Source organism: Carcharodon carcharias, chromosome 21 (assembly GCF_017639515.1).
Source record: "Carcharodon carcharias isolate sCarCar2 chromosome 21, sCarCar2.pri, whole genome shotgun sequence".
NCBI classification, from domain to species: Eukaryota; Metazoa; Chordata; class Chondrichthyes; order Lamniformes; family Lamnidae; genus Carcharodon; species Carcharodon carcharias.
The window spans coordinates 42,021,114-42,093,202 of record NC_054487.1 but is presented as its reverse complement, the minus strand read 5'-3'; positions in this window follow the sequence as shown (position 1 = coordinate 42,093,202).

Sequence of the window (72,089 nt, the reverse complement as noted above, 5' to 3'; positions counted from 1 at the left end):
TGCATAACGTATATTTACAAGGGCCAAATCATCCCAGATTTGCACTAAGAGCAGTAGCAGATAGGAAAAAGAATGTTTTACCAGCCGGCCGCAATAGCAGCTTTTAATGCCGTATCATCCCAACCCTGCCTCGTTAACCATGTATCCCTAGGAAACACGCCATTTCAATGGCGGGCAGATGGGCTCTCACTTGCGTGCCATGCCATCATCTCGTCATTTCCTCAGGCCAGGCACCATATTTAAAGTGCAGCAATGTGCATACCTCTTATTGCTTCAAGCCCAAGACTGCGGCATAGAAGGTATGGCCCCAAAAGGCAAGAAGAATGCAGCCCCCCAATTCAGTCATGCATCCCTTGAACACTTTTTGGACACTGTAGAGGCTCTCCGTGATGTTCTCCCCACCCGCTCTGGGTGAAGACTAGCAAGCAAGGCCACCAATCTGGCTTGGGAGGCAGTGCCAGTGGTGGCCAGAGCCAGCACCCTGCAAAAGAGAGCAGCCACCCCGTGCCAAAAGAGGATGAATGATCTCCTTCATTCTGCCAGGGTAAGTCACTCTTCTCATCATTCTCAACTCACACTCACAAAACCATCATACATGCACAGAGATCTCAGTCATTGCCAGTTCAAGGGACATCATCGTTCACTCTTTCACACACCTTCATTGTCCTCATTCCATCCATGGCACCACTCACCACCCACACATGCCAGGCATACTTATCATCTGGCCTGGCATATGTCCTGCTTACACTCTATCCATCTGTCTTCATGAAGGAAAAGCTGGCACATAACAAGAGGGAGAGGTCACAGACTGGTGGAGGAATGCCTGAATTGAAGGTCTTCACAGACTTTGAAAGTAGAGTCATCCAGCTGGCCGGCAAAGATCTAGATTGTTCCTGTGCTGATGTTGAGGTCCAGAAGTGCAACTTCCATCAGACAACCAGGCTGTGAGTGATGTGTCCTGTTTCACAGGCCATTGCCATGAAATAATTATCTCTCCTTGTTTTTGCAGGCACTTCTGGAAAACAGTCAAGGGAGACCGCAACCAAGGTCCTTGACTCAAGCCTGGAGGACACCTGGGAAGATGAATCTGCTGAATCCCCAATTGAAGTCCCTTCACAGAGCTCACCCACGCCCTCCATCAGCACAGAGATACACACCTCGGTGGGACCTTGCTTTAGAATAGCCTCGGGATCACAATCTGGTGAGCACATCGCACTGTCTGACCCACAGCAAATGGCAGCAGGGGTTTCCCAGGTTTTTGGCACTGGGAGGACTGCTGGAGGCCAGAAACCTGCTGACTCTGAGTCAGATGACGAGCCTCTAGACTTGGTCATACCTCAGATGCTGGAGCTGCAAAGGCAAGCCCATAAACATCAGGAAGGGATGTCCGCTACACTCCTCAGATTGCAAGGCACAATGGAGGAGTCTGCTTTCAGCCTGTGGTGATAGCGCTGAAATGCCAGTGCACCAACGTATCCACCATGGTGACCTTGGTCCAGGTCATCGCTCCTGCACTGCTGCACGGGCTAAGCTCCATCGTTGACACCATAGTTAGCTTTCAACATTGTCAGTGCGAGAGGGGTGAGGGGCAGCTCGGTCTCACTCCAGCTACCCCTTCCCCTCAAGGAGTCAGCCAGGGGCCCCGGGCACCCATAGGGAGGGGGATCATCAGGGACACTCTCAGGGGCCATCCATCCAGCTGACTCTAGGAGTGGCCAGTCCATCTGAATTCTCGCTTCCTGAGACCTCAGCAGCTCCAACTCCATGGTCAAGGAAGGTGCCACTGCCACACAGCAGGACCCCAAAAGCAGGCCAGAGCCCTGCACGTCTTGGCCCTCCAGGGACAATCAAGGTCATCACAGACCGAGTGTACCAGTCAGCAGGCTGCCTCCACCTCTGCTGTGGATGTTGGGGGAGCACCGAGACATAGTGGCAGGGTTAGGAAGGTTAAGAAGATGTAGTTGAGCAGCCTAGGCACGGGTATTAATCACTTTTACATAATGTTCGCTATTATAAATAAACTCCCAAGAATAAACTCCTTGCCTATGGCTCCTTGGTATGATGAGCAATGTTTGTGTCACTTAGATGTGAAACCTTGGTTCCTGCACAAGATAAAGACAGGTGTCTCAATCCAGGGCCTCTCCCCTGTGCAGTGTGCAGCCTTCAGAGCACAGTGATGGTCCGGCCTCGCACTCACTGGACACATCAGTGATACCTGTACCTCGATGGTGCTTGCTGTTGCTGCCAGAATGTCATGGGCAGGCATCACAGAGTTTTTTCATTCTCTCTGTGTGATCTCTGCACCTTTGAGGTGGGATTGGCCTCCCATCTCTTCAGCATCTGTGACTGGTGACATTGTGTTGCTGAAGGGGTCAGTTGCTGAGGCTGGCAAAGAATCAGGTGCATTTAAAGTTTTACGGCTGTGCCTCCATGATATGACCCTGATCACGGAGCGCAAGCGAGCTGCCCTCAGCCAGAGAGGAGTCAAACATTCACAGAGGCTGTGTGAAGATCTATGGAGTGTCCACACTGCACATCATCATCATCCTCCTGGAATATAGTGACTATTATGGCCTCTGCTGCATCTCCATGACAGGAGCCTTATCATAGGGGGTTTGTTCACTACCATCAGCCAGACTGGAGTCAAACATTCACAGATGCATTGTGAAGATCTATGGTGTCTCCTCACTGCATGTTGTCATCATCCTCAACGAATCTAGCAGCTATGAGGGTCTCCCGAGGGCACTTGTCTCATCTGGCTATTGCGATGGCCTCATTGTCGGCATCATCACCTTCAAGGACCTCATCACCCTCATCCCTGTCGACATCTTCCTCATCAGAAGAGACATGCAGTTCCTGCATCTCCTCCTCAGCCAGCTCCTCTCCCCATTGCAGCACCATGTTGTAAAGGGAGCAGGAGGTGACAATGATGTATGACACCCCCACGGACTATATTGCAGGGCTCCACCAGACCAGTCCAGGCACCGGAACCTCATTTTCAACATCCAAATAGTTTGCCCCACCAAGTTGCGAGTTGCAGCATGAGCCTAGTTGTACCTTTTCTCTGCTGCAGTCTGAGGCCACAGCACGGGTGTCATCAGCCATGTCCTCTGTGGGTAGCCCTTGTTGCCGAGAAGCCACCCCTGCAGCCTCTGTGGACCCTGGAAGTTGTCAGGTATCTGAGTCCTGCTAAGCATGTAGGAATTGTGGACACTCCCTGGAAACCGTGTGCACAGCTGCCAGATGCGTTTGTGGTGGTCACTCACCAGCTGAACATTCGGCGAGTGGAAGCCCATGTGGTTGACATAGTTGACCGCTTGTTGTCACAGAGATCTGAGCACCATGTGAGTGCAATCAATAGTACCATGCACCTGTGGGAAACATGAGAACTGTGCAAATCCCAGCATTCTTGTTTTCCTGGTCCCGGGAGAAATGCACAAAGTTGTGTGCCTTTGCGGATGGCACCCATGACCTCATGGATGCGTTTGTGGATGGAGGCCTTTGATATCCTCAGAGGATATCTCTATATCTATTGTGGAGCCCTGAAAGGAGCCACTGGCATAAAAATTGAGTGCTGTGGTCACTTTCATGGCCACTGGCAGTGGATACCCTCCATGTCCCTGTGGCACCAAATCCTATAGCAGGTGGAAGATGTGACTGATCAGTCACCTAGATATGCACAATCTTTGGTGACATTGATTTTCGGTCATCTGCAGGAATGAAAGGTGGTGTCTATAGGCCCTGGGTCTAGCTAGGCACCGACCAGTGACAGTTCGCTGTAGCTCTTCAGTGGCGTGAGCGGGAGCCCCAGCCACCCCTTCTGCCTGAGGGCACTGCAGCTCCCTCTGCCCAGCCAGGCTTCTCCGTCATTTTCTTCTTCTTCATCTCTGCTCTCTGTAAGCCATGAGGCATACAGCTAGGTTACCAGGCTCCATGATCTTGAAGTACTCCTCCCGCAGGATGAAAGAGCGAGATGCATGGGTTAGTTTGGCTGCGTTAAGAACCTCTCTTGGTTAAGATGAAGGCCCCTTAACGCATCCCAGAGAGCGCTGGCAATCACTTGGATGGCCAGAGATTAGTGTGCTGCATGGAGAGATGGTGTAGCTGGGAGGGATTCAGATTCTTGAGGGACTAGGACTGGTTCTGTGGAAGATGGGACCTGTACAAACCGGACGGGCTGCACCCAGGCTGGGCTGCGACCAGTGTCCTTGCAGGGGCTTTTGCTAGTTCTGTTGGGGAGTATTTAAACTAGTGTGGCAGGGGGATAGGATCCCAGGAGTAGGATCAGATAGGTCAGATTCAGATCAGAAAAATGGAGGTAGAACATTAGCTAGGGACTTTGTGATAGTCATGGAGATACAGGAGAAGCAAATTTTAGTAAGTTTTTTTGTTTTTATCTAAAGTTTAGAAAGTGTCCAACAAGGGAAATTGACGGGGTGAAACTGTTTACATTTCAATGCAAGGAGTATTACAAACAATGTAGATGAGTTAAGGGCACGGGTAGACACATGGCAGCAGGATGTCATTGCTAAAACGGAGACCTGGCTAAAGGAGGGACAAAACTGGCAGCTTAATATCCCTGGTTATAGAGTCTTCAGCCATGATAGAGTAGGAGATAAAAAAGGAGGGGGCATAGCACTAATGGTTAAAGAATCAATTCCAGTTGTGAGAAGGGATGATATACTAAATGGGTCAACGAGGCTTTATGGATTGAGCTTAGAAATAAAAAAGGGGCAGTCACACTACTGGGAATATACTACAGACCCCCAAATAGTGAAAAGGAGATAGAAGAACAAATACGTAGGCAAATTTCTGCTTGTAAGAACAAGAGGACAATAATAGTAGGAGACTTCAACTATCATAATATCAACTGGGATTCAAACAATATGAGGGGCACTGAGGGAGAAAAATTCATGCAGTGTGTCCAGGAAAATGTTTTCAACCAATTAGTGACAAACCCAACGAGAGGAGATGCAATTCTAGACCTAGTCTTGGGGAACGAAGAAGGGCAAGTGGGTGAAGTGACAGTTGGTGACCATATCGAGGACAGTGATCACAATTCAGTTAGATTTAACATTACCATGGAAAAGGACAGAGTTAAGGCAAGCCTTGAACTGGGGGAAGGCAAATTTTGCAGAAATGAGAAGGAACTTGGCTGAGGTGGACTGGACAGCACTGCTGGAGGATAAAACAGTGGAAAACCAGTGGGAAGCACTAAAAAGCGAGATCCTAATTGTACAAAGTAGACATGTCCCCTACACAAATAAGAGTGGTACTGCCAAATCCAGACCTCCCTGGTTGTCACTAGAGGAATACAGGGGAAGATCAAACAGAAAAAGAAAGCGTACGATAGGCACAAAGAACTAAGCACTGCAGATAGCCTAGATGAATATAGTAAGTGCAGGGACGAAGTAAAAATGGAGGTAAGGAAATCAAAGAGAGGGCATGAAAAATGATTAGTAAGTAAAGTTAAAGATAACCCAAAGATGTTTTACCAATACATTAATGCTAAAAGGTTAGTTAAGGAAAAAGTGGGACCTCTCAGAGATGAAGATGGAAACTTGTGTGTAGATGCAGAGGCTGTGGGAAGGGTTTTAAATTAATATTTTGCCTGCGTTTACAAAGAAAAGGGAGGATGTAGATATAGTAGTCGAGGAGGAACACTGCAAGATATTGGACGGGATAGTCATAAAGAGAGAGGAAGTACTCGAAGGATTAAAATCCTTGAAAGTTGATAAATCGCCAGGGCCAGATGGATTGTTTCCGAGGCTGCTGACGGAAGTCAGGGAGGAGATAGCAGATGCTCTGAGGATGATTTTCCAATTTTCACTAGATACAGGGGAGGTACTGGAGGACTGAAGAAATGCAAACGCAGTTCCATTTTTTAAAAAGGGATCAAAAGAAATGGCCAAACAATTATAGGCCAGTTAGTCTTACATCGGTGGTGAGCAAATTAGTAGAATCAATCCTGAGAGATAGGATTAACTGTCATGTGGAAAGGCATGGACTAGTCAGGGATGGTCAGCATGGATTTGTTAAAGGAAGGTCTTGCCTCACAAATTTGATTGAATTCTTTGAGGAAGTGACAAGAAGGGTTGATGAAGGTAGTGCAGTGGATGTTGTGTATATGGATTTTAGCAAGGCATTTGACAAGGTCCCACATGGCAGATTGGTCAGGAAAGTAAAAGCCCATGGGATTCAGGGTAATGTGGCAAACTGGATAAAAGGTTGGCTTTGTAACAGGAAACAAAGGGTAATGGTCAATGGATACCCATGCGAATGGAAAGTTGTCTCAAGTGGTGTTCCACAGGGCTCGGTGTTGGGACCCTTGCTGTTTGTGTTATATATTAACAATTTGGATGTGAATGTGGGGGGCACGATTGGGAAATTTGAAGATGACACAAAGATTGGCTGAGTAGTGGATAGTGTAGAGGATAGCCAAAATCTCCAAAATGATATAGATGGGTTTGTGGAGTGGGCGGTAAAGTGGCAGGTGGATTTTAACATAGAGAAATGTGAGATCATACATTTAGGGAGGTCAAACAGTTACAGGGATTACACAATAAATGGGAATATACTAAGAGGGGTAGATGAAGTGAGAGATCTTGGTGTACAAGTACACAGGTCCCTGAAGGCAGCAGTTCAAGTAGACAAGGTTGTAAAGAAGGCATATGGAATGCTCTCCTTCATTGGCAGAGGTATAGAATATAAAAGTAAGGATATAATGTTGGAATTGTATAAAACACTGGTGAGGCCACAACTGCAGTATTGTGTGCAGTTCTGGTCACCACATTACAGGAAGGACATAATAGCTCTGGAGAGAGTGCAGAGGAGGTTTACAAGAATGTTGCCAGGGTTAGAAAAGTGTAGCTAAGAGGAGATATTGGATAAGTTGGGGTTATTTTCCTTAGAACAAAGAAGGCTCAGAGGTGACTTGATTGAGATGTACAAAATTATGAGGGGAATAGATAGAGTGGACAAGATAAAATTGTTTCCTTTGGTGGAGAATTCTAGAACCAGGGACATCGATTCAAGATAAGCAGCAGAAGGTGTAGGGGGAACATGAGGAAGAACATTTTTTCACAAAGGGTAGTGGGTGTCTGGAATTTGTTGCCCAAGTTGGTGGTGGAGGCAGAAACTCTAAACTCTTTTAAAAGTACCTGGATCTGCACCTTAAATGCTGTACGCTGCAGGGCTCTGGGCCAGATGCAGGAAGGTGGGATTAAAAAGGGCATCTGGGTGTCCTCGGTCTGGCATGGACAAAATGGGCCGAATAGCCTCTTTCTGTGCTGTAACTTTTCTATGGTTCTATGGTTCTATAGGCTGTCCAAAACTACGCCCACCTCAACCCACTTCACCTGACCGATTGGCAGCAGCTTGGCCCACTAGATTGCATGCTGTGCTCTCAGCCTAGGCACAGGCATTCTCCTAAACTGATAAGGGCAAAATACGTGGATGCTAGAAATCTGAAACAAAAACAGAAAATCCTGGAAAAACTCAGCAGGTCTGACAGCATCTGTGGAGAGAAAAACAGAGTTAACGTTTTGAGTCTGTATGACTCTTTTTCTAACCCGTGCTGCAAGGCTGCACTGTTAGCTTGAACCATGGGAGAGACTGGTACAAACTAGTCTGTGCCCAAAGGGTAAAGAACTCAGGAGCATTTGGTGGCACTTTCAGACCTCTGCATTGTTTGAATGGGCAGATAAGCTAGAGACTCGACTCCACACGTCAAAGTGGTTGCGTCTAAACTGTCTCAGCTGCAGAGGAACGGTCACTTTATACAAGGTGTATAATACTAATGCATGGCCGCTTCCCTCCCCCACAACCCTCACACGTGCTTGTGCACGACCATCAACTGCAATGTAGCCTTTGGCCGCCCTGCACCCCAACTCACCCCAACCGCAGTGTAGCCTTTGCCTCAGCACCGCACTGTCAGCCAACCAAGAAAAAGCGACTTGCCTAAGTCTTCACCTGGACGTGTGGTGCCTTGACATTGAGGTCCAGCAGGCAACTCTCATGAGTGCTGCACTACCTTATTGTGCACTTGCCTCCAAGTTCGCCTCATTGTGCAGCTCGCCAGTTGCATGCCCTATAAATGCTGTTGTGAAACAAATTGCACGCTGACATGCTCGGATGATCCAGCATGGGGGGACGTTTCCAGAGAGCTGGGCTTATAATGGTATGCAGATGCATTACAATAAAGTTCCTGATGTCCAGCAGTAGGGAATGCAGTCCACCATTGACAGGCAGAGTGGACAGTTGCAAATGTATTACACAATGGCGTGAAACCGAATTTTGAACTTCCGGACATATTGTCTGCTCACGCCACCCAGCATGTCCACCGCCAACAGGAGCAGTCAATTCCACCCAAGATAAAGAGGTATCAAGCGCTTCCAGTTTGTTATTAATACTTTAAAGGTCTTGATGATTGATGCTTTTATCGGGCCTGTAGTAAAAACATTTTTTTAAGTAGAAAGTTATAAATAACATTATTATAGGTTCTTTGATTCTGTACAGAGTGTATAGTGAGTTAATGAGTATGGAAGTGCCGTAAATTGATATGGAGAGTATGAGGGGCCGTGTGGCATGGGTGGGAGGCCAAAGCTTGGCATGGATTCGGCATGGGGTACTTGTGGAGTTGAGGAGGGGTGAGGGCTAGAGGGCTATTTGTTTTTCTGTCATCATTTCAACTGGAATGAAGACCCAGAGCAATGAAGGGGGCCTTTTAGTCAGCCTACCTCAGCATCCAGCAGCTCCTGTGACTGCCTCTGTACTCTTTCCAAGGACGGTAGGCCCAACTCCTGTTATCACCCATCAACCACTTGCCTGCCTCACCCCAGAACAAAAATCCCTTCTGAGACAGATGGACTAGCCGGGCTGAGCTGAGCCTGGAATTTTCCTGACTGCCATTACCAACCTCTGGGATGAAAATCCAGCCCAATGTTTCATGTGGATGATCTATTTTCAGGAATATCAATTCTGTTTCTCTCTCTATAGATGTAGTCTGACTTGCTGAGTGTTTTCCGAATATATTATTTTTGATTTAGATTTCAAGCATCTGTATTTTTTTATCTGCTCCATACACTTTGCACTAGTGGAAAGGATAAACCATATAGAGGTGACACTTACATTTGATCATGCCTGAGAACTGACAATAGAGGGCATAGGTTGCCTGTGTGTGTAAACCAACCTTGGCACTATCCACCCACACCCACTACTTGGCTTTGTCAGAAGTTTCCTAGCACTGGACCATGAGAATGGGAACAGACGGAATGATATTGTGTTTGTTCTTTGATTTGTACTAATGCTATAAGGGACCTATCACTTTTTAAGAGCTGAATTTCACAGCAACAGGCGGGAATAACCAAAGGACAAGATTTCACACTTTAAGACTTTTACTGTAACAAACAAGCTAAAATCAATTAGATCAAGCACTACTGAACAGACAACAAATACATCAAACGAAAGAAAAGGTACTTTTGCATTAATTAACTAACACAATCTAGATATGTCTTACAACATTTTTTTACTTCTGGCATATGCAAACAATTCCCACCTCACTTCTCCCGTTGAAACTTGTAGTGTCCTTCAAAAACACCCCTCACCTGGGTCTTCCAGATCCAACTTTCATCAGCAAGCCCCACCTCAGCAACTCCTTAGTCCTTAAATCTCCAAAAGTCTTGTTAGTTCTGCTTCCTTCCTATTGAACAGTAAACCAACTCCTACAGGTATCCTGCTCTCACATCAGTAATTTTTTTCCTTCTCCACACAGCAGTACCTGTCTTGTCTCTATCTCTGTTTCACAAAGCAGCTGTCCCTTTAATATGAGTTACTGTGGAAAGATGTGAACAGACAAAAGATATGTTTGTTCATATGTTAAGTGGTTTCGGTTTGAATTTCCCCCATGGCAATCAGATCACATGGGCCTGTCTCCAAGCAGAGTTTTTTTAGTATGACCTCACTATCTTCCATCTCAGAACATTCTTTTTCACCACAAGAAGATGGTAGTGTAGTGATAATATTATTTAACTAGTAATCCAGAGAGCCAGGCTATTTAAATTCAATTAATTAAAAAATTTTATTAGTTAATAAATCTGGAATTGAAAGCTAGTCTCAGTAATGGTGACCATGAAGCTCCCTTCAATTGTTATAAAAACCCTTTCATTCACTATTGTCCTTTAGGGAAGGAAATCTACCATCCTTACCCACCTGGTCTTCATATGACTCCAGACCCACAGCAATGTGGTTGACTCTTAACTGCCCTCTGAACTGGTCTAGCAAGCTACTCAGTTGCACCAAAATGCCATTGAAAATTGAACCAGATGGACTGTGGTGATTTAAGAATTAAACGGTTTAAGGCTCACTACCTTCTCAAGGGCAGTTGGGAATAGGCAACAAATGCTGCCCTTTCCTGTGATGCCCACACCTTATGAAAGAATGAAAGGTTAAAGGAGACACTTTAAAATGTAACCACCTTGCAAAGTCGAACCTTCATGACAATAGTGACAAAGCTGTTGCGCTGAAGTGTAGATAAAATAAAAATACAAACATATGAAAATGCCAAGTTGGAAAAGACCATATGATCTATCAAGCCTGTCTCGGACAGTAGTGATCCATGAGGCATCATGATTAGACATTCCTTATCCCCCAGCAGCCATGTAATTTCCAATGGACAATTAGCGAAAATTTCCAGAGAATACCTCTCTGGCCTTTGTCTAAAAACTAGTCCAGGTGGTCACATTGACCATCCTCACATTATTTGCTATGCCATCTACCTTTTACAAGAAAAGGCCTCTGCCCCAGCCAGGAACTACTCGAGTGTCCTTTGAAGGTTTGCAGATAGTCACTCGCCACATAAGCTAGTAACTTGCTCCAACTGTCCGCAGGGAAGAGAACTACCTAAAACCTAAACTAGCCCTAGTCTTGTGTACTTTATATATGTGACACCCTGGTATTTCCAACCAATTAAGTTGAAATACTCACTCAATGGGAATATAATTGACAGCTTTAAGTATTTTTCATATTTATATAAAGTCAACTAAATCTACACACCTCTAGAGTGAATAAACGCAACTTTTTAAGCGTCTTTGAGTAACTAAGATTTTTCAACATGGGAATCATTCTAGTAGTTCCACTTGAAACTATTCAAAAGCCTCTATATGACCTGCCATATGAAGGGACCAAAACTGGGCGTAATATTCTAAAGGTGGTTCAACCAAGGTCTTGTACAAGGACAAGTTAGTGTCCTTTGCTTTATATTGAACACTTCTCAATACAAACTAATACCAAATTATCTTTGGTTCTGGCTTCTCAACATTGGTCATGAAGTTCGAATGAATTATAGGTTATAACACCAAGGGCAGAATTTTGCCCTTGGCAGGCGGGCTCATTGAGGGTGGGAGTGCGGTTGGGAAGCTGACCTCCGCCTGCGATCGGCACTGGACCGTGATTTCACACTGGTGAGCCAATTAAGACCCGCCAGCATGAAATGCGAGTGGCAGTGCTGAGCGCTGCCTGTGCAGGTGGGGGAGGAGGGTGAGCGGGCCAAGCGCGAACTTCGCGCATGCACGTGAATGAGTGCTTCATAAACTCCCTAAGGCACGGAGCTGCCCCAGGGGGATGAAGAGATATGAAAACAAGTTTAAAAAAATTAAAATGTAATGAAGTATGTCCCCTCATGTGACTCTGTCAGGGTCATGTTATTAATGAAAAATTAAAGTTTTGTTTGATTTTTATTTGCTTTTGGAAACCTCATCCCGCTTGTGGATGAGGTTTCCAAAAAAATTGTAAAGGCCGCTGGGTCATTACACCTGCCCACCAGCTGTAGGTTGGATGGGCAGCATAAACTTTAAGTTAATTGATTACTTAATGGCTTTAACAAGCCTTTTAATTGCCGGTGGATGCGCTGCCATCTCCAGCTCGCACCCACCAACCTAACTATTGCGTGTCTGTGCATTGATGTCGGCACACTCGCCTGATGTCAACACGTGTCATTTCATGCTTGAGCAGATCGGGCATATGCCCGGCCGCCGAGGGAAAATTTCTGCCCCAAGATACTTTACTCTTTCAAGTAATTTTAACCCTGTTCCGTGTGAAGTGTAAATATAATTTGTTTGTTCTCCCTAAATACAGAATACTCCACTTAGCTAGGTAAAAATAATTTGTCAGATTTTGGCTTGTCGTTTCCCCAAAATATCTAAATCTGTAGAGATTACTGCCCTCCACAGTCCTAACATCAAACAAATTGTGGACAACTCCCCAGCACCGCAATGAAGAACGCAAGGCAAAAGATGAGCTTCCTTTCTATTATGGAACAATTCAGTGCCGGGGACAGAAGATGAGTGGAATAGATGTTCATCCGATTTTTCCTTATTCCCAAACATTATTTTCATTTCCTCTACAGGCTATTTTTAAAAATGTCCTTACCTCCCAGTCTTGACTGCGTCTAACAGAGACAGCGAAAAAGTTGTTGGTTGGATTGGTACCTGCTATTTTAGGAGTTAACGTTATCTCATCAATGGATGTTGACCTCACTGAAAAGTTAAAGATAGCAGCTCCTGCAGGAGTATCTTCTTTTATTGTGATAGTGGCTGGTAGTTTCAGTATCTTGATAAATCCACTGACTCCTTGTAAAAAAAGAGAAAAGTGCTCCATGTTATCTTGAAAATTTTACCAAATACCATGGAAAAATAACAAAAACACAAAGTGCTGGAAATACTTATGTCTGGCAGCATCTGTGGAGAGAGAAAGAGTTAACGTTTCAGGTTTGAGGCCTTTCAGATTTCCAGCCCTTGCAGTTATTTTGCTTTTGAACATATATAAAAGTTCTTGTGCTGTTTGTGTATTCTTAGAGCTTGTTTGTTCTATCCATTTTCTTGTATGTTGAGCAATCTAGACAATAAATATAGACCTGTGGAAGAAAATGGGGTCCTTTGAAATGTGGATGCTAAGACATATTCTTGAAAATCCAGGCACAGGTCATGAGACAAAAGAAGAGGTGCTTGAAATAGCAAGAGTGAAAAGAACTCCAAAAAGTGACATTCAGAAAAGAAAATGTCAGTATTTCAGCCATTTGATCAGAGCTAAAAAGCTACAGAGATCTCTTCTAGAGAGTAAAGTGGAGGGCAGCAGAAAGAGGGGTCAACCTAGGGGTGTCTGAATGATGGACGTCACAGAGCAGTGGCAGATGAGTTACAATGGATTTGGGAGGATGACACATGACAGATGAGCGTGACTGTTGTAGGGCGTTGGATATAGTTTAAAGGCCGCCATGGAAGAACGTCTCTTCTGCGTTTTCAATATTCAAGTTATGGAGCTGAGTGCGGCTGGAGGCGCCAAATGGGAGGGCAGGCCAGACGGGCATTCAGCCCCTGCTTTTTTTAATAAGTGCCTCGCAGTCCTCCTGGAGGAGGTGGCTGCCAGGAGGGACACCCTTGTCCCCAGAGATGGGAGGAGGAGGCCACTGCACCTCACAAAGAGGGAGTGGGAGGAGTTGGCAGCGCTGGTTAGCAGCCATGATGTGGTGCGATGCACATGGGTGCAGTCCTGGAAGAAGTTCAATGACCTGCTGCGCTCAGGAAGGGTGAGTACTGTGTTGGCATGGGTCACTGTGCAGAAGTGTTAAGGTGTGGCTGTCCCCCTGTGGAGCTCAGGGTTGTTAGAGTCTGAGTGCCAACTGTTAATGATGCTGGAGCTGGCCAAGGGGGTGAGCCCTGGCTGCTTGGACTAAGTGCCTTGCGGCTTGAGGGCTGTGACTCGGATGTGCCCTGCAGGGTGTTCCTCAGCTCGAGTTGGTCAGGCTGCAATGGCGCTGCAGGTAGAGAGTGGACAAATCATTGCTCCTCTGTCCTTTCAGCTATAACCAATCAGAGAGGGCAAGTACAGGCGGAGGCTTGTCTAACCTGCTGTTGCTCACCAGATTCGAGCCCTAGAGCGAGCGAGTCAAGCAACAGCCTGATATCATCAAACCCGACAGCCAATGTCCCAGATTCCTCCATCACTATCCACAATCCTTCCATTTAATCCCTATGTCCTGCCCCACCAACAGGTTAGACCCACCACAGTGGTATACAGCAATCATTGTAAAGCCTCTGGCTTGCTTAGCCTGGCTGGCCTTGTCTGTACAGTAAAGAGTTAAGGTCAGTACCTGCCTGAACAGAGCTTCTGTCACTAGCTTAACGCAACTGTGAACAGCTGATTGGGACACTCCATGCAGATCCCCCACTGACTTCTGGAAAAAGCCGGAAGCATAGAAATCGAGGGCCACTGTGACCTTCAGAGCTACTGGCATAAGGTGTCCACCCACACAGTCGGAGCTGATCTCAGGCCCGATCATCTGGCAAATGGAGGTCAGGGTCTCTCTTGAGAAGCAGAGCCTACTTCGGCATTACACATCAGACATATTGAGGTAGCTGCCTGTAAACTCTGGCAGTGGGATAGTGGCATCTGCTGTGGCCCCTTCTGCCTTGGACTTCCTGCTGGCCCTGCGCCCCTTGTGCCTGCGCCTCTCCTCCCACAGGTCCCTCCCCTGGAAACTGCCTTGGGACACCTGGCCTCTTCCCCCTTCTGCCCCTCTCTTCTTCCTCAGAGGAGTTGCCTCCAGTGGAGATCACAATCCCCATTACCAGGGTAACAAAAGGCTGTCTGATACCTGGAAGGGTCCACACGGTCTGAATCCTCCGGGGGCCTTGCAGACAGCAATGAGTCCTGAAATGAAACCTGGAAATGATAACACTGAACAGAGATGAAGCTGCCAAATAACAAGAAACAACCAGCAGCAAACGATCTCCAAAACATCTCATTACTCACACTGCCAATGCTGACCCTATTTATCCCTTGGATGAGATTTAGCAAATTGTCGGCTGCTGCCTGCTCATTTTGCCCGTGCGATGAGAGCGAAATCGCATGGGCAATGTAAAATACAGCTTAATTGACTTTTTAATGGCCTTAACTGGCCTCCTAATTAATGATGGGTGCAGCTCTGACTCTCCCGAGTGCCCATGAACTGAAATAGCGTGCACTCGCCCAATGTTCTCACATGCTATTTTACGCTTGAGTGAGTCGGGGGTGCTCCTGAAAAATTCTGCTCTTAATGTCCGTTAGGAAGGCAATCTATTGTACTTCCAAAACAAAAACAAAAATACCTGGAAAAACTCAGCAGGTCTTGCAGCATCTGCGGTGAGGAACACAGTTAACATTTTGAGTCCGAATGACCCTTCAACTGACCTTTTGCTTTAATCTGTTGTACTTACCTGGCCTGGTCTATCCGATTCCAAGATCAACAATAATGTGATTGTCCTTTAAGTGCCCACTGACATGGCCTAGCAAGCTACTCAGTTGTAAGAAACTGCTATGATTAATTATAAAAAAAATAAAACCAGACAGGCCATCAACTTAGGTATTGGATTCAGACGCAACAACTGCACACCCACCCAAACTGATGCTGCAAAATTATTCTCACCAACATCTGGGGATTTCTGCCAAAATTAGGAGAGCTATTTTACAGGCTAGTCAAGCAACAGCCTGATATCATCAAACCCGACAGCCAATGTCCCAGATTCCTCCATCACTATCCACAATCCTTCCATTTAATCCCTATGTCCTGCCCCACCAACAGGTTAGACCCACCACAGTGGTATACAGTCGAGAATGAGTGGCCCGGGACCCTATGAAGCCTCATAACATCAGGTCCAATAGGGGTAATAAAATGTCCTGAGATTTACCACCTACCAACCTCCCTCAGCTGCCAAATCAATCTCCTCCATGCTGAAATACCACTAGGAAGAAGCACTGAGGGAAACAAAAGCAAAGATTGTGCTCTGGATGAGGAATAGTTTGGTAACCTGACCACTGACCTTACTGACTGAGTTCTGAAGGACATATCTGCCACACTGGGCTTGTAGCAGGTGATGAACCAACATGAAGGGAAAACCTACTTGATGAGCTCGTCCTCGCCAATCTATCTGTTGCAGTTGCATCTGCCCATGACAGTATTGGTAGAATGACATATAGCCCTTAAGGAGGCAAAATTTCGTCTTTATACAGAGGACACCCTCTGACATGCTGTGGGACATTACCACCATGGTAAATGGGATAGATTCAGAACAGATCTAGCAGCTCTAAACTGGGTGTCCATGAGGCAATATGGGCCATCAACAGAAGCAGAATTGTATTTCACCACTATCTGTAACCTCATGGCCCAGCATATCACTCACTCTACTCAAGAAAGGGGATCAATCCTGGTTCAAAGGGAAATGTACAAGAGCTTGCCAGGATCAGCACTCTGCGTACCAGAAAATGAATTATTAACCTGGTGAATTACAACACAGGACTACATACGTACCAATCAGTGAATGCAGCATGTGATAGAGACAAGCAATCCCACATCCAATAGATCAGATCAAAGCTCTGCAGTCCTGTCACATCCAGCCATGAATGGTGGTGGACAATTAAGCAACTAACCAGATAAGGAGGTTTCACAACATCCCCATCCTCATTGATGGTGGAGCACTGCGTGTTATGGCCAAATGGATGATCCATCTCGGCCCCTTCCAGAGGTCCCCAGCATCATAGATGCCAGTCTTCAGCCAATTCAATTCACTCTGCGTGACATCAAAAAACAGCTGAAGGCACTGGATACTGCAAAGGCTATGGGCCATGACAACATTCCAGCAATAGCGCTGAAGACTTGTGCTCCAGAACTAGCCATGTGGGAAGTTGACCAGGTATGTCCTGACAACAAAAAGCAGGCCAATCCAATCTGGCCAGTTATTGCCCCATGAGTCTACTCTCAACCATTTGCAAAATGATGGAAGGTGTCTTCGACAGTACTATCAAGTGGCACTTACCAATAACCAACTAACCAGATGAGGAGGCTCCACAAACATCCCCATCCTCGTTAATGGTAGAGCTCTGCAAATCAGGACTGAGCGGAAGAGCCATCTCAGCCACCTCCTGAAGTTAAGATAAGTGTTAGGGATTGTCAACATTTAAAGAGAATTCCAAACATTGTTTTAACCAATTGAACTATACCATAAGATTTGAAGTTTTTAAGCAAAAACAAATTTTATTGTGTATATAAGTGAATTAAACAAAACCAACAGTCTGAACATTATAATTAGAATTATATATATTAGGCACACAGTTTTACTCCTAACTTCCCCCAAGAATTCTCTTGTATTTTGACATCTTAGAGTTATTTACTTCTGTAGGGACCACCCATACTTATGTCACAGTCCTCTAAAAATTACTTTAATTCTCCTCAGTTCTCAGAGATAAGAATTTCATTTATTGCCTTTTGATTGTGGATGCCTCAGTGATTCTGGATGCCTTCCCAACACTTCCAAGCTAATTTGTTGGTTGCTTTCTTTTGCCACAAGACTCTGTGAGGACCCCTGTAGATGTTTCCACTAGCTTCAAACTAGGCAATCCTCCAGCTTCTTTTCTCTCATGAAATCCAAACTGAGCTTAAGCCCCATCTGCATTCTATGCAGCAAATGATGAAATTAGCTTTTCTTTGCTTACACTGTAGGCCTTGTACTAACTGTCATTTACTTTGGCAATCTTCTCTCAGTGAACTGCAAACTACACACAAGGTCCAACTTGCAACCAACTTTCTCAGCAAGCACCCAGATGAATTGAAGCCGGAGAACCTCCGTAACATCATGGGCTGGATTTTCACCAGGATTGGTTGACTCAGGGGCCCTTTAAAAATGGTGGCCAGGACTCGATTCTGGAATTCCCAACCCCATTCCCAGGGTTTCTGATTTTTCATGAATGCCTTTTATGGGTGCAGGCTGGTTCAGGTCAAAATCCCCTACCCTGCACTCCCAACCTGGCCATCTCCATTGTGGAGATAGGCATGTCCTAGTCCTCTGTCATTTTCATGGAGTCAGACCAGGTTTCCGATGAGTCGTGGTTCATGGCACCCCACAGGTGCATGCATAGTATACATTTTAAAAGATTAAGTTTCAAAAGATCATCCTCATGCCCCCCATGCCAAGATATGCTCTCCAAGCAACCCCCATGGATCACCATGCCACCATGCCAAGCTGTGGCACTTCCATGACCATTGACCATATAATTTATAGAACAAATGAACCCTGTGGTGACATTAGGATGTGTAAACAAAGAAAGCTTTAAAAAAGTCATTCATTCATAACTTTTCCACTATGTTCAAAAAGCATTTTTACTATGGGGTAAATTATTGCCAACCACCCAGGCCATTTAAAGTTTCAATAGTGGAAGCTGCGCTTGAAACCCCTTAACCTTGTGTAAATAAATATTGCAAAATTGACAGCAGAGATCAGTGAGCCAGAACTGTCAACCAAGCAGTGTTTTCTCTGGGGCTCAGGTGTTTTAGTACTCAAACTGATATCTAGGTTCTCAGCCAAGAATACATATTGAGCCTGGAGGGCCTGTTTTTATTTTAACTGGGACAAAGTCCCATAGCACCTAGGCAGGCTTTTTAGCTGCCTTGCCACCTGGTAGCCCCTGTGGCTGCTCCAAGCTTTTTCCACAGATTGGCTGGCCCAACTCCAGCCCACACCCCATACCCTTCCCCACAATGAAAATCCCGTCCTTGCAGGCACCTTCTCCAAAGGTGGACAGATCGAGCAAGGAATTGCCCCAACTCCCGTTACCTCCCTGGAGGATAAAAATCCAGGCCCATGCCTCTAGTTCTTTCCAGCTGCTGTTTTATGATTTTATTTGTCTAGCTGTTAACCTCTTAAGTCAACAAGGCCCCAACTTTTTTAAGTGTAATAAACTCCAAGCTTGTTTTAACTGCATTTACCAGTTTCTCAACCAGACCCCCCTATTTTCTACAGTTTAAACTTTAATTCCTAAAACTAAAAGTTATATTATAAAACACATGAACCATGAACTAGATAGTTGCAACTGTGTAAGGAAGTTCTTGGGGTAATGAGTCCAAATGGAAGTTTTTTTGTCATGTCAAACATAGTCAATATAGCAAGAATATAGAAAGAAATATAAAATAAAGCTAAAGTAGTAATGATAAGGTATTTTATTTCTGCTGGGAGGCAGGTAACAATGACGGACTAGAATTGACCATTGATGGATATGTTTGGAGAAGGTATAGTAGGGGGATTTTAAAAAGTTTATGATGAGTTGGGAAGTTCTGTCTCCAGCTGCCATCAGACTGACTGATCCCTGTCTGCTCCTTATGCATCTGGTTCTGCTGCATATTCCATGGAGTAGGATTTTACCATTGTCTTTGGGACCCCGACATCAGGACAAAAACGGCCCTGAGCTCATTCTTGGCAGCAACAGGACTGGCTCAATTACTTTCCCAGTGGAGGCCTCTTACTCTGCCACCTCAGGGCTTGTCCAATCAGAAGGCTGGCAGCTCTAGATCTTCAGCAGGCCCACGAGGGAGAGATGTGTACTGCTGAGGCATCTCTGGGATCACAAGGCTCAGAAAGTAAGTATAAAAATAAAAATCCCAAAGGCCAACCAGGCAGGCCCCTCTGGGACCACAGGGGTTGGCCTTTCCTGAACCTCCAGCTTCAGTTGCCCCAGAATACTGCAGGGAGACCTCCCCTTTGATGCCTGTGGCCTGCCAACATGGTGAGGTGGAGAGGGACCACTCAGCTACTGGAAAAAGTCAGAGACCCAGGAAGATCGCCCTTGATAGAGTTTTAATTATTTAAACTGTTACCTGCCTTAGTCAGTCCCACTGTTGGGAAACTTGTCCAGCATCAGCATTTTGTTGGGAAGCCATACCAAATTGGCTCCCTGCTATTTTCCCAGCCACACTAGCAATCACCCACCCACCCCACCCTCCCACCTCTCAGTCACCACTTTGGGGCCAGAAAAATCCTTACCCATGGCTCCGCCATAGACAACAACAATGAGAGGTCTGTCACCGCAAGTGAAGATTTTAGATTCTCCAGTCACAGTAGAACCCAACCCTACTTCACATCATGCACCTTTGGAAGTTTCCTACACAAAGTCCTAATGATCTGTCTCTTCTGCTCTATTCATTGAAATCATGGTGCTCCTCTTTTCTGTCTCTGTGCCATGCCCTTTTCCTCTGTTTGGCTGTTTTGGAGGTACCCCACTGTTAGATACACTTGAAAAGTCACATATAAACATTCATGAAACATGCAGTCAAGCTACCTGACAGTCAGCACACTCAGCCAAGCTCTTTGCTGCGAAGGTAGTGCTCCCCCAGCCTGCTCCTGCAATTTTTAGTAAGAATGGTCTTTTTAAAGCTGCACCCTAATTTCAATTAGCTCCTGCAGATTACTCCCATTTTAGAAAGGATTTACTCCAATAAATATACAAATTTCTGGTTCAAGTGAACTTTGCAACCTATTGACAATATGTGCAAATCATCTCACATTGTCACAGATATGGCATAAATCATCACTTGGAAAGTTCAGGCCGGAGTAAAAGTGAGAGAAGTAAGGCTACAGACCATCGAGAAATAGAAACTCAGGGAGATATGGCTGATATTTTTATTTTACTTCTGAAAGTATTGTGATAGATTTGGATGATATTTGAAATGGATAGTGCCAATAGATTAGAGGACATGGCTAAAGTACAGAGACAGCTTTGATGGCAAGAAGTATTTACTTTCACAAAGACTGTAATAATCAGTGGTATTTAGAGGCACATCACAGCATTAGGTTTTAATCTTTTCTGTGTGGGGACCTTTGCAAATATCATTGCATTTGTTAGAACCACCTGTCCTGACTTCCAAAAGTCAGTTTCTGTGACACAAAGGAGAAAGCTGCTATAATGGAAGAAAACATTTTTATTCATACACAGAATGGAGCAACATAATTTAAAGATGTATTTTTGTGATACACACATTGCTGGCAAGGCCAGGATTTACTGCCCTGTCCTGGTTGCCCCTTGAGCAAATGTTGATGAGCTGCCTTCTTGAACTGCTGAAGTCCATGTGGTAAAGGTACTCCCACACTGCTGTTAGGTAGGGATTTCCAAGGTCTTGACCTAGTGCTAATGAAGGAAGGGTGGTAAACATCCAATTTGGGATGCTATGTGACTTGGAGGGAAACTTGGAGGTAATGGCGTTCCCATGCACCTAATACCTTTGCCTTTCTAGGTGGCTTTCAAAGTAGTATAGAAAGAATAGTATGCACTATTCTCAAAATGGCATGCTCACAACATATGGAATACCAAACCCCAGTGCACAGAATTCCAATTTTTCAATCCCTTCTGATCATCAGGAACTCCGTTTGAAAATTGGCATGCTACTTTCCTTAAAAGGGAAAATGAGCAGTTGCTGTGTCAGGAGAACAATTCAGTATGTTGGGGAAGCGACATTGGTAAGTTTGCCTAATGATATCATGGTTACACATGATGTGATGTTGGAGTTTGATTGCTTATTTAATTGTGAGGAAATTCCCAGAGATTTTCTGAAATTTATCACAGCTTTATTTCTTAGAGGAGAATTTTCGGCTTGTTGAGTGGGAGCCTCTGTGCCTCAGAGAGATTTCTGCGCTCTTTTGCCCGCATGCGCGCAAAAGAGCGCACTCCCGACTCAGGGAACCCCAACCCCCCGCCCACACAGGGAGCGCATAGCGCTTCTGGGCGCGCATCACGTTGGGCAGGCCTTAATCGGCCAGCCCACATAAAATCGGGTCCACGCCCACCCCCACACAACCCCCTGTCGGGGGGAAAACTCTCTCAGTATTTATTTGCTCCCTTCACCAGGAGTTAGCATTATTACCGATAGGTATAGCATTAGAAATTGCAGTGTCTTGTGGGCAGAGTAAGCACTAATATGATGTGTGTAAGAGGGTCTCTTGGAGGTCAAATTGACTTATTGTTCTGTTTCACCTTTATTGTGTGTCTGTACATTTTGCACAAATATAAGAAGTTGTCCTTTAATTTTCTTTTCAGTGCAGCATTAAGCAAAGGACTGAATAGTTGGTTCAGTAAAATTGTCCTGGAACCTATGAATAAGATATTTATTGCCATGGGAAATCTCTGCAATCTGGAGGTCCGCCTGGACCTGGAATTTGATGTAATGTAAACTCTAAAGCAAGTTTTATGTACGGCAATTTATGTGTTCTGAAACCCATGTAAGTATGAATAAAATTTTGCCCTAGCAGTTTGTTTATGTACCAATTGGCATGATTAGTATGCATTACTGTAAACTACAGTAAAGATAATATGACTTCCCCTCCTCTTTCTCAAACCTACCACATTCTGTAGTCTAATGCATTGTACACTGCAGGGAGCTTGCCCTGTCACTGTTGACATTGTTAATACTTTTAAAGTTTTACAATTTATCAGCTGTTTTCTATACGAAGATGTATAGTATGTGTCCATATTGGAGGGAGGAGAGATATATTGGTTTTGAATTTTCCTCATGAATTCCAAACACTGAGTTCAGTATGTCAACTTGTATTTATATAGCACCTTTCATACAGTAAACATGTCTCAAAGTACTTAACAAGAACATTATCATACAAAATTTGGCACTGAGTTACATAAAGAGATATTTATGATGCAAACCTTGGTCAAAGCGGTAGGTTTTAAGGAGTGGCTTTAAGGAAGAGAGAGAGTAGAGAGGCAGAGAGCTTTAGCGAGATAATTCCAGAGCTTAGAGCCTAGGCAGCAGAAGACATGGCGACCAAAGGAGGAGCAGTGAAAATTGAGAATGTGCAATAAGCCAGAATTAGAGGAGTGCAAGAGATCTTGGGAGAGGGGTTTGTAAGAGTTTACAGAGGTAGAGAGGGGTGAAGCCACGGAGAGATTTAAATATTAAAGTACAATGAAAATTTTAAAATCAAGGCATTGCTGAATCGGAAGCCAATATATGTCAGTGAGCAAAAGAGTAATGGGTGAACTGGACTTGATGTTAATTAGGATACCAGCTGCAGGATTTGGATAAGTTTAAGTTTCACAGAAGATGAAGGTGGGAGGCCAGCCAGGAGGTTCAAATCCAGGCAAAACAAGGTATGACCAGCACATAGCGCAGTCATGCAAAAATAACCCTCTCCTGTCATTACATTCAGTGAAATTAATACCATGAAACTCAACCATTTGAGTTTGATCACACTTTAATTATTTTTATAAATGGAAGAATCAGACAATTACATTCACACCTATATATCATTCTCATACTCTTATTGCTTATTAAACTTACCAATAATTTTCTAACTTTGTTTTCTAACATTTTTTAAAAAAAGCAAGACATTGCAATTATCCAAAGGTGGTAATATAACAAAGTATCATGTTATATTATTAAATATATTTTAAAAAAAGTGACAGTGCATTACATAATAAATGGAATATGTTTTTGGTTAAAAATGTAGAGGAAGCCTTAAACATTTAAGATAAATGAAAATCACACCTTTAATTAAAATAAGCAGTCACAATGTTTGTAAAGGAGCTTACCAGCTTCTCCTCCAAAGAAGTAGACAATGAGGAACACTTTAAGGATATTATCAGTTGTCTCCATGGTTATTATCCGTAAACCTTGCAGTCCTTGTTGTTTTACTTGTGCCTGTGTTGGAGCTGATTGCACTGAAGCTCTGGACATGAGCAAACCAGATCATTTGTGGTTTGTGCAGACTACTTGGCCAGTTTATTTGATCTGAAATGTGTAACGGGCAAGCCCAGTGAACCACATCACAGCAGCGCTAGGGAGTCAGCTCACCATGGCCCTAGCAACATTTCAATTTCTTTGTGTTTCCTTTTCATTATCAATCACATCTTGTTTTATTCGATATTGTTAATACACCTGTTGCTAAAAATGTGTGTGCTGTGAGAGATTATATCTCTTTTGTTCCATAATGTACACAACTGTAAGGTGTAGATAGTTGCTATAAAGCCACTCTCCTCTTGATGCCTTAAATCACTTCATTTTGAAAATGGCCCATTATCCTTTCCATTGTGGATTCATTTAGCGACAGGTGTCATGGTTGAAATTTCAGCACATTGAACCATTGAGCATGCTTATGTTCATACAAACATATGAACATTCATGATGGGAGTAGAAATAGGCCATACAGTCCCTCGAGTCTGCTTCGCCTTTCAATAAGATCAAAGAAACATAGAAAAATAGAAGCAGGAGTAGGTCATTCGGCCCTTCGAGTCTGCTCCGCTATTAAATATGATCATGGCTGATCCTTTATCTTAACACTGTAGTCCTGTGCTCTCCCCACATCCCTTGATAGCTTTAGAAATCTATCTATTTCCTTCTTAAATATATTCAGTGACTTGGCCTCCACAGCCCTCTGTGGTAGAGAATTCCACAAGTTCTCCACCCTCTGAGTGAAGAATTTTCTCCTCATTTCAGTCCTAAATGGCCTACACCATATCCTGAGATTGTGACCCCTTGTTCTAGACTTCCCAGCCAGAGGAAACATCATCCCTGCATCCAGAATTACCCGGAGAAACTCAGCAGGTCTGGCAGCATCGGTGGAAAAAAAAGAGTTGACGTTTCGAGTCCTCATGACCCTTCAACAGAACTGAGTGAATATTAGGAGAGAGGTGAAGTATAAGCTGGTTTAAGATGGGGGGGGGGGGCGCGGTGCGGTGGGGGGGAGATAAGTTGTGGGGGGTGGTGTGGTTGTAGGGACAAGCAAGCAGTGATAGGAGCAGATAATCAAAAGATGTCACAGACAAAGGAACAAAGAGCTGTTGAAGGTGGTGATATTATCTAAACGAAAGCATTCTAAACGGGCATTCAAGGTACAGCTCTAGTGGGGGTGGGGTGGAAAGACTAGCAGGGCATACAAGATTTAAAAATAATGGAAATAGGTGGGAAAAGAAAAATCTATATAAATTATTGGAAAAAACAAAAGGAAGGGGGAAGAAATGGAAAGGGGGTGGGGATGGAGGAGGGAGTTCAAGATCTAAAGTTGTTGAATTCAATTTTCAGTCCGGAAGGCTGTAAAGTGCCTAGTCGGAAGATGAGATGCTGTTCCTCCAGTTTGCGTTGGGCTTCACTGGAACAATGCAGCAAGCCAAGGACAGACATGTGGGCAAGAGAGCAGGGTGGAGTGTTAAAATTGCAAGCGATAGGGAGGTTTGGATCTTTCTTGCAGACAGACCGCAGGTGTTCTGCAAAGTGGTCGCCCAGTTTACGTTTGGTCTCTCCAATGTAGAGGAGACTGCATTGGGAGCAACAAATGCAGTAGACTAAGTTGGGGAAAATGCTGCTTCACTTGAAAGGAGTGTTTGGGCCCTTGGACGGTGAGTAGAGAGGAAGTGAAGGGGCAGGTGTTGCATCTTTTGCGTGAGCATGGGGAGCTGCCATAGGTAGGGGTTGAGGAGTAGGGGGTGATGGAGGAGTGCACCAGGGTGTCCCGGAGGGAACGATCCCTACGGAATGCCACACGGGGGGTGAAAGGAAGATGTGTTTGGTGGTGGCATCATGCTGGAGTTGGCGGAAATGGCAGAGGATGATCCTTTGAATGCGGAGGCTGGTGGGGTGATAAGTGAGGACAAGGGGGACCCTATCATGTTTCTGGGAGGGAGGAGAAGGCATGAGGGCGGATGCGCGGGAGATGGTCTGGACACGGTTGAGGGCCCTGTCAACGACCGTGGGTGGAAAACCTTGGTTAAGGAAGAAGGAGGACATGTCAGAGGAACTGTTTTTGAAGGTAGCATCATCGGAACAGATGCGACGGAGGCGAAGGAACTGAGAGAATGGGATGGAGTCCTTACAGGAAGCGGGGTGTGAGGAGCTGTAGTCGAGGTAGCTGTGGGAGTCGGTAGGCTTGTAATGGATATTGGTGGACAGCCTATAACCAGAAATTGAGACAGAGAGGTCAAGGAAGGGAAGGGAAGTGTCAGAGATGGCCCATGTGAAAATGATGGAGGGATGGAGATTGGAAGCAAAATTAATAAATTTTTCCAAGTCCCGACGAGAGCATGAAGCAGTACCGAAGTAATCATCAATGTACTGGAGAAAGAGTTGTGGGAGGGGGCCGGAGTAGGACTGGAACAAGGAATGTTCCACATACTCCATAAAGAGACAGGCATAGCTGGGGCCCATGCGGGTACCCATAGCCACACCTTTTATTTGGAGGAAGTGAGAGGAGTTAAAGGAGAAATTGATCAGTGTGAGAACAAGTTCAGCCAGACAGAGGAGAATAGTGGTGGATGGGGATTGTTCGGGCCTCTGTTCGAGGAAGAAGCTAAGTACATCCTGGTGGGGAATGGAGGTCCATGGTGAAGAGGAAGCGGTTGGGGCCAGGGAACTGGAAATTGTTGATGTGATGTAAGGTGTCAGAGGAATCATGGATGTAGGTGGGAAGGGACTGGACAAGGGGAGAGCGAAGGGAGTCAAGATAATGAGAAACGAGTTCCGTGGGGCAGGAACAGGCTAACACGATTGGTCTACCGGGAGAGTTCTGTTTGTGGATTTTGGGTAGGAGGCAGGAGTGTCGTCCGAGATTGGGCGACTATCAGGTTGGAAGTCATGGGAGGAAGATCTCCAGAGGATATGAGGTCAGTGACAGTCCTGGAAACAATGGCATGATGTTCAGTGGTGGGGTCATGGTCCAGGGAGAGGTAGGAGGAAGTGTGTGCGAGTTGACGCTCAGCCTCCGCAAGGTAGAGGTCAGTGCGCCACGCAATAACAGCACCACCCTTGTCAGCGGGTTTGATGAGAGAACAGAGTGCAGTAAGTTCAGAGAGAGACAGATTAGAATGGGTCAGAGGAGCAGAGAAATTGCGACAACTAATGTCACACCGACAGTTCTCAATGAAAAGATCAAGAGAAGGTAAGAATCCAGAGGGAGGTGTCCAGGTGGAGGGAGAATATTGGAGGTGGGTATAAGGATCCGTTGAACGGGGAGAGGACTCTTGCCCAAAGAAGTGAGCACGGAGACAAAGACGGCGGAAGAAGAGTTCAGCATCATGTTGAGCCCGAAATTCATCGAGATGAGGGCGTAAGGGTATGAAACTAAGTCCTTTGCTTAGCACTGAACGTTCAGCATCGGAGAAGGGAAGGTCAGGAGGTATAGCGAATACATGACCGGGGCTGGGATTGGAAGATGGGGTGGGGACAGAGGGATAGGCAGGGGTGGAGGGTCCTGGATGGGTGTAGGTGTCGATAAGTTGTTGGAGCTTGCGATCCTTAGCACTTGAGAGAAAGAGAAAAAGTTTCTTGTTGAGGCGTCGGATGAGATGAAGAATAAAATGAAACTAGGGCCACGCACAGCTTTGAAAAAGGGTGTGGTGGTGCTGCTGGAGGGAGAGGTCAAGTGTGTTCATATGGCGGCGCATGGCACTGAGTGTGGATCTCAGAATGTGACGGGAACAGCAGTCCGAGAAACATTACATGTCCCGGAGATACCAATAATCCTGGGTGGGTTCGAAACAAGAGGGATGGAATTTCAGTTGAAATCAATTTGGGGTAAGTCAGAGACAGAGACAGTCACTGAGAAAGAAGATATGGCTGTGAAAGCGGGTTTTAGTAAACACTTTGTCAAACACCAGGAGAGAAATGGAAAGCAATGAAGGTGATCAAGGCAAAAAAGAGATATGGAAATCTTGTCACAGAGAGGAGCAAAACTTCTTCAAGGTAGGCATTTCTTGAAGAGGAGTGGCAGTCAATTAAACACAGAGATAAAGACAAAAAACTGCGGATGCTGGAAATCCAAAACAAAAACAGAATTACCTGGAAAAACTCAGCAGGTCTGGCAGCATCAGCGGAGAAGAAAAGAGTTGATGTTTCAAGTCCTCATGACCCTTCAACAGAACTGAGTGAATACTAGGAGAGAGGTGAAATATAAGCTGATTTACGATGGGGGTGGGGGGGTGGGGGAGTGGGGGGAGAGAAGTGGGGGTGGGTGGTGTGATTGTAGGGACAAGCAAGCAGTGATAGGAGCAGATAATCAAAAGATGTCACAGACAAAGGAACAAAGAGGTGTTGAAGGTGATGATATTATCTAAACGAGAGTGCTAATTAAGAATGGATGGCAGGGCATTCAAGGTACAGCTCTAGTGGGGGTGGGGTGGAAAGACTAGCAGGGCATACAAGACTTAAAAATAATGGAAATAGGTGGGAAAAGAAAAATCTATATAAATTATTGGAAAAAAATAGAAGGAAGGGGGAAGAAATGGAAAGGGGGTGGGGACGGAGGAGGGAGTTCAAGATCTAAAGTTGTTGAATTCAATATTCAGTCCGGAAGGCTGTAAAGTGCCTAGTCGGAAGATGAGATGCTGTTCCTTCAGTTTGCGTTGGGTTTCACTGGAACAATGCAGCAAGCCAAGGACAGACATGTGGGCAAGAGAGCAGGGTGGAGTGTTAAAATGGCAAGTGACAGGGAGGTTTGGGTCTTTCTTGCAGACAGACCGCAGGTGTTCTGCAAAGCGGTAGCCCAGTTTACGTTTGGTCTCTCCGATGTAGAGGAGACCGTGCATCTCCTGTGCATCTGCCCTCACGCCTTCTCCTCCCTCCCAGAAACATGATAGGGTCCCCCTTGTCCTCACTTATCACCCCACCAGCATCCGCATTCAAAGGATCATCCTCCACCATTTCCGGCAACTCCAGCATGATGCCACCACCAAACACATCTTCCCTTCACCCTCCCCGGCAGCATTCCATAGGGATCGTTCCCTCCAGGACACCCTGGTCCACTCCTCCATCACCCCCTCCTCCTCAACCCCTACCTATGGCACCTCCCTATGCCCACGCAGAAGATGCAACACCTGCCCCTTCACTTCCTCTCTCCTTATCGTCCAAGGGCCCAAACACTCCTTTCAAGTGAAGCAGCATTTCACTTGCATTTCCCCCAACTTAGGCTACTGCATTTGTTGCTCCCAATGCGGTCTCCTCTACATTGGAGAGACCAAACGTAAACTGGGTGACCACTTTGCAGAACACCTGCGGTCTGTCTGCAAGAAAGACCCAAACCTCCCTGTCGCTTGCCATTTTAACACTCCACCCTTGCCCACGTCTGTCCTTGGCTTGCTGCATTGTTCCAGTGAAGCCCAACGCAAACTGGAGGAACAGCATCTCATCTTCCGACTAGGCACTTTACAGCCTTCCGGACTGAATATTGAATTCAACAACTTCAGATCTTGAACTCCCTCCTCCCCCACCCCCTTTCCGTTTCATCCCCCTTCCTTCTATTTTTTTCCAATAATTTGTATAGATTTTTCTTTTCCCACCTATTTCCATTATTTTTAAATCTTGTATGCTCTGCTAGTCTTTCCACCCCACCCCCACTAGAGCTGTACCTTGAATGCCCTGCCATCCATTCTTAATTAGCACTTTTGTTTAGATAATATCACCACCTTCAACAGCTCTTTGTTCCTTTGTCTGTGACATCTTTTGTTTATCTGCTCCTATCACTGCTTGCTTGTCCCTACAACCACACCACCCCCCCACTTCTCTCCTCCCACCCCCTCCCATCTTAAACCAGCTTATATTTCACCTCTCTCCTAATATTCACTCAGTTCTGTTGAAGGGTCACGAGGACTCGAAACGTCAATTCTTTTTTTCTCCACCAATGCTGCCAGACCTGCTGAGTTTTCCAAGTAATTACTAGGGGACAGATTTAAGTGCAAATGTTTTAGTTGACGGGCAATATGATCGGCACAGGCTTGGAGGGCGGGTGGGGACAGAAAAGGGGGAGCAAGGTGGGGAGATAAAAAGTGGGAGGAGTGTGGGGAGAGAAATATGGGGAGGGGGTGGGGAGGGAAAAGGGAGGGATGAGGGTGGGGAAGGAAAGGGAGTGAGGAGGGTGGGGAGGGAAAATGGAAGGAGGGTGGGAGGGAAAAGGGAGGGAGAAGGGGGGAGGAAAAATGGGGGGGAGGAGGGTGGGAGGAGAAAGGGAACAAAACTAAGTACTAAGGAAAATACCGTACATGAACAGGCCCTTCAGCTCTCCAAGCCTATGCCGATCATATTGCCCGTCAACTAAAACATTTGCACTTCCATGGTCCATATCCCTCTATTCCCATCCTATTCATGTATTTTTCAAGCTGCTTCTTAAACACCACTATTGTACCGGCTTCCACCACCTCCTCTGGCAGCGAATTCCAGACACTCACTACCCTCTGCATAAAAAACTTGCCTCACACATCTACTCTATAGTTTTCTCCTCTCACCTTAAATCTGTCCCCTAGTAATTAACTCTTCCACTCTGGGAAAAAGCTTCTGACTATCTACTCTGTCCATGCCACTCATAATTTTGTAAACTTCTATCAAGTCGCCCCTCAATCTCCATCACTCTAGTGAGAACAATCCGAGTTTCTCCAACCTCTCCTCATAGCTAATAACCTCCAGACCAGGCAGCATCCTGGTAAACCTCCTCATCACCCTCTCCAATGCCTCCATATACTTGTGGTAATATGGTGACCAGAATTGCACACAGTATTCCAAGTGTGGCCTAACCAAGGTTCTATACAGCTGCAGCATGACTTCCCAGCTTTTATACTCAATACCCCTGCCGAAGAAGGCAAACATGCCATATGCCTTCCTGACTACCTTATCCACCTGCATTGCCACTTTCACTGATCTGTGGACCTGTACACCCAGATCCCTCTGCCCGTCGATCCACTTAAGGGTTCTGCCATTTACTGTATAATTCCTGCCTGTATTAGACCTTCCAAAGTGCATTACCTTGCATTTGTCCGGATTAAACTCCATCTGCCATTTCTCCGCCCAAGTCTCCAACTGAGCTATATACCGTTGTATCCTTTGACAATCCTCTTCACTATCTGCAACTCCTCCAACCTTAGTGTCGTCTGCAAACTTACTAATTAGCCCAGTTACATTTTCCTCCAAATCATTTATGTATACTACAAACAGCAAAGGTCCCAGCACTGATCCCTGCGGAACACCACTAGTCACAGCTTTAAATTTTTTACTTTTCAATTCTATCAGCCTGGAAATAAACCCAAATGCTTGGTTTGCTCTTTAATAACCTCTGTTTGCTACTTTTAGTAATTAGTATATTTTTACTTTTAGATCTCCATTCAGATTCTTATTTTCCAAGTAATGGACCAACCTCATAAATTTTCATGCCAAAATGCCTCACATTTATCTATACTGAAAATTATTCCCTAATTATTTGTCTATTCTGCAAGTTTCTTAATGTCTCCCTGTAGATTGCTGCAGTCCTCCTCAGTACTGACATTTCTCCCAGCCCCAATTTGGCTTCATCTGCAAATTTAGAAATTGTATTTTTGATTCCAAAGTCTAAATCTTTAATATAAAGTGCGCACAGCTATGGTCCCACAACCGATTCTGGTGAGACATCACTTCCTATCTTCTGTCACTCTGAATAACTACCCTTTACCCCTACGTCCTGTTTTCTGTCTTTAAGCCAGCTAGCAATCCTTATTGCTACTTGTTCTCCAACTCCTCATCCTCTGACCTTATCCATTAACCAATTGTCATAGAATTATAGAATCATAGAAATTTGTAGCATGAAAGGAGACCATTCAGGGCACCATGTTCATGTCAGCTGACAGGGAACTATCCAGCCTTAATCTCACTTTCCAGCTCTTGATCAGTAGCCCTGTAGTTTTTATTAAGTTTTAGTACTTTTTAGATGTTCTAAGGGTTTCTGCACAGAGTGAATGAAAGCAGTGAACCCAGGGAGGAGAAAGGAGGAACAAGAGCAACAGAAAGTGAATGAGTGATTGAGAAAGAAATAGCAGAACATGGGAAAGTGAATGAGAGTGATGGAAAGGAAACAGAGATAATGCCAGAGGGAGAGAAAGGGTAGAATCAGGAAGATTCAAGGGCAGAAGAAGAAAGAAAGAGAGGAAGGATTAAATAATCAACAAATGAGGAAAAGAGAGTATGCAAAAGAGACTGAAAAAGAGAATGACGGCGATGAGAGGATAAATGAGAGAGAGGAGAACAAGAAGGAATGGAGAGGGGGAGAAGGAAAGTAAAATCCAGTCAGCTTTTCAAAGTTCACGTTGGCCTAGGTTTCAATAGTATTTTAATGTTAAACTTGTAGTGGGGGGGATATCAGTAAGCATTGCACTATATTGTACTTACTGTGTTACTGTACAATATCCTTTCCACATCTCGGTCTTTGAAAGTTATATATTGATTTTGCTGAGTCACCTATTAACAATGCTTTAATCCCCTATAAATGTCCTCCACTCTCTGTCATAGAATGCTGTAATATGTGTTATCTTAAGTAAGTGTTATTTCTACCTTTCTGTTTAGAAGCCAGATAAATCTTTTCAAAATGATCTATTTAAGTTATCTTTTGCTGCTTCTACTTTTGTTTCATGATGTGAATACAATGCACTCATTTATTTACTCTGTGTTTAGCACTTTGGGACTTTGTTGTTTGGATACAAGTCCAGCAATGGACCACAGACCTGCCCCTGCTTGTTCTGATTGTACAATCACTGGGCCAGATAAAGTTGTAATGAGAGTCAGTGACCTGGGTACATTTCTTATGAACGTGTCAGAAAGATTGATTTTAATGTTTTACTCCTTGAACTTGTACTGTGCCAACATTTGGTGATTCCATTCAGACTTATATAACAAAGTAGGAGCAAAAAGCTAAATATGCACAAAGTTAAAACCAATAGATATATTAAATTTCAGTGCAAAACATCTGGGAAGAAACATAGTTATAACACAGATATGCATTGCATTTTATTTTGCAAAAGCTTATGACATTTACATTTACTTATTATTTTTTGATTAACCTTTTATGAGACCTGTCTCACATTTTGTCACTATGACATTCTCCCAGATCAGGTGTAGGACAATCTGATTACAATTCAATCTGGAGCAATGTTCTCCCTACTCTGCCTTAACTTAAAAATAACATCCCCTGCCGCACCTGAGTATCCCCAAATCCCCACACTAAGCACCCTGTGACGTCTCTGAGTTACACTTATGATTTATTCTCTTCATTTTTTGTAGCCTGATCTTTGTATTTTTCTACAGGTACAGCTGTTTGCTGCAATGCCCAAACAGTCATTCTTCACCTGTGTACCTGAACAATGGCAATAGGCTTGCAGGTAACCACAGGCTCTGTCAAGCCCAAAAACTTTCTCACTCAACATGCATATATTCCTGCAGACTTCCTTGGATAGCAATTACAAGCAGAAAGTGCTTAATCACCGAGGATGTCAGGGATCAGTGCGGTCTGTGTGGTATTGGACACGTGAAGGGAATGGCAAACTGGCTGGTACCCACTCTGGCAGTGAAGAGGTTGCTGCAATTTAAAATCTGGTGGGTAAGCTTTCCAGAACAGCTCACCGAACTGAAGTCTCAAATTTGGGCCCGAGCAGCCTCCAGTAAGACAAGGTGCAGAAGGGGCTTGTCTGAAAGGGTGAAGCAAGAAATAGATACTAAGATTCTAGATTTAGGTAGGGCTGAATTCAATGGGATAAAACAGAGACGCTCCACAGTGAACTGGGCAAATCTGTCAATCAATAACACAACACGAGTCAGTGGGAAGCATTCAAAATGGAATTTGTGGTACAGAACCAGCTTATAACCTAAGTGGCAAGACCTCTGCTTGCCTAAAGGACTACTATGGACAATTGAGGACGTAAGAAACAACATAAAACTAAAAAAGAAAAGCTTGCAAAAATGTGAAAAAGCACAGATCCTAGCAAATGGGAAAGATACAACAAACAGCAAAGGGTCAGCAAACGTACAAAAAAGGAATATGAAAATAAACTTGCAAGGGATGTTAAAATCAACACAGTAAGTTTAATACTTAGGGAAAAGAGTATTCAGGAGCAATGTGGATTCCTCAAAAACTTATTGTCAATGAAAATAAGGAAATGGCAAACTTGCTGAACTTTGCTTCAATATTTAGAATAGAGTAAGAGGCCAGCATTCTGGGAATCCCAGGGAAATTAATGTTGGATCAGGGTCAGGGTTTCACCAAAATTAACCTATGCAAAGTAAAGGTAGTGAAGAAAATAATGGCACTAAAGAGTGACAAATCCACAGGAGTAGATGATTTCCATCCCAGGATTTTAAAGGAAGAAGATGACAACATTGCAGAGGCAATAATCTTCTAAATAATCTTCTCTCAATTCAGGAACTGTTCCTTAAGATTTCAGTATTGTGTACATCACTCCAAAATTTAAGAAGGGTGACAGAGGGAATCCAGGGGATTATTGAGCAGTTGGCTCAATATCTGTTGTCAGGAAATTACTATAATTAAGGACAAGGGTGACTGAATGCCGTGAAGATTTCAACTGGTCAGAGAGAACAAGCATTTGTAAAGGGTAAGCCATGCGTAATGAATCTGATTAAATTCTTTGAAGAGATGACTAAAGTAGTGGACTTTAGTCCACTAAAGTCTATAGGTGTTATTTATATGGACTTCCTAAGGTATTTGATAAAGTCCCTCCTAAGAGACTATTAGCTAAAGTTGAAACTCATGGAACGGAAGGCAAATTATTGATCTGGCTAGGAAATGGGTTGAGTGGCAGGAGACTGAGAGTGAGGATAATTAGCAGAATATGACTGGTGGTGTCCCACAAGAATCTGTGTTGGGGTCTCAAATATTCCCTATATTCATTTTCAGTTTAGGTGATGGGATATCCAAATATGCTGCTGACACAAAGATAGGCAACATTGTGGATACTGTAGATGGAAGCATAAAATTACAAAGAGATATTCATGGTTAACTGAATGGGCAAAACTGTGGCAAATGGACTTCCACGTAGGCAAATGTGAGGTCGTCCACTTTGAACCAGAAAGGATGGAACAGATACTGTTTTAAGTGGTGAATAGCTAGAAACAGTGGAGATCCAAAGAGACTTGAACATCCACATACATAAATCATTAAAATCTGTTAAACAGGTACAGAAAATAATCAAAATGGCTAATGCAATGCTGGCCTTTATATATAGAGGCCCAGAATACAAGGGGGTAGAAGTCATGCTTCAGCTACACAAAACCCTGGTTCAACCACACCTGGAATACTGTGACCAGTTCTGGGCATCACACCTTAAGTAGGGTATATTGACCTTATAGAGAGTGCAGCATAAATTTGCCAGAATGATGCCTGCTGGACTCCAACAGTTAACTTACAAGGATGCTTTGATAGAGACTGTTTATTGCTCACCACAAACTTACTTCTCCACTCTAACACCAGACACCCAGTGCTGGCTGACTCTTCTTTATGTACACATCTGAGGATATTTAACTAATCAATGCCCAACACCTGTTTACCTTCTTACCTTAAACTACTAGATATTTAACGTCCATCAACAGAACCTATTAGATATAAAGAAATTGCCCTCTTTAAATTAAGTTGATATGCAAACAAAAACTATTCATAAGAAAAAATACAAAATGACAACACATGTAATCTTATTATACAATCAATCTTTAACATGCTCCATATTCCACCCCTGTCTTGAAAACAAAAAAAATTTAATAAGGTTACAACATGAAAATTTCCATGTTCTCATAATCCATTAGAACAGAAGAGGTCCATCTCTCTTCGAGGGTATCTATCCATTTTTTTGGACAAGCAACTCTTTTTGTGAAACAGTCTGACAGCTGGTGACTTGCATTGACCCATTTTATTTTTGAAATTTCCTTCCTTTCCAACATTTCTTTTATACTTGCGAGAACAATCCTCAACCTCTTTTCCATGACACTTTTGCTGAGGAGACACGTGTGCTGATAGAAGCGACAGATATGGCTATGTATTTATCAAGTATTTTAAAGGAACTCCTATATAAGGAGAACGTTATATAGATAACCATTTGCTGTGGGACAATGTCTATTCAACAAAGTGTCATGGAAAAGAGGTTGAGGATTGTTCTCGCGAGTATAAAAGAAATGTTGGAAAGGAAGGAAATTTCAAAAATAAAATGGGTCAATGCAAGTAACCAGTTGTTGGATTGTTTCACAAAAAGAACTGCTTGTCCAGCTTCTTTTGGAGTCTTTAAAAATGCTTCTCTTTTATACTGTTACCCTTGCAAAAATGAAATGTTAAAATTTTTATTTTATTTTTATTTGCTGTTGGAAACCTCATCTCGCCTGTGGATGAGGCTTCCTAAAAAAATGAAAAGGCCGCTTGGCCTTTTCGCCTGCCCGCTAACTGCAAGGTTCGACAGGAAGTGAAAAATTTCTTTCAATTATAACTTCAATGGCCTTAATAGGCTTTTCAATTGTCGGTGGGCATGCTGCAGACTCTGGCGCATACATGCCAACCAAAATATCGCGCGAGTGTGTGATGACTTTGGGATGCTCGCCCAACGTCATCACGCGTCATTTTACACTCGGTCAGGTCGGGCACGCGCATTAATTTCTTCAATATCTTATTTGCTTTTAGCATTCCCCAACAATAGCATATTTCAGCACGGTACTTGATTCCTACACATCATAGCACATTTCTGGTCTAGATTGTGTGCACAGCCATCTTAATTGCCTAATTAATCTTCTAAATTGATCTGCTTCTCACTTGGTTGTACAGTCTTCCTTTTGTGAGGATCTAGCCAGATTTATTGGGATCCTTTTAACATTCTGTAGGTAAGACAGTTGAGTCAGGGTTGGTCCCAACTTATTCTGCCTAATGTCCAACCCTATATACGTAAAAGCTCCAGAAGCCCACCTTCCAATTTTGAATTCCTTTATAATTTTATCTATCATAAATTTCTCAAATGTCGCAGAGCCGCCCCACAAGAAATCATGTAGTGCTTTAAGAAAATGTCTGCTAGTTTTCTTTCATAGCTCCAGTAAAACATTGCTAGATCTGCTTTTAGCTAAGGACAACCAGCTTTTAGTACAATGGACCTAACTGAAAAATAACATGTATCGTTTAGCTTGTAAACACCTCCGTTCAGCCTCCACACTTGGCATTCTAGATCTCCAGCTTCTTTTGGAGGCTTTAAGAATGCTTCTCTTTGATATTGTTTCTCTTGCAAAAATATTGCTTTAATGTCAATGGATTTACATTCCCATGACTATGTTGCCAAAAGTGCTAGGAAAATCCTCAGACTTACTTTTCCTGCTGTTGGGGAGTTTACTTGAACTCTTTGGTCGCCCAGTTGTTCCTCAAATCCCCAAGCTACAAGTCTGGCCTTAGCTTTATACATACTACTGGGGAGTACTTTCTTCATACATACACACGCTGGCACCACCATGTAAACACCAATTTCTCTCCAACTGTCAATTTCTTTCTGTTCTGCCTCCTTTATCAATTTACCATCTAACTTGTTAGCAGCCACCAGAGCTTCTCTATCATATCTATCCTTCTTGTGTCACTCCTCACCTGTTCTTTGGTCCTTGTTCTTGTTAAACTATGTCCCCTACTAGATCTCCTGTCCCAATCTGGACTACTACTAATCGACCTGTCCTTCCTGCAACTAAACTTCCTTTTACGGGTTCTTGATCTTTTCCTGGGGCTGTGATCAGCATTAGGCCCACTGTCTGAATTTACACTAAGTTTACTGGCTTTCCACATTTTTACTTCCTTTTACCAATCCATAGATCTCATATGCTGCCCCTTGTCTTGTAAATTCAGCCAGTTTTTGTTTTTCCAAGCGGCCTTTCCTGCCCTTTCTACTATGATGGCTTCCCTCCACTCACTAGCACCTTCTGGCATATATGCCACCCTAATTCCAACTTTCAGTAGTTGATCTCTGTGATAAACAGCCCTATCCTGATCTTCACTATCACTTGGTTTGCTCTCAGTTAGCCCGTTACCTGCCATAATCTGTTGTTCGTACAGGCCTGGTATATCTGTGTGCGACGTGCATGGTGCATCTTCAGTTTCCATCATCTGTTCAGGTTCTGTCAATATATAATCAGTGCCAGTTAGCCAAATGGAATATACTCTAATAGTTTGATTACCATGTTGCAAGATTACCATCAGTGCCTGCAACTTTTCCTGGGCCTCTCATTTCTTTCTGTCCTTCTCTTTTATAACACGTCACGTCCCTGGGCTTAAAATTCATTTTGAATGGCCTGATTCGATACCTCAAAGCTCTCCTGCTTTTTTCTGACACCTCTGTCTTAATAAATGTGCATTCCACTGCATGCATGGCATTCAAATGTTCTGCAACAATGGAACTAATGGTCATCCCCTCCAAAGCAAGGGGGTGGTCCCACATTATTGAAGGCATCTTCAGATTCCTACCATAAACTAATTGATAGGAGCTAGGGGCTCCACCTGAAGCATGTTTTTTGCATGTACTGCCCATACTAGGGCAATTGTCAATTTACAATTTGGTTGGTCAGCTAAAATTTTTTGGAACATTTCATCAATCACGGTGTGATTTCTCTCATGTATCCCATTGCTAAAAGGACTTTCTACTGCTGGATGCATTGCTACAATATTCAAATTTTCACACTGTTATACAGTTGATCTTCAAGACAACTTTTCTTAGTGGAAACATTTAACTTTATTTACGGAGTTTAGCCTTGGCCTTCTTTTTGACTTCACTGTCCGCCAGACTCCTCTCAGGTGAAATCTCAACTCATCTTGGTTCAGTAGTTGAGCTACCCATGAGTTCATTGTCTACTCGCATCTTGGAAAGTTCTTTGACTTTTGCTTTCAAAGTCTCTTTAGCTTCGTTTAGCTGATTCTTCAGCTCTTCTGTCTCCTTCTTGTATCTGTTGGCTTCCTCCTGGAAACTTGATCATTGCATTTGTGTGCATCAAATTCAATAACTTAAAAAGAACTCTCTTGCAGAGGTTCCCTCACGCTGTTAACACATTGGTTTACACAGATCATGTGACCTTACAACACAGGATTATCCTTAAAGCTACAGTCCTACAATTCCCAAAACTATAATTACTACATTCCTACCGCCTTTAACTTTTCTGTACATTTTGTATTTACAAGGATATTCATCTCATGACATTACAATATTTCAGTAATGGTTACAGGTGGAACATCATTTTGCTACGGTATCTCTCTTTTTCTTAAATGATCCATGTGCTTACGACTGATCCGGCCCTCCACTTTCACATGGTATGACAATGTTTCGGTCACATGACTCACCTTACCTGGTAACTATTTCAGAATTCCAATGAAATTCCTTACATATACGGCTTCTCCAACAGTAAATTGTCACTCATGAAGATGCAAATCATGAGTTGCTTTTTCGTTCCCTTGACTTTTCTCCACCTTCCTCTCCAAATTGGGAAGCATTAGGCTTAGTCTTGTATGAAGATGGCACCTCTTCAGTAATTCTGCATCATTTTTCATGTCTTCTTTTTACCACAGAGTTTAGCCTTGGCCTTCTTTTTGACTTCACTGTCCGCCAGACTCCTCTCAGGTGAAATCTCAACTCATCTTGGTTCAGTAGTTGAGCTACCCATAATTTCATTGTCTACTCGCATCTTGGAAAGTTCTTTGACTTTTGCTTTCAAAGTCTCTTTAGCTTCGTTTAGCTGATTCTTCAGCTCTTCTGTCTCCTTCTTGTATCTGTTGGCTTCCTCCTGGAAACTTGATCATTGCTGCATCTTCTCTGTAAACTGGTTCTTCAGTTTGTTCAAAGAGGTGTTAAATTCTTTTTGTTTCTCTTTGTACTTTTTTAGAGGCACAAACTTTGACCGGAGGAATCTTTGTAGAGTGTGAATATCTTTCAACAGATTTTCCTTTTTTTTGCGAAGTTCACTCACTTCATCTTGAACTCTGTCATTCAGCAGTCTCTTTGGGTTTCTTCTGCTGTTCTTCCATGTCATTGTTTAAGAAAGTTTTCATTTCTTCAGGTTGCTGAATGATTACACACTCCTTTTTCATTCTGAAGTGCCTTGCCTTGTTCTTTTCTCAAGACAGAAACGCTTCCAGCTTCTTTTTGAAATCTCACTTGCCAGTCAAGGTTAATTTCCCTCAATCAATTTCGACCTAGAAGGCCTGGTTCTCTACCTTCTAATACCATTACTGGTAGCTGTGCCAATTGGTGTCTATAATGAACAGTTGCTCTGGTGATACCTTTTATTTGGAGTTCTTTGCCTGTGTATGTTTTCAACTTGGCAAATGTTTGTTCCAAGTTTAATTGTTGATCACCTTTATTTAAATATCTGAAAGTGTGTTCTCCTATTACAATGGTAGAAGCACCCGTATCTACTTCTATTTTTAATGGTTTACCACTCACTTGCACTGTAACAAATATTGGCTCTGTCTTCCCAACTTTCATGCTGAATAATTAATAAATGTCAGAATTGGTTGTTTTGGGCTCTTCTACACTATAGAATCCATTGGACTTCATTTGCTATTTGGAGGCCTGTTTAAATCTCTCTTTGCACTGTCTCATTACGTGTCCACTTCTGTGACAAAAATAACATTCTACTTTTTTAAATTGCCAATCGCGAGAAGACTGGTTGTTTCCACGTCAATGAAAGTTAGTTTTTGATTTAACTGCTAAGCTGTTGCCACTCATTTTTTGGTGAACGGGGCTGTTCCCGCTTTGTGGCGGATTCCTGACTTTTTGCGCCATTTTCGGCTGACTGTTCCCACCCGACTAGGAGAATGCCATCATTTTGCACACCTTAAATTGCTTATGGATCCCTTACAGCGCTTTCCATCACCAGCGCTATTTCTAACGCTCTCTTAAAACCAAGATTCATTTCAGCCAGCAACATTCACTGAATAATGTCTTCCTGCACACCGCATACTAAATGACCTCTGAGCCATGTCATTCAGGGTTTCACTGAAATCACAATATTCCATTAGTTATTTTAATTTTACCATGTAGGTAGCAATTGTCTCCCCTGGGGCTCTGTTCCGTGAACTGAACCTGAACCTTTGCATTGTGACTGAGGGCTTGGGTTGAAAATGTCCTTTAACGAGTTCTACTAATTCACTGAAAGTCTTTGAATCTGAGGACTGTCAAGCTTTGAATTATACTGTAGGTCTTGGTCCCACAAATACTCAGAAGCATCGCTCTCCTCTTTTCCTCCCTCATGATTTCATTTGTGGCTGGCTCAAAGGGATCAATTCTGCCAAACTGTAGCATTTCTGATGAGTATATCTTCTTTTATTTGTAACAAACTTAGATACTCACAATTACTGAGTGAGGTACAGCACCAAATCTGATTTAATCTCTGTTTGTTACAGAGTTGATCTTCAAGACAATTTTTCTTAGTGGAAACATTTAACTTTATTGACAAGACAGCAGCAGCAACTACACATGTGCATCAAACTCCATAGCTAAAAAAGAACTCTCTTGTAGAGGTTCCCCATGCTGTTAACACATTAGTTTACACAGATTACAATACAGGATTATTCTTGATGCTACAATCCTAGTTTTCCAAACTATAATTATGACTCACACATAGCCCTGAATTCATCATTGGAAAATTCTCCTCTATTGTACATTAAGAATTTAGCTGGTGCTCCCAGATTTGTCCCTATCCATCTTTCCATTGTCTTATCGATAATTACTTTTTTGTCTTTACTATAAAGTACCATTGCTAGACTAAGGGTGGAATCATCCCAGATTTGCTCTAAGTGTGGTAGCGGGTGGAAAAAAAAGTCATTTTACCCGCCAGTTGCAGGCAGGTTTTTGCACCATATCATCCCATTCCCAGCATGTCCAGCCTCAATAATAATGCACTCATGGGAAAGACTCCAGACCGCTGGTAGACGGGCTCAGAATTGCCCGCCCCGCCATGATCTCAGCACTTCCTCGCTCCGGGCGCCATAATTAAAGCACAACAGAATGCAGCCTACATCATGTATAGAGACCAGGACTGTTCCAGGCGACAGATGGCCCTGAAAGTAAATAAGACGGCAGCCCCTAAATTTAGTGATGCCTCTCTGGGGCGCCTGATGGACACAGAGGAAGCCGCTGAGATGTCCTCTACTCTCGCTCTGGCCACAGAAGGTCCACCAGAGTCACCAATCTGGCCTGGGAGGCAGTGGCAGCAGCGATCAGTGCCACTGGAGCATAGAGGAGGTCAGCCATCCAGTGCAGGAAGAAGATAAATGGTCTCATCCATTCCGCCAAGATAATTCACTCTTCTCATCACTCTCAACTCACACACTCATAAACTCATCACGCATCCAGAGATCTCACACCTCAAGGGACAACACCACTAACTCTCATACACGCCCTCACATCTCCATCAGACTCATAATCTCTGGAGCTCATGTTCTCATCCTGTCCATGGCTCTGCTCACCACAAGAACATTCCACACAATACCACGTGTCCTGCTCAGCCACCCTCCATCTGATTTCCTGCAGGAGAAGCCTGCTCACAAGCTTTAGTCCAAATGAGCTGACCTGCATCTCCGCCCACCTGTTGCACTCCCTTGCAGCATTTGTTCCCGTTCAACACGAGGCTCTGCTAACTTTCAATTTCGACAACGATGGCCGTAGTCAAGTTTTTGATCAACTCTCCTGTCCTTTCCCCTCCTCCAGTCACACATGTCCTTTCCGCCATCATGTTGACCCCCCGGCATCACCTTCCACCTCCCTACCATCACTTACCAACCCAAACCCTTGGCTGGTGTTTTCCGGCCCTGTCGCTGGTGGGACCCGCCGTGGGTGAGGTGGTGCTCCAGCCAGAAGTCCATTGACTTGCGGTGGGACCAGAAGATCTGGCAGCGGGCGGGCGCATAAAATCCTGCCTGTTGTCCTTCCAGGGTGTCCAGGTGAACATGCGTGTTCCCTACCTTCCTGAGAGTTTCACCCCCATCCACATTGACCTCTCCAACCTCCTCCTTCCCACCACTATAGTCCGTGCCTGACTCCAAGTTCCCATCAGCCACTGTCACCATCCTGTCTACCCTTAGTGACGCACCCTCACCTTCCCACCAGCTCCCTCTGCACTCTCCCACATTCACCATTCCCCCCTACCATGCCCACCCTCAGTTCGTTCCCCAGAAGGCAGTCAATGCCTCCACAGACATTCACCATACACGTTCACCTGGATAATGCCGCCCTTACTCCCTCCTCCACCTTACTCCCACCTCCCTCCACCCCAGACACCTTCCCCCTCTGAACTCCTTCCACCCTCTGAACTCCTTCCCTTACACCCTCCTTCCCACTTACACTGACTTCCACACTTGACTCATTCTCCCCATTACACCCTCCTCCCCTGGTATTCCCTCCCCCCTCTCTCAACCTCACCACCCTGACACCTTCCATGAGCTACTTTGCGGCAGAGCCATGTCCATGAGAATCCACCCAGCACGCGATGCATGTGTTCCTCCAGGGTCTGGTAGCTGTGGGGCTCCAGCATCTTCTGCTCCTAGGATGTCCTTGATCTGAACAAGGCCATAACGGTAAGTCCCTACTTCTGCACGTCCAGATGTGTTCTAGGCTGGCCTGTTTTCCCACTGGCGTAATGATAAATCTGGCATGGGGGGATGATTCCTTTTGGGCCTTATTTTGCATCCCATTAGCGGGATTCCTCATCCAGTGCATCTACATCCTCTGAAGGAATCTTCAACCTATGGCCAGAGGGATGTGCAAGTTGTCGATGTAGTTTAGTAATAATTTGATTTCCCTCCTTTAAATCCCTATCTCCAGTTGCCATTAATACTTTTAGGCCTTAAAGGAATACAATAATGTCTCAACTGTGTAAATTGCAAATCTGCAGATCTCCTAAAGACAATGACTTTCTCATGCTCCATGTCCAACTTCATTTAGGGCTTTTTCATTGAAGGCTTACTTAACAGTAAAGGTATTTTACTCAATACAACATCAGTATTGATAAAGTGATTCACTCCTGCTATTTTACATGGAATTACTATTCTTTTTAGTGACTGTAGCATGTTACCATTAGCAAATCTGAAACAAGTAGAACTGTCATATTCTTTGACTTTACTTCAGTCTTCCTTTCTTCCTTCCTTCGTTCCTTACTTACCTTTAGCCAGAGATGAGGCGTAAAATTCCAACCATAACAGGGGCGGATTTACAATGAAACACACCATGTCATGGCACGGGACCCCCAAATGACAAGGGAGTCCCAACATGAATGTGTTTCAAAACATTCAATTTGGCTACATAAACTGATGCTGCATTTGCAAAGTTAAAATGGGAAGCGCCTAGAAAATGAGTTCCTTTTGGGACCGAGTCCCATGGGACGGGAATGATAGGCGCCTGGGGTGGTCTCAGCAACATCTCTACCTCTGATCAGCTACAAAATACCTGAAGAAACCGCCTTTCAGATGCACTCACTTTACTGACAAATGATCATTTCCCAAAGCGGGTCTGTTTCAGTCTCTGTCAAACCTTCACAAAGTAAATAGTAAGACTTTGCAATTCCACCAGGAAAGTGACTTAGAAAAGTAAGTTTGAAAGGAGATTGAAATGTTCAGAAATGATAATCACAGATAGCCAGGAATTGCTTCTTTTCCATCCAGGCTGCCCCAGCAATTATATTTCCCTTTTTTTGATAAATATCTCTCCTCCCACATACACTCTCTGTCTGATACAAGGCGTGCCACTCGTTAACAAGCCTAGAGCAGACTGCTAGAGGTACACAGTAAGCCAACTCGCTTTACCCAACAACAGCGAAGTTTGTCCACTCCCCTCAGCTCCTGGGGCAGAATTTTTCATCCCGTGGGCGGGCGCATGCCTTAACCAAACGGAAGTAAAATAGTGCGCAATGACGTCAGGTGACAGTCCCGGTGTCATCGCACACTCGCACGATATTTTGCTCAGTGGGCGTGCTTGGGTGCCAGAGTGACCATTAATTAACAGGTCACTTAAGGCCCTTAACAGTCCAATTGACTGTGATTTTACCTTGCCCTGCGATTTTCTGCTCGTCGCACAGGCAAAATGGGCAGGCGGCCAGCCGATGTTTTCGCAAACCTCATCCAAGAGCAGGTTAAAAAGGGTCAGCAGCATTGTCAGTGTGAGCAGTGAGGATTTTTGGAGATAGTTTGCAGATGGTTGCTTATTGGTACTTGGCAGCTTCATCTCTGTTTGGGGCTTCATTCTTAGCATTTCCAGACTTCATTTCAGGATGCATTCCTGTCTGCCAGGCCCTTTGAGGATTCAGACCATGTGGGCCTTTCTAGGTATAAAACAGCCTTCCTTACCCTGGTAATGGGGATTGTGATATCCGCTGCAGGCACCTCCTCTGAGGAGGAAAAGAGGGGCAGAAGGGAGAGGAGGCCAGGTGTCCCAATGCAGCTTCCAGGGGAGTGACCTGTGGGAAGAGAGGCTCAGGCACATGGGCCGCAGAGACAGCAGGAAGTCCAAGGCAGAAGGGGCTGCAGAAGATGCCACTATCCTGCTGCCAGAGTTTACAGGTGGCGATGCAGCTACCTCAATATCTCTGAGGTTCAATGATGAAGGAAGCTCCGCCCCTCAAGGGGCACCATGTCCTCCATTTGTCAGATGATTGGGCCTAAGGTCAGCTCTGACTGTGTGGGTGGATACCCCATGCCAGTGGCGCTGAAGGTTACAGTGGCCCTCAACATCTATGCTTCTGGCTCTTTCTAGGGATCGGTGGGGGATCTGTGTGGAGTCTCCCAAACAACTGTCCACTGTTGTGACAAGCTGGTGACAGAAGCTCTGTTCAGGTGGATACTGAGCTTTATTCCTTACCGTGCAGATGAGGCCAGCCAGGCTGAACGAGCCAGAGGCTTTGCAGCGATTGCTGGGTTCCCTTGCGTCTGTCACCTGCACACATGTGGCCATCAAGGTGCCAGCGGGTCAGACGGGTGCCTTCGTCAACAGGAAGGGATTCCCCTGGCAGCTCCTGTGAGGCGTGCATCCTGAGACAATCCCAGGTGCCGAGGCTCTTCAGTGCTCCAGCCCAGCTGGATGGATGGCTGCTGGGTGACAAGGGCTATCCATTAAAGAGGTGGCTCATGATGCCTCTCTGCCACCCAAGAACAGAGGCAGAGAAGTGTTACAAAACGAGCCTTGCCTCCACAAGGGCGGTGGTAGAGAGGACCATAGGTTTTCTCAAGATGCGCTTCCAAAGCCTGAACCATTCAGAGCGAGCACTACAATACCCCCCAGAGTGGGTGTCACTGATAGTGGTTGCATGCTACGCTCTCCACAATTTGGCACTCAGTCCAAGAAGCCAGGGTTCACCCCGTTGGCCAGCTCTAGTGTGATTGACAGTTGGCACTCAGATTCTCAGACCCTGGAGGTCCATGGGGGTCAGCCACACTTTAACACTTCTGCGCACTGACCCATGCCAACACAGTGCTCACCCTTCCTGAACGCAGCAGGTCATTGAAGCACTTCTGACACTGCATCCGTGTGTGCGCTGCCACCTCCACCCATGCTCTCTATGTGAAGTGCGGTGGCCTCCTTCCATCTCTGGGGAAAAGGGTGTTCCTCCTGGTAGCCACCTCCTCTAGGAGGACAGTGAGGCACTCATCAGAAATGCGGGGGCCGAGTGCCCACCCAACCTGCCCTCCTGCCTGGCGTTTGCAGCATTTGACTCCATTGTTACAATGGCAGACAGACATCCTTCCTGGCAGCCTTTCTGGGGCTGCTTGTGCCGTTTTTAAACTGGTTGTCTGGTCACCATTGGACACAGCGGCCAACAGGCCCCCGCCCCTGCTCAGCCCACCCCAGCCAATGCAGAGCTGCAATTCATGCGGGGCGGGCCTTAATTGGCCCAATTGCGTGAAATTGTGGTCAGGGCCTGATCATGGGTGGTGGTCAGTTTCACAATCGCTCCCAGGCCCACCCGACGAGGGAAAAGCTCTGCCCACGGTCGCCAGTGAAAGAAGGGAGCTCACTCACTGGCTGCTTGAATGAATAGCCAGGGCCACAGGTTAAAGCTGTCAGTGGTGGCTCCAGTGAGAGCAGCCTGGCCTCTGGATCAGATGGTTGTCGGTTCAAGTCCCACTTCCATCCAGGCAGACACTGCAGGGAAGTGCTGACCTGTCAGAGATGCCACTTCCAGATATAAGAGATCCCATGAGGCTATTTTGAAGATTAGCAGATGAGTTACTCTTGGTGAGCAGAGGAGTTACCCTTGGTCTCAGTCAACTTCACACAAAGTAGATTCTGGTCATTATCACATTGTTTGTGGGAGCTTACTGGGTGCAAACTGGCTGTGGCATTTCCCACATTCCCACTTCAAAAGTACTTCATTGGCTGTACATCTTTGGTGGTCATGAGAGGCACTATATAATTGCAAGTCTTTAAATTTTGGTATGGCTATGAGGTACCAGCCACCCTGCTGGGACAGGAGGAATTGTAATCCATACACACATGCTTATGGCTCACTTCTTCCCTCAATAATACAAAGTTAGACTCAATGACAGGAAATAAATAGAGACAGATTTGCCTGGCACTGCTCTGGGCTATATCCTATCAGCTGGTTTCATAGTCACATCTTCAGAATCATTCCTTGACTCTCACTCCAGGCATCATGTCCGGCGCAGAGAGACACCAGAAATTGGATTGAGAAACGGACCGTGATCGGAATTTGGAGGGAAGATGCTGGGCAGCTCCAGAGCCTCATTCTGCACATTCTCATTCTCTCTTAATAATCAGCAAGCTTTGATGGGGAGAGGAGTTTCACTAAAACATCGGCCAGTTTGGTCAGAGATTGAAACATTGACCTTGAGCCGAGTTTTAATTTGATTTTAATTGAAATGATTGTAATGTGGCCAGCCTGAAACCACAACAGCAGCTCATGCTTTTCCACTATGAGTGACACTGTTATGAGATTTTTCAATGAGTAATGAGATCTCAGTAAAGTGTAATGTTTCTTAGGTCTCCTAGGTAACGGATGTGTTGTCAGTGCTGTTTTGCATCAGTAAACTGTTGGCACTGGAGCAGAGCTCCAGTCTGCTGCCTCCTCCCTGAACAAAATTATACCAACAGACTGACATATCTATGTTCGAGTAGGCATCGAGTTAGCTTCCTGCTCCTATCTGCTGACACACTCTCTCTCTCTCTCTCTATGTATAATCTGTTCTCGGTTTTTGGCTTTTCTCATCAAAAATGAGGCTGAGAACAGGGTCCCACTAACTGTAAACCCGCCTCTGACCCATAGTCTAATAATTAAAGACAGATCTTTCAGGAGTTAAATTAGGAAATATTTTGTCACACATTTCATCCCATGCATTTGCTGCATAGAAACTTTCCTTACTTCTAACCGCATTTCAGATTTGCCACTGTAGCTTATTCTCAATAGCAAACTCTTGCCAAGTTAAACATAATGTCCCAGCAAGCACAAAACTCTGATACAGTTGATCATCGTGCAAATTTCCACAATTTGTTGTTTGCTTAATATAGTAATGGTAATTTAACATAATAATGTAGCTGAAAGTGTGTTTACAACTGGGGCTAGTCCAAGTGGCTGGGTACACAGAGAAACGGCAGTTCCTGTTAATTACAACATGTTTGACTCCAGGTATCATAAATTGAACAGGGGGGTTAACTGAAAAGGAGCAATTTATTGATTTTGTATAAGTTATGCTGTTGAATGAGATAATCCACTTCTTACAACATAATATTTATGTTAATCACACCAGTGAAACTTGTATTTAGTTGGACAATTAGCTTATGAAGTGCTGATTACAGATTAATATCAACTTGCATTTATATAGTGCCTTAGATATAGTAACATGACCCAGGATGCTTCATGGAAGCAATATCAAACAAAACTTGACACCAAGCCACTAAGGAGTTATTAGGGCTGATAACCACGAGCTTGGTCCAAGAGGTAGGGTTTTAAAGAGCATTTTAAAGGAGGAAAGAGACATCATGAAGTGAAAAGGTTTGGGGAGGAATTTAGAGCTTAGTGCATAAGCAACTGAAGACACAGCCACTAATGGTGAAATCATCAAAATTAGGGATGCTCAAGAGGCCAGAATTGGAGGGGCACAGATATTTCAGGACCAAATGTATGGTAGCTCAATTTGCTGATGACAACAAGGTAGTTAGGAAAGTAAGTTGTTAAGAGGAGGTAGCGAGTTAGCAAAGGGATATAGACAGGTTAAGTAAGTGGGCAAAAATTTGGTAGATGGAGTATAATGTGGGAAAGTGTGAATGAACTTTGTCCACATGGGCAGCAAGAATAGAAAAGCAGTTTATTTTAAATAGAGAGAGATTGCAGAACTCAGTAGTACAGAGGGACCTGGATGACCTGGTACATTAGTCACAAAATGTTGGCATGCAGGTATAGCAAGGAAGGCAAATGGAATGTTGGAATTTATTCTAAGGGGAATGGAATACAAAAGTAGGTAAGTTTTATTGTACAGAGCATTGGTAAAACCACATGCGGAGTACTGTACAGTTTTGGCCTCCTTATTTGAAAATGGATATAATTGAGTTGAAGCAGTTCAGAGAAGGTTCACTCAACTCATTCCTGGAATGAAGGGCTTATCTTATGAAGAAAGATTGAACAGATTGGAACTATACCCATTAGAGTTTAGATGAATGAGAGGTGATCTTACTGAAACAAATAAGATCTTTAGGGCATTTGATAGGGTAGATACCAGAGGGATGTTTCCACTTGTGGGAGAGACAAAACCAGGGGGCACAGTTTAAGAAAAAGAGGTCTACTGTTTAAGATGGCGATGAGGAGAATTTTTATCTCTCAAAGGGTTGTTAGTATACGGAATTTTCTTCACCAGAAAGCAGTGGAGGCTGGGTCATTGAATTTATTCAAGGCAGAGTTAGGCAGATGGACAAAGGAGTCAAGGCTTATGGGTGTGCAGATGGCAAAGTGGAGTTGAGACCACAAAGAGATCAGCAATGATCTTATTGAGTGGCAGGCTCGAAGGGCCACTCCTAGGGCAATTTATTGGAGTTCTTTGAAGGAGAAACATGCACTGTGGATAAAGGGAAGCCTGTAGACATGCTGTACTTGGATTTCCAGAAGGCATTTGATAAGGTGCCACATCAAAGGCTATTGCAGAAAATAAAAGCTTCTAGTGTAAGAGGTAGCATATTAGCATGGATAGAAGATTGGCTGGCTGGCAGAAAGCAGAGATTATGCATAAATGGGTCTTTGTCTGATTGGCAGGATGTGACTTGTGGAGTCCCACAGGGGCCTGTGCTGGTGTCTTAGCTTTTTACAGTTTATATCAATGACTTAGATAAGGGGAGTGGAGGCATGGTAGCTAAATTTGCAGATGACACAAAGATAGGTAGGAAAGTATGTTGTGAAGTGAAAATAGGGAGGTTGCAGGCAAATATAGATAGGTTGAGTGAGTGGGCAAAAATCTGGCAGATGGAGTACTATTTAGGAAAATGTGAAGTTGTTCACTTTGGCAGGAAGAATAAAAAAGCAAAGTACTACTTAAACAGAGAATGGCTGCAGAATTCTGAGCTGCAGAGGGATCTAGGTATTCTCGTGCATGAGTCACAAAAAGTTAGTGTGCAGATACAGCAAGTAATTAAGAAAGCTGTTGGAATGCCATCCTTCATAATGAGAGGAATTGAATATAAAAGTAAGGATGTTATGCTTCAGTTATACATGGCATTGGTGAGACCATGGGCGGAATCATCCCAGATTTTCATTAAGAGCAGTAAGAGGCGGGTAAAACAACGCTTTACCCACCAGCTGCAATGGTGGCTTTTCACAACATATAATCCTAAACCCGCCATATTAATTATACATTCCCGGGAAACATGCCGTTTCTATGGCTGGCGGGCTCTCATTCGCCCACCTCGCTGCTTCATCACGCCAAGTGCCAAATATAAAGTCCACCCTCATGCACTCCTTTCAGTGCTTCCAGCCCACGACTGCTGCAAAGAAGACATGGCCCTGAAAGACAAAAAGACTGTAGCCTCCAGGTTCAATGACGCGTCCCTCAAGCACCTTTTGGACCCAGTGGAGGCTCGCCATGATGTCCTCTATCCCAGCTCTGGCCACAGGATGGGCAGCAACCTCATTAATCTGACTTGGGATGCGGTGGCAGCGGTGGTCAGTGAAAACACCCTGCAAAAGAGGGCAGCCACCCAGTGCTGCTATAGGGTGGATGGTCTCATCCATTCCACAAAGGTAATTCATTCATCTCATCACTCTCACTCACACATGCATAAACCTATCACATCCACAGGGATCTCACACCTCAAGGAAAACACCACTAACTCACACACCCCCTCACATCTCCATCAGGCTCACACCCTCTGGAGCTTGCATCCCCATCCTGTTCATGGTTCCACTCACCATGCAAACTTTCCATGCAGAGCCATTTGTCCTGCTCACACTTTCTCCATCTGTTTTCATGCAGGAGAAGCCTGCTCACATCAACAGGAAGAGATCCCAGAGTGGGGGTGGAATGGCACACATTATGCCCCTCACTCACTTTGAGGAGCGTGCTATCGCATTGACTGTTGAGGACATGGACCATGCCTGCGGTGAAGGTGAGGTCGGCAGCAAATACCCTAGTAAGGATCCTGCACCACATCATCCCTCTCTCAACGCCACTGTGAGTGCTCTCTCTCCCCTTGGCTCTGCTGCCATGCATCACTTATCACTACTTTGGTTCACAGGGAGCTCTGCCAAGCAACCAACACCCTCAGCCAGCCAGCTCCATTCACGTCCTCACCTCCAGCCAAGAGGACACCTCCTCCACTGAAGAGCTGGAAATAAGCAGCCTGGAAGACCTGTCACAGTGCTTACCCACACCCTCCACCAGCACAGAGACACATACCTCGGTGGAACCTAGATCTAGAGCAGGCTTGGGTTCACGATCTGGTGGTCACTATATGGTCACATGTCCGCAGCAGGAGGAGACAGGTTTGGCTGAGCTCCCCGGCACTCGGAGGACTGCTGGGGAAGAGGTATCTGTGAGATCCGAGTCCGATGACAAGCCTCTATATTTGGCCTTCCAACTCATCCTGGAGAGTCAGCAGAAGGCGGGGGAACATCAGACAGAGCTGTCGAAGGCCCTCAGTAGAGTGGCAGATGAGTTAGAGGAGGGCGTCCACTTGCTCTCTGATGAAGTGGTGCCCACGTGTGTGTGTATGGAAGTCTCCATGGGAAGAATGGCAGACGCCATGGAGACTCTGGTGGAGATGTGTGCAGACCTGTGCTCCCTTGTGGGAGCCATGGGTAATTTCCTGCAGTGGCAATGCGAGAGGGAAATGGGGCACCTCGACGTCCGTCCAGTTGCTCCTTCCCCTCAAGCCATCAGGCCGGGGCCCCCGAGCACACGAAGGGAGGAGGAGCAGCAACTGGGCCCCCTAAGTCATCCACTCAGGAATCTCAGAGTCTGTCCTCTCCCTCTGAGTCCCCTTTGCCTGTGAGCCCCTCAACCTTGTCCTCTGTCACCGCACAGGGAGCAGCTGGCCACAAGTGACTCTGGAGGGAGAAGTGTGTGCGTGGCAGAGCCTTTCAGAGCCTCGAGCAAGCATTCTCCTATGCATGTGGATCCTTCACGTATCATACTCACCTCAACGTCCTCAGCATTTCCAATGCTGCCTGCTGGGGTTCACTTTCACTTGTCCATCTGAGCTGACCTGCATCTCCGCCCACCCAATGATCACACTCCCATGCAGCACCTTATCTCACCCACCACGACTGTCATTTCACTTTCAATTTGGACAGCACCCTACCACCTCACTCTGCCCTTGGTCATTCTCGCCATTCCTTCGTTCCACACCTACCCTCAGTTCGCTGCCCAGGAGGCAGTTATGGACCCATCAGACCCCTCCCTTGCATGTTCACCTGGACAGCTTCACATTGGGCCTCTTCCCCACTCCGGATCCCTTTCCCCCTGGAACCCCTCCCCCCGGACCCCTTCTCCCCTGGAACCCCTACCCCACCTTAGTCCTCCCCACCCCTTCGATCTAATGGCCTAGCTGAATGAATTATTTGCACAGTGAAATCCATAATTGTCAAATGTAGACAGACTGAGCAAGATCTACACATTGCAATGTTACATCTGAGAGCAATGCCTTTAAACGCAATTATTCTATCATCCGGAGAGCACATGTTTGGCAGACCAGGGCATACTGAGTTATCTGCTCTTCCTCATCCTACTCTCTCAGAAACTAGAAAGCAACTTTTAAAACTACAAGAGAAGATGACCAATGTGCATGATAAAAATGCAGGTACAAAATTACCAAGTTTACAGTCGGAACAACAAATTCGCATTCAACATCCCATAGAAGGTACCTGGCAACCAGCCGAAGTGTCAAGGATATATTCAGAATCAAGGTCCTATGAAGTCATTACACACAAAGGCACAACGGTGAGGCATAACAGAGGACAAATCAGATCTATTCCAGCTCCTCAATCACTGTACAGTCCTATTACATCTAGGACAAGATACAAAATGCCAGAAACAATATCCAAGAATGACAATCCCATAGGTCACTGTCAACAATTAAGGAAACCTCCTGACAAGGTTACCATCAAAAGATCTGGGCATACCAGCGGATTACCTTACATTTTACTGACTCAGATATATCAGTTCTGTATACTTATATAATGATAACTAAACATGAACATGTATTGTAAATAGTTATAATTCTTTGGAGGGGTGGAGAAGGAAATATCTTTAAAAAGAAAGGGGGGTGTTGTAATATGTCTTTGAGGGATAGCAGCATGCCATCACTAGAAGGGAGTTGCATGTTATCCAGCCTCAGTTTCACTTCAGCCTGAAGCATAGACAGCTCTGCTGCTTATGTCTTCAACATTTCAATGCACATAGATATGTCCTCATGTGCCTAGTCTTAATAAATGAACCCACAACGTGTTTACACCATCCCTTATTAGAGATTTGTGCCTTTATATCAGTATAAAAACACAACATTGATTTCTTTTGGAACTCCTCTCAAAAATTCCCTGGCTCCATATCGCTCTCTCCACTTCAAAATCCATATAGTATTTGATAATCTCCCTATCTGGCTTAGTGTGTGTTGTAATTTGCTCATTTGTAAAGAGAATTAAGGTTGCTGTCTACATACAAAGTTGTTTTATGTGGAATTGATTCCTTTGGTGTGATTATTATGATAACAGTACTTACAGTATTAAATTGATTATGCCTCAGTCAGTTGTCTTGCAGAATGAACTCACAAGCCCAGGATGACACCTCATGACACCTATTTCCCACAATGAATTCAGTATTTACTGAAAACCCCAATTATTTCCATGAGCTAGTGAATGTTTTTATTGTTAGCACTTAGCATGAAAGTAGAGCTCTTGCACTTATCCTGCTGGATCACCAGCTCCCAGGTTGTCGCATCCTTGGGCAGTCTGAAGGTCTCTGTCCTCTTCCACTCGTATGCTGCTATTTTTTGGGATTGCAGCTTTGTGAAGCACATAGCAAATAGTGATGATTTTTGCTCGTCCTTGGCGAAATGTGCAGCTGCACCCATCTGACAGATCCCAGCAGGAAAGTGTTGCTTCAGTATTTCATTGACATGCTCCATGTTTGCTCTAGTAATGGCATGATCCTCATTACATTGATGCTGGGTGAGGGTTCATGATGGGCATCAGGAGCCAGGTATGCATAAGTAGTTCCAGTCTCCTTAATACAAACCATTCATATTGCAGGGGACCCCCAATTATTAGGACATAGTGAAATGCTGCAGAATAAGCCAATCATACATGCTACCCAGAGTGTTAGTGAGCAGGATTAAATTTCTGTAGCTAATAATTACCCGAACATTTATGGAGTACACGCCCTTCTTGTTCAAAGGAATTCTCTTCAGATAATTATCCAGTTCCCTTTTGAAACCTGGAGTTGAATCCAAATCCAAACAATCCCTTCACTTATCTAAAAATTCAAATTTCCTTCACACCTTACATGCTAAACCAGCATTCATGTTTACTCATTAGCATTTCAAGCACATTCCTACACCTAGCTTCTTTTGATAATTCCAAGCTTGCAGCCTACCTGACTCCAAATGTAATTAAATCACAGAGGCAGGACCATCTACAGTCACACCTATAAACCTACTTTCCAATGAACCAGAAAAATATTATGAAAATTATTGTACGTTCGGTAACAATTGCAGTTCTTCATATTTCAGCTTAGACATTTAGGCTATTAGGTGATACAAGGCAATGCCAGTGAGAATGATGGGATTTCCAACCAATCAGCATGCTGCCTCTACTGGAACGAGGGGACGAATGGCACTCAAGAGCAGGGCCCCAACTGATTTTAGTCAGGCTGCTGAGTGAGGATATTGTGTCCTAAGAGCTGCTTTTGTTGAGAAAGAAGAAAGACAGGCTTGCACTTACACAGCACCTTTGGCAACTTCAAGACATCAAAGCGCTTAATAATTTTGAACTTTGGTCTCTGTTGTAATATTGGAAACACAGCAGCCAATTTGAATGTAACAAGGTCCCACAAATAACCTTGTGATAATGACGAGACCTAGTTGAGGTCAACTGACTCAACACAGATTGAAATCCGAATCTGTTTTCTTCTGCTGTGTGTGGTTAGGATCTGGAATGCACTGCCTGAGAGTGCTGGAGCCAGATTCAGTTGCGGTTTTTAAAAGGAAATTGGATAATTATCTGAAGAGAAAACTTTTGCAGGCATATGGGGAATGGGTGGGAGAGTGGGACTGGCTGAGTTGCTCTTTTAGAGAGCAGGCATGGACATGATGGGCTGAATGGTCTCCTTCTGTGCTGCAACCATTCTACGATTCTATGATATAATTAAACAAACCTGCACTATTAACTTATTTCCTACTAATAATTACTTGCCACTGTCTAAGTTAAAGCATGTTTGCAATCAAGATCAACTTTTCACATGAGTACAATACTATTTCCCTTTTTGCTACCCACTCTTCCTCCAAGAATTCACAAAAATCCTGATCATTATATCTTGAGCCCTTGCCATATGAGCCTAGGATCCTGTGGATCAGTCCACTTAAATTGTGGTCCACCCAAAAATCAGAATGGGAGGAGGGCCTCCAGCAAGAAGTCAATGAAATATTTTCCTAATTTCCTAATACTCCCTTATGTACAGCCAAAAAAGGCCCACAATGAGACAAAATTAGCCCTAGTATCTGCCGCTGTTTTAGCAGCTGTTAGTACTATCACTAAAACACAGGTGATAATAATAACCTTCCAGCCTCCTTTTAAAATTCAATGTTTTGTTATTTGAAAAAAGAAACACTAATTAGAATTAGAAAAGATACTCCCTCTGTCTTCGTCTGTCTTTTTTATTTTCAGTCTTGACCTCTGTCTCTCCATCTCTCTCTCTCTTTCTCTGTATATCACAGGTATTGATAATGGAATATTGACATTTTCTAGTTGCCAACCTCCTTTAAAATTGAATTAATTTTGTTTCATTTTTTGGAAAATGTGCTCAAATTTGGGTGAAGTATATTTGAAATCACTTTGATATGTTTTAAAATGTTGTTTCAACATTAGAAATTGCACTTGCTGAGAGAAAATAATAGGTTTTTTTCAGGAAATATTTTGAGTTTTCTTTGGCCATTAGAGAATGCAGTGACACCTAAAGGCAGAGCAGGTAATTACAGTTTAACTGGTGAGTGCTGCTGAGCAAAATTGTCATGGAAAATGTGAGGTTAGGACCTTATGATGGTGAAAGTTGGCACAAAGGTGTGATTAAAAATTGTGACAAGATATAAGATTTTTGGAGAGGAAGTGTGCACCCTACATCAGATTCTTAGCGTAATATGCATATATTTCCATGCATTGTTGAAAAATCTCTTCCAATGGAGCAAAATGCACATAATAGAGCAAGCATTTAGATGTCAAGACCTGGGAAAGAAACAACAACTGGCAACGATAAAACTTACAACCTTGTAAATAATTGTACACTGAAAGCAACAAGACAATAAAGTTGGAAAAACTCAGCAGGTCTGGCAGCATCGACGGAGAAGAAGAGAGTTGACGTTTCGAGTCCTCATGACCCTTCAACAGTTCTGTTGAAGGGTCATGAGGACTCGAAACGTCAACTCTTTTCTTCTCCGCTGATGCTGCCGGGCCTGCTGAGTTTTTCCAGGTAATTCTGTTTCTGTTTTGGATTTCCAGCATCCGCAGTTTTTTGTTTTTAAGACAATAAAGTTCCCCATTCACGTTGGCTTAGATTTTGCAGGGAGTTGCAAAGCAGCAGAGGTCACTGTTGAACTTGAAGAAAGGTGCCCACAAAGATCTCGCAATCACTGTGGCAAGGTTACTACTTTCCTCTTTAAACCTAGTGCCAAGTCAAGGTGACCTCCAGGTATCTAGCAGCAATGATAGCAACAATGATGGCAGCAAGCAGTTTAAACAGTCAATCACATTGAAGTATTCTCACCAGCAGCAAGTCAGGAACTTAAAAGCACTGAATTTCTTCACTTTTATTTTAAATCATCATGTAGTGAAAATATAATCATTATTATTATGGATCAAGATAGAAGCTAAAATAGTATAAACTTTAATGAATATCTTATAAAAGTGAATTTTTGTATCATAATGGAGAAATTTGACATTCCACAAATATAAAATTAGCTCTTCAAGGGAAACAGGGGTTTTTAGCAGTAATTATGATGTTAGTATGCTGTTAAATTCCCACGCTGTGATTCTATCAGGCTGACAGAGTTCCTTTCCACCTGTCAGAGAACTGGCAGTGAACCCCTGTCAGTTCTGTGGAGGAGGCCTGATGGAATCAAATGCCTTTCATGTGATGGTCACTATTGGGCCTTCTTCATGATTGAGGTCCTTGACGTTGGGAATCCAGCCTGCTAAGAGCTACAGGCTAATCAGAGGCTGGCAGCTCCTCATGTCACCAGCACCAGGAGGAGCGATAGCAGCTGGCAGCAATGCACCTACCAGAGGTCCAGGATCATTCTGGGTTCTGTGGGATGCGGGCAGGAGTTTGCATGAGGGGAGGTAGACATATTGGTGGCAAGGTCGGGAGGACTTTCAACAGCTACCCCTCCCTGCTTGATGCTGGGTCCCTAAATAAGGCATAAAGTGCCTGACTACAAGAGATCCCCCTGAAGGCCGCTGTCAAACCCAACAGGGTTTGCTAAGTTTTCTCCATTGAGCCACTATTTAATTGCAGTTGGCTCGGGGATAATGGGTGTCAATTGGCAGGCTGGGAATCCCCCATTAGCCCCTTCCACCCTCTGTCCCGCACTATTAAGCAGTCTGGCCACCACATTTCCCGTCACAATGGGAGGCATTAAATCCAGCCCCCAGTTACACCTCATTCATAAAGGTACAACTTTTCAAAGGATTTTTACAATGAGACTAGTAGCATAAGAGTGGAAGTTTTTGTCAATTCTTTTATTGCTTAGACATTGCCCTCCAGGGGACCTAAAGAGTGCACCCGCTGGAAAAGCATAGAATCACTGGCAGCTACTTCTGGATTTAATTCTACGTATGTGTGGACTCCCAAAGTTTTTGTCAGTTTCAGGGGAGTACTGATGGTGAACTCTGACATTACTACTGCAAAATCTAAGCCAATTAGTATCACTCATGATCAAATTGAACAGTAGCACTGCACAGTGAAAATTCTCTCATCAAAATGCAGAATTGTTCTACATAGTTAAACCTGTGCTCAAGAATTAATAGCTGCAAGAGTATGTAAATGTCAATATTATTCAAGCTTTAGGTAGAACAATCATTTAAATTTCCTTTTAGGACGTTTATACTGCGGCTGTCAGCATCATACAGTAACTTGTGTCACCGCATGTTTAGAACTGTCATTCTCCTGACTGGGAGAAAGCAATTTGCTCCTTGTGGTTGAGCGCCAAAATCAAGGGTGACACTCAAGTGTAGTACTGAGGGAGTGCTGCACTGTTGGAGGTGCCGTCCTTGGAATGAGACAGTAAACTGAGACTCCATTCGCCTGCTTGGATGGACATGGCACTATTTTGAAGAAGAGCAAGGTAGTTATCCCCAAAGTCTTGGACCAATATTTAATCTCTCAATCAGCATCACAAAAATAGATTATCTAGTCATTGTCACATTGATATTTGTGGGATCTTGCTGTGTGCATATTGACTGTTGCGTTTCCTACTTTACAACAGTGACTACACTTCAGAAGTACTTAATTAGCTGCAAAGTGCTTTGACACATCCACTGGTAGTGAAAAGTTTTATATAAATGCAAGGTCTTTCTTGTTAAGTGTTTTCGTAAGCATTTATACTCTCCAAACATTTAAATTAACTAAAGGTAGGTTTTAAAATTTTGCAGGAGTTTAAAGATATCCCGATGTACTTTTAAAACCCAGTTTGACATTGTACTGGAGATCACAGTGAAAGTGAAGTTGTGTCGTAAACACACTCTTTAATTATCAATGGATGCTTCAGAAAATCTTTAGGAGGGTTCCATGATCATTAGTGTCAGTAATCTTTTAAACTATCACTGCTTTTTGAGTTACCACAAATATGTGTTGCCTCAAATGAATGAAGATGCCATGGCACCTGATTTTTACAAATATAATCTAGCAATTTCTTTCTTATTTTATATTTTATTAAACACTCATCTATCCTTACAATTTCCCCCCAGAAATCAGTATATGCGTATAAATTGTACACGAGTGCTAAAATGTTAAATTTTGCAGGGTGAAAAATAGTCTCAGTATTATTGCACTGGATTGATTTACTCTATTTTGAAATTTTTTTTTTCCCAATACATAATATAACAGATGGGTCAGAAGGAAAAGGAAATGAAATTGATTTACAGGATCATATTGATGAGGTGTAAACCATCCATTTGGCATACTGGAGACTGGTAGGATATTTAACAGTAATTCACTTAGTGATGACAAGAGTATTTAAGTAGGTTATTTATCTCTCTGCTGACATGAGATCAATCATCTTCTGATACTACATATGTTCAGCACAGTACTGAAATATTCATCATCAAGATTTGGTACCATAAGCACGGCTGAGATGTGGGAAATGGTTGGAGGATTTATTTTTTTTAATTTATAAATATCAACAAAATTTTTTTGCTATTTTCCTGATGCCACTCCCCATTTAACTAAAGAAAAAATTATGGGGACATTCCTGGCCTTTCATGGCATGGTCATATAGAGGGGAAGGAACTTATGCTTTCTGCTATGAATCCATCTATCTTGGGTACAGTGTTTTTGTATTTGTTTTATTGGAATATAAAGTTTGCGTCATAAAAAGAGCACACTGATGTGCATTCAGGCCATTGCTGATGCTAAGTTGTTTGGACCTATTTTTCAGGTATTCCTGGCAGCTGCCTAAAAGAGGAGTTAGGCCCATTACCTATGTAAATGAGGGGCCTAACCTCTGTTTAAATCCCTCAGCTGAACTAGCTTGTCGATCAGTGGAGCAGGATCTGGGTCTGCTGAGTTGGGACTCCACCTCTGCAGGTGCCAATGAAAGTGTTTTGTTCAAATTCAGAAAACATTACTGTGGAGCCAGGACAAGCAGGAGTGCTATCATGTGCTGTCCTCCAGGATACATCTACAAGTGGGGCAAACAGCCCAGATCACTTCTCAGCCTTTTGGCTAAGATCAAGTGCAGTGTGAAGCGATGGCTATAACCAGTCGAGCCCCATACCATGGGGTATGTAACACTCTCTGGGTGACAGTGAAAGACAGAGAAGGAGGAGCACCCATGGATCGGGCCTTCTTCATCAAGCGGATCCTGTTGAAGGCGTGTGGTTTTGAAACGGAGGAGATCTACTCTCTGCAAGATTTCCCCAGCGCTGAATTTTTCGACGTGACTTTCAAGTGTTTGGCAGCTTGCGTCAAGTTCCTGAAGGTGTTCATGGAGAAGAGAGACCAGCCGGAAATGAAGATCCTAACGGTGGAGCCACTCTTTGCACTGCCATTGCAACGGGACCGTGTGGTGACGGTGCATCTCTACAACACCTAAGTCCCTGTCGCCGACGTGTTCACCTTCCTCGCCAGGTACGTTGATAAGGTTGAGAGCTGCACCGAGGTTAGAGACGCCTTCGGGATTTGGGACGTGCAAATGCCAGGTAAAAGTCACGTTCAAGACCAATGGTAAGGGAAGCATCTTCCACCCTCCTTCCAGCTTTGTTATTGGGTGAAGCTGTGGCTACCTCGTCTATGCTGGGCATCCCAAACTTTGTCACTCATGCGGCAAGTCTGATCATGTGGCAGCGAACTGCAGCGCCGCCCTCTGCAAGAACTGCAAACAGGAAGGGCACCAGACAAAGGACTGCAAACAGACTAAGTGCTGCAACCTGTGTGGCGAGGCAGGTCACCTCTACAGGATCTGCCCCAAACGCTGCCTCACTAATGCACAGCCAACGAGGGGGAAGCAGGGGAAATGTTTTGTGTCACTACTATCAAGGACTCTTGCAACACTCCAACCACCATGGCCCCCAGTGAGAACAACGGGACAAAGGAGGACACAGAGAGAGACAAGGCGGAGGAAAAGATTGAGGCAGCAGACAGCCAATCAACAGCATTGCTTCCTGAGCCTCCCACTCCTCAATAGAGCGAATCAATGGAGGAGGAGGAAGCAGGGGAAAATCAGCAGGGGGAGTGGCAGCTGGTGAAGAGAGCCAAAAGGAAGAAGGGGCTAAGAAGGGACCAAGCCACTTCCCAGACAAGTGGCAAGAGGCATCTCCCATCCAACATGGATGACAAGGGCAACTGCTCTTCGGACGAAGAAGTGCCAGGGCGGCACCTGCAGAAGAAGTGGCAAAGCTTTAGGGACGAGACACCCGAGCTCCAGAACATTAGAGACAATGAGGAGACCAGCACACCCCAACTTTGCCCACAACCCGAAGAGGCCAGCACAACATAGCCCCAGGGATCTGGGAGCAGTGAAGCGCTCAGCGCACCCCAGCTCCGGGAAGCCGGGACCAGCAACGTCCCAGAGGGGGAGAGGATTGGAGAGACATCTCCAAAAGAGAACAATTCAAATCTCGTCCCTTGCATGAACCCCCAGATGCCACCTGAGCAGAACATTGCCAATGGGGAGGTTCAGGACAGTTTCCTCAGCCCAACCAAAGTGAGGCAATTTGTGAACACTATGGGTATGCAGGAGCAGACCAAAGGTCTGGAACTCTCAAAGACAACAGGTTTGGTAAGAGACTAAATGCTTTAAAATGGGTGAAAAGATTGTATCCATAAATGTGCGTAGCATTAAATCTACTACACGATGTGTTGCGAACTTGGACTGCCTTGCCAAGGTCAAAGCAGACCTGTTGTTTCTGCAGGAGTGTGTGATTCCGCACCTCAGCTCCTATAGGCAATGGTCACGATGGTGGTCCCATGGGCCATCAATCTGGTCAGGCGGAAATGACTCTCGTTCCTCCGGCTTGGGTATTCTGCTGTGGGGAGGCAACTTCACCATCTCTGAGGTTAAGGAGGTGGTGGGCGAGCGCCTCCTCATAGCAGACGTAATGTACGGGAATGCCCAACTCCGGTTAATTAACGTGTATGCCCCGGCAGAAAAGGGCGAGCGGCTGGCGGTTTTTCAGCAGCTCCCACTGCTGCTGGCGACCTCCTGGCCGGTCATTCTGGGTGGTGACTTCAACTGCATCATCGATGCGGCTGGACGATCCAGCAGGGCTGACAGCAGATTGGACGCTACGTCCTGATCCCTGATGGAAACTGTTAAGGATGCCAAGCTGCACGATGCCTTCAGCAACCCTGCAGATGGAGCGCAGCGTAGATACACCTGGTCGCTGCCAGACGGATCCATCCATTCCAGGATAGACTTCCTGTTTGTGTCCCGTGCGTTTACAGTCAGATCCACTGATGTCAAGCCAGTGTTATTCTCTGACCACTGCCTCCTACTGGCTGACTGTCACTTAGAGGAAGACCAGAGGGTCGGCAGGGGGGCATGGAAGCTAAACGTGCAACTTCTGACCCCAGAGAACATTGAGGAGCTCAAGAGGGATTACAAAGGTTGGAGAACCGTGAAACCCCTCTTTGAGTCCCTGACACACTGGTGGGAAGCGATCAAGGGAAACATCAAGAGGTTTTTCATCCTCAAAAGCACCCAGAAAGCTAGAAAGGAACAGCGGGAAATTTCCGGACTCCAGAAAAACATGCAGAACCTGCTCCAGCTGCAGTCGATGGGGGTCGATGTCAAGGAGGAATTCCAAGAGGTGAAGAGCCAGCAAGCCTCGCTCTTTGTCTTGGAAGCTTCCAAGATCATCTTCTGTTCCAGAGTCTGCTCCGTGGAGCAGGATGAGATGTGCTCACGTTTCTTCTTCCAAAAGATACACACAGAGAGCTCTGTGATCAGCAGCCTGAAGGAAGAAGATGGCTCAGTCATCGCAGTCCGACATTTTGAGGATCAGCAAATCCTTTTATGCCAGATTGTATGACGTGAAGCCCACAGACAGCACTGCCTCCCAGTCCTTCCTGTCCTCTATCACAGAAGTCTTAGACGACAGTACACGGGAGAGCCTGGACAAACCGCTAATTCCTGACGAACTGACTAAGGCCCTTAGAGAAGAGTAAAACTCCCGGAAGTGACGGCTTGCCGGCAGAGTTCTATTCGGTTCTGTGGGTCTGGATCGGCCCAGACCTGCTAGAAGTGTACGGGAGTATGCTTCTGGCCGGCAGCATGTCAGAATCCATGAGGAAAGGCATCATCACCCTCATCTACAAGCACAAGGGGGAAAGGGAGGAAATTAGAAATTGGCAATCCATTTCACTGTTGAATGTGGACTATAAGATTCTGTCCAAGGTCATCGCCAATCGGGTCAAGTCCACTCTGGAATTGCTGATCTACCCTGACCAGACCTGCACTGTGCCAGGCAGGAAGATTTCTGATAGCCTCATGCTGCTCAGGGATATGATTAACTATGTGCAGGACAGGGGTGTGGACACCTGCCTCATCAGCCTGGATCAGGAGAAGGCCTTTGACAGAATATCGCACACCTACATGGTGGATGTGCTCTCCAAAATGGGGTTTGGGGAGGGAATTCGCAATTGGATCCAACTGCTCTACACTAACATCAGTAGCGCAGTCACAATCAATGGGTGGGAATCAGATAGCTTTCCTATTAAATCCGGAGTCTGGCAGGGATGCCCTCTCTCCCCTGTCCTTTTTGTGTGTTGCATAGAACCGTTTGCTGAGTCCATCAGGAAGGATCCGGGCATAAGAGGAGTGACGATCCCAGGCAGTGGAGGCACTCCAGTCAAAGCCTCCCTTACATGGATGATGTCACCGCCTTCTGCTCAGATCCGCTGTCGGTGCGCGGACTGATCCACATCTGCAACCAGTTCGAATTGGCCTCAGGAGCCAAGGTAAATCATGGGAAGAGCGAGGCAGTGTTCTTTGGGAACTGGGCTGACTGATCCTTTGTCCCCTTCACTGTCAGGGCTGACAGCCTGAAGGTGCTGGGGATATGGTTCGGAGGGACCAGGGCATGTGTTAGAAACTGGAAGGAGTGAGTGCCTATGGTAAAAAGAAAACTGGGCATGTGGGAGCAATGCTCCCTCTCCATTGCGGGTAAGAACCTGGTTATCATGTGTGAGGCACTCTTGCTGTTGTTGTACGTGGTGCAGGTCTGGCCCATTCCAGACTCCTGCGCGATGGTGATTACCCGAGCCATCTTTTGCTTTATCTGGAGGTCGAAAATGGATCGTGTCCGCAAGGACGCGATGTACAAGCCTCTAGATAAAGGGGGAAAAAACGTGCCCAACATCGCCCTCATACTGAGGCCACCTTTGTGTGCGGCTGCATCAAGCTGTGCATAGACCCTCGGTATGCAAACACCAAGTGTCACTACGTGCTGAGGTTCTACCTGTCCCCGGTGTTACGAAGGATGGGTCTGGCCATGCTGTCGCGGAACGCTCCAAGTAGTTGGACCATGCAGTACCACCTGTCCCTCGTGGAAAAATTTATGCAGAGAAACATCTTTGACCACAAGTCCATCAGGCAGTGGTCAGCACGTAACGTCTTAAGAGGCCCTGCGGGAAAAGGAGAGGGTGGATCCTGTGGGATGGTTCCCCGAGCAGACTGTCAAAGTTACTTGGCAGAATGACTCATCGCCAGAACTTTCCTACAAGCACCAAGACGTAGCTTGGCTGGTGTTGAGAAAGGCCCTCCCCGTCAGATCCTTCCTACATGCCAGGAGTCTCAACCCCTCTGCACATTGCCCTCGAGGTAGCTGTGGTGGGGATGAGACCATTGTTCAGCTCCTTGTGGACTGTGCCTTTGCAAAGAATGTCTGGAGAGAGATGCAGTGGTTTCTGTCGAGGTTCATCCCGAGCAGTTCTGTGACACAGGACTCTGTGCTGTACGGGCTGTTCCCAGAGACACACACCGAGACAAACATCAACTGCAGCTGGAGGATCATCAACTCGGTGAAAGATGCTCTTTGGTCTGCCCGAAACTTGTTGGTCTTCCAGTGCAAAGAGTTGTCACCTACCGAGTGTTGCAGACTGGCACATTCCAAGGTCCAGGACTACGTGCTGAGGGACACGCTAAAGCTTGGGGCAGCCGCTGCAAAGGTGCAATGGGGAAAGGTCACTGTCTAAGACCTTTCTGCCACAGTGCACCGAGGGGCTGGGAACTGTTGAGAGCCCCTCGGGCTGTACAGCTCAGAATGAATATATGCAGTGAATACTAAGTGTATTATAATTGTATTGAAACACCTCAGAGTGCAACATGATTTATGCTGATAACTCCAATACCTTTGTCTGATTGTCTGCATTGGCCATATTGAAATGATTGTAATATTCATTGATTATATTGACGCACATGGTGATCCATGTGTAAAAGTTGAATCTGATTGTACTTATGTGGTGGTGATTTTGAAATGGTTTGGAATGTTCTTCCAGATATTTTATGAATAAAGTATATTTTTCAAAAAAAAATATTTAGTAAATGGCAAGCTGACTGTGAAGGGGAAACAAGAAACCACAGCTGAATGATTGCGAGCCCTGAGAACAACTTTAGGGCCAACCTTGGGACACCTGGTTGGCAGGCTGCTGGACCTGAAAACAACACATTATCTGTCTTAAAGTATTCATACATATCATTCTCCATTTCACATTATAGAGGTTTCAACCAGTATGGTTAAAAACAAATAGGAATCCGCTATAGAAGTGGCATTATTCAGTTTGGGCATACAATTATTTGAGTAAATATCTGTTAGAAAATGGATATTTTCAAACCAAAAGCCTGAATGCTGAATAATCAATCTTAGATTCTTTCCATGATTCCTGCAAGGCCAGAGGTAAAATATGAACAAATAATACACATTTTTAATGTCTTACCTGAAGAGAATTAAATTCAGTCCCCACCTATTTTAAAATTAAACAGACTTTTGCATTAGAATGGGGTAGTGGATTTTTGTTGTGAAGTCCCAAAATCAGAAATTTAAAACTTTCAGTCGTCACCAAACAATTGTGCAAAATGTATTTAATTTTACAAACAGGTTCCTTCTGATGAATCATGTGTAAATTCACTGTAAATTACACAGTAATCCCAATTTAATCAAGTGGTGGTACAGTTCTTTTCAGAGTTCCCTCCTTTCAAGTTAACCCTTTCTCTAACGTTCTTTGTTCCCTCTCAAATACATACAACTAAAATAGATAAAACTGCCCCTCAACTATTCAATGAATTACAGTATAAACGAGCAATGCAAAACTTAAAGTTCAAAGCTTCACTTGCATTAGCATCGTCAACAGGCCAGATTAAAAGGATGTGTTTTTCTGAGGAAAAACAACACCTAATAGGGGCAACATATGTGACCCGTACCTCTCTTCTACCATAAGGTGCCAGGGTTGTACCCTGTATTGAATGAAATATTGGTGAATTGATGGAGGTGGTCTCTCTCGGCCTAGTTGACCTGTTTCACCCTTACCAGATAATCAAACCCTGACCTGCATGATACCTTACAAATCATGCTGTTTAATGTGGACAGCAATAATTCACTTTGCATGTTGTTATTTTGTGGTTCAAGGTGCTAATGAAATGACACCACTTATAATGCAGAACTTTCCTTCTGTACCAGGCCACAATTTAACTCAAGTTGTAACATGTTGAGTTTATGAAATTAAACAAGTATTATTGCAGATCCTAACGAATGTGATATCTGGAAACCCAATGAACTACAAGTTTTTTTGAAACAGATCCTACTTTGATATTTTGTGCCATGTGCAAGTAAAATTTAGTCATCTTTCCATCCTCCTCTTAGCCTTTGAAATAGATACAAAACAAAAATAAAGGGACACAGAAAGATATGGGGAGTTAAAGGTAAGAGGCCAGTAAACAATTGTGGATCACAGGAAAAGAAACAAAACAGAGAAAATAGAATAGTAAGGTATGCAGGTAAATAGGTAAAAAGCAAAAAATGGGTGAAAGGAAATGTAAGTCCTGGTACAAAAGCAAGGAAACCAAAGATGTGTAGGAAAATCAAATAATGAAAACAGAGCGGATTGCATGATAATTGATTACAAGTAAAAGATAAAAGCCCAGGAGAAGCCAGTGAACCACAAATGTGAAAAATGAGGACCAAAATGAATAATGGGCAGAAATCCTAAGGGCTAAGTTGTTCTTTGAACTAAATAAAACAAAATTAAAGTGTCATGATGAGTATACATATCTGTAATACGCACTCTTATGAAATGCAAACATCCTCAAGTTAAATTATGTCTGAAATAGCTCAGAGCTAAGAAAGTTGTCCCATTAAAATAACTTCCTGGTGACATCTGTAATGAATGTATTCATTTTTACAGCCCAGGGTAACTGAGGAAAACTTTTTATTCTGACTGGTATTTATTCCTGATTTTCTTTCAATTACACCCAGAGTCGAAGGGCAGAGGAAAAATTATACTATCAGCCACGGATGTGAAGCTTAAGCCATTTACATTTATTTTAGCACTTTTACTAGGTTATAGCCTTAAATTTTATTGCTTATATATTTAAGTGTTATTTTAAATTACATTCCAGTGCTATCATTTCAGTTTAGCATCGCTGGTTGACCTAATGTTGAAGTCAGACATGTTGACTTGAAACATTAATAAATATAGGATGCGTGGCATGCCCCTTGAAGAGAAGTACAATTTGTGGTATTGGACCTGCAGTACAATAACGTTTAAGATTATAAATTGAAGTGGAATTGTATGCACTTGTTGTGAGGATGTAGAACATCTGCAGTTGCAGATAGCAAACCAAACTCAAAAGTGATGGGAGTTAGATATTACACCCTAATATATGTGTGGCCACATTGTAATGCTGTTCAAATGACAGAAATATGCCATCTGATTTATTTAACACCATTTGTGTCATAGCATCTTAACGACCGTGGACTGCATTGCTATCCACATGCAAGTCTTTTTCCTTCTAACGATGGTGGGTCTCCCTAAAATTACATCAAGAAGAAAATTCATTGGACTTGTGGTTATACATATAGAAATGTGCATAAATATTATTTTTCTTATCATCTGATCAGATTGCTTTTTGGCAGCGCTATTATAGCTGTTACAATCAAATTAGATGGTGTGGAGTGGCTCCTTTCTTTTCCCTCCTCATTTGACTGCAAGGTTTTTTTAATGAAAGGATATACTTGCCAATTCCATGAGTGATTAACTGTTTACACGCTGTGACCATAAAATACGTAGTCAGACATGTTTTCTTGAGTTTTTAACAATAAAGGGGATAGTTTTTATTGCACTTATAACCTGGCCATGATCTCATTGGCAAGTACAGGTGCTTGCCTGGATGCTTTGCTAATGGGATAGGAGATTTCCCCCATTCATCTCTTTCAAGGCAATTGTTCCTGGTGCAGCTTTGGAGACAAGTTGTCTCTATATCAATAGTTTTGGTGCATAGAAGGTACAGTGATGCAAATAAGCAGCCATCTTTGACTGTTACCCCGAAGTCACTGAAATATGGCTTTAGCTTTCAAAAAAAAATCAATTAGGAGTTTCCAGCCAGTAAAGTCAAAGTAATTTTTTATACAAAGCTTGATTTTACAACATGGCATACCTCTAAAAATACCAGAAAAAGCCTCTAAATTAGCAATTTGGGTTCTCTTCCTGCCTCAGCACCCAATTCTCTTACATTGCTTTCTCTAGCAACTTCTCTCTCCTCTCTTATTTTCCCTTCCTTTCTCTCCTTCTCCTCTCCTCTCTCTTCCGCTCTCCTTTACCTCTTTCACTTTGCCCCTTCCTCTCTTCCTCCCCTTCCCTCCCCATTCCTTCTTCCTCCCCCTCCTTCTCCCTCCCTCTCCCCCATTTCTGCCTCCCTCCCCTGCTTCTCCATCCCTCCCCTTCTTCATCCCCCCACTTCACCCACCCTCCCCACTCCTCCCACTCTCCCTCCCCTTCTCCCTCTTCTATCCCCCTCCCCTTCTCAATCTCCCCCTTCCTCCTCTTCTCAATCTCCCCCTCCGATTCTCCCCCTCCTCCCTCCCTTTTTCCTACCACCTTCCTCCCTCCCTTTTTCCTCCCACCTCCTTTTTTATTCCCACCATCCCACCCTGAGTATAAAAGCTGGGAAGTTATGCTGCAGCTGTATAGAACCTTGGTTAGGCCACACTTGGAATATTGCGGGCAATTCTGGTCACCACATTACCAGAAGGATATGGAGGCATTGGAGAGGGTGCAGAGGAGGATTACCAGGATGCTGCCTGGTCTGGAGGTTATTAGCTATGAGGAGAGGTTGAAGAAACTCAGATTGTTCTCACTAGAGCAATGGAGATTGAGGGGCGAATTGGTAGAAGTTTACAAAATTATGAGTGGCTTGGACAGACTGGATAGTCAGAAGCTTTTTTCCAGGGTGGAAAAGTGAATTCCTAGGGACATAGATTTAAGGTGAGAGGAGAAAACTATAGAGTAGATGTGTGAGGCAAGTTTTTTACGCAGAAGATAGTGAGTGTCTGGAATTCGCTGACAGAGGAGATGGTGGAAGCAGGTACGATAGTGGTGTTTAAGAAGCAGCTTGACAAATACATGAATAGAATGGAAATAGAGGGATACGGACCCGGAAGTACAAAATGTTTTAGTTTGACAGGCAATATAATCAGCGCAGGCTTGGAGAGCTGAAGGGCCTGTTCATGTACGGTATTTTCCTTAGTACTTAGTTTTGTTCCCTTTCTCCTCCCACCCTCCTCCCCCCCATTTTTCCTCCCCCCTCCTCCCTCCCTTTTTCCTCCCACCCTCCTCCCTCCCTTTACCCCCCACCCTCCTTCCATTTTCCCTCCCCACCCTCCTCCCTCACTTTTCCTTCCCCACCCTCCTCACACCCTTTCCTTCCCCACCCTCATCCCTCCCTTTTCCCTCCTCACCCCCTCCCCATATTTCTCTCCCCACACTCCTCCCTCTTTTTATCTCCCCACCTTGCTCCCCCTTTTCTGTGCCCACCCGCCTCCCCCACCTCCCTCCCTTTCTCTCCCCACCCTCCTCCCCCCTTTTCTCTAACCACCCTCCTTCCCGTTTTTCTCCCCCCACGCTCCTCCGCCCTTTACTCTCTGCACCCTCCTCCCCCATTCTCTCCCCACACTCCTCCCCCCTTTTCTCTCCCCACACTCCTCCCCCCTTTTCTCTCCCCACACTCCTCCCCCCTTTTCTCTGCCCACCCTCCGCCCTCCCATTTCCCTCCCTACCATCTTCACCCTTTTTCTCTCCCCCTTTTCTCCCCCCACACGCTTCCCACATTTTCTCTCCCCCTACCCCTTTTTCTCTCCCCACCTTCCTCCCACCTTTTCTCTCCCAAGCCTCTTCCCACTTTTTCTCCGCCAACCCTCCTCCCTTCTTTTATCTCCCCAACGCCCCCTTTTCTCTCACCATACTCTTCCCCCATTTTCTCTCCCCCATTTTCTCTCCCCACCTGCCTCCCCCATTTTCTCTCCCAACCTCTCCCCACTTTTCTCACCCCACCCTCCTTCCCCCTTTTCTCTCCCCACCTTCCACCCACCTTTTCTCTCCCCACCCTCCTCCCCACTTTTCTCTCCCCATCCTCCTCCCCACTTTGCTCACCCCACCCTCCTCCCCCCTGTTCTCTCCCCACCCTCCTCCCCCTATTTCGATCCCCATCCTCCTCCCCTTTTTCCTAAACCACTTTTTCTCTCCCCACCCTCCTTACTCTTTTTCTCTTCCCCCTTTTCTCTCGCCCCTTATCTCTCCCCAACCACCTCACCCTTTTCTCTCCCCACTCTCCTCCCCATATTCTCTCCCCACACTCCTCCTCCTTATTCTCTCCCCACCCTCCTCCCCCTTATTCTCTCCCCACCCTCCTCCCCCTTATTCTTTCCCCACGCTCCTCCTCCCTATTCTCTCCCCACCCTCCTCCCCCCTATTCTCTCTCCACCCACACCCCCCTATTCTCTCCCCACCCCGCTCCCCCCTATTCTCTCCCCACCCCCTCCCCCTTTTCTCTCCCCACAACCCCTCCCCCATTTTCACTCCCCACCCTCCTCCCCCTTTTTCTCTCCCCACCCTCCACCCCCCTTTTCACTCCCCACCCTCCTCCCATTTCACTCCCCACCCTCCTCCCCCTTTTCTCTCCCCACCCTCCTCCCCCCTTTTCACTTCCCACCCTCCTGCCCCCTTTTCACTCCCCAACCTCCTCTCCCCTTTTCTTTCCCGACCCTCCTCCCAACTTTTCTCTCCCCCCATTTTTCTCTCCCCCTTTGCCTCTCCCCACCCTCCTCCACCTTTTACACTCCTTCCTTTTTCTCTCCCCCCTTTTCTCTCCCCACACACCTCCCAACTTTTCTCTTCACCCATTTCTTTCCCCAGCCTCCTCCCCATTTTTTCTCCCCAACCCTCCTCCCCCCTTTCCTCGCCCCCCCCTCCACCCCCGTTTTCTCTCCCCACCTTCCTTCCCCGTTTTCTTTGCCCACCATCCGCCCTCCCTTTTCCATCCCCACCCTCCTCCCCACTTTTTTCTCCCCACCCTCCTCACCCCTTTTCTCTCCCCACCGCCACCACAATTTGTCTCTCCCCAACCTCCTCCCGACTTTTCTCTCCCAATCCTCCTCCCCCCTTTTCTCTCCCAACCTCTCCCCACTTTTCTCTCCCCACCATCCTTCCCCCTTTTCTCTCCCACCTTCCATCCAACTTTTCTCTCCCCACCCTCCTCCCCCTTTTCTCTCCCCACTTTTTCTCTCCCCACCCTCCAAACTCATTTTCTCTTCCCCCTTTTCTCTCCCCTCTTTTCTCTCCCCACACTCCTCCACCATATTCTCTCCCCACCCTCCTCCCCCATATTCTCTACCCACCCTCCTCCCCCCTTTTCTCTCCCCACCCTCCTCCCCTCTATTCTCTCCCCACCCTCCTCCCCCCTATTCTCTCCCCACCCCCCTCCCCCCTCCCCCATTCTCTCCCCACCCCCCTCCCCCCTATTCTCTCCCCAACCCCCTCCCCCCTTTTCTCTCCCCACACCCACTCCCCCATTTTCACTCCCCACCCTCCTCCCCCCTTTTC